Raw genomic sequence first — 71,806 nt, 5'->3', positions numbered from 1 at the left:
TCCGACGCCACCAGAGCCTCTGCACTGACTCAGTGCTGTTAAATGTGCACTTGAGTGAACTCTGAGTCATTTTTCCCTCCGAGGATTTTCTGGCCATCAGGACTTCAATGCAAGGTCCTGCCGTATGCTCCTGTTACCAGCTGGCTCTCTCTCTCCTCTGGGATATTCAGGCAGTGCCTCTCTCCCCTTGCCTTGGGCCCCTGGCAGTTTAGTGCTCCGCCAGGAATACTGCACCTTAAACCGGGATCATGGGATAGGAGTTGGAAAGAAAATGAATCAGATTAAAAGTCCAGGATGTTACCTTGTATTACCCCAGGTCTTGGGCAGCTGTCAGAACCTCCCCTTGCTTTAGGGGGCGAGGGATAGCTCAGTGGTTTGAGCATTGGCCTGCTAAACCCAGGGATGTGAGTTCAATCCTTGAGGGAGCCATTTAGGAATCTGGGGAGTAGTCCTGCTTTGGGCAAGGGGTTGGACTAGCTGACCTCCTGAGGTCCCTTCCAACCTTTGTATTCTATGATTCACCCAGGCAGTGCCAGCAAGTCCCATCTGAGTTTTGGGGAAAGAGCTACTCTTAATTCCTTGAAGCCAAATTGGGCCTGACAGAGCTCCTGTTGTTCCATTCTCAGCTACTAAAGGGCTGTCTCAATTCTCTCTTAGAGCCGCCAGTCTGCCCCTCTCTGGAAGCTTCTGATCCCTGCATCCTGAACGTGGGCCCCAAACACCGGATGCTTTATACACTGGAGGCAAATAAAGGGTTAATCAGCGGCTGACCTTACTGGGTTCATGCTGTCTCTTTTTTTCCCCCACCATCAAACTGCAGAGAGAATATTCTCTACTCCAGCGGTGCTTAAATTATACAATGCTGTGAAAGAGATAAAGCCCTAAAGCCCAACCATTTTAGGTGACTGTGCCCGTGGATTGTGCTGATATAGTAAATATTAGAAGCTTAAACCATTACAAGAGGTCACCTTTCCCTGACACCAGGCAAGATTACACTACAGCGGCGAGGTGCTTGTTACAGCCATAATCCCAGATCTTTCACAGCAGCGCTGTTATCCCGCATGATTCCGCCTGGGTTAATTTTTGTGACTTCCAGTTTGTTTGCTGCCTTTCTCAATGTCATCCGTGCATAGTTCCTTCCTGTTTGGGTGGCTCGCTCTTCTCCACTTCTGCAGAAACTCTAGCTGGCAGATCTGCTTCCTTCATCCCCATGTCGTTGTTTTTTCAAACAGCAACTTAAATGTGGTGTTTGCGGAGCCAGAGAAGTGCCTATGTAAAAGTGGCACCTTCTCTGAGTCACATCCCTTTACTTCACTTACAAAACTAAGGCCTAGTCGACACGTAAAAGTTAGGTCAACATAGCTATGGTGGCCGGGGTGTGCCAACCTAACCCCCAGTGTAGACATAGCCATTGACATAGCTACTGCTGTTTAGGGATAAACCCCTTTCATCACTATAGGAAGCGTCTACACTACAGTGTTGCAGCGGCATAGCTGCAGTGCGTAGCTGTGCTGGAGTAGCACCTGAAGTGTAGACATGGCCTGTGTGTTTACTAATTGCAGCTGCTAGCCTGGAAGGCCCCCTGATGCCACGCTGATAGGCGATCTTGTAAAAACCTAGATGGGGGATTTCCAAGGGCTTTGGTCTGAAATCCAAAGGATTTCCAACTTTGCTTCACAATACTCCCATGAAGCAGGGGAGGGACACACTGTCTAATGCTCAGATAACCCACTATTGAAATGCAGCTAGCTCTGGATGGTAGGTAGGGTTACCATTCGTCCGGATTTACCCGGACATGTCCTCCTTTTGTGTGCTAAAAATAGCGTCCGGGGGGGAATTTGTAAAGCACTCACAATGTCCGGGATTTCCCCCTCCCCCGGCAGAGCAGAGCGAGCGGCTGGGAGGGCTGCAGGAAAGTCCCGGGCTGGACTCCGGAGCAGCTTCCTCCTCCCACCCCCCCCTCCCTGCATTCTGAGCCGGCCGGCAGCTCCTCCTCCTGCAGCCCGCTCCGGCAACCCTGTGCAGGGCCAGGGACCGGGTTTTGTGTTGTGCAGGGGAGCTCAGCCATGTGTCCGGCTGGCACAGAGCCCAACACCCTGTTCTGAGCAGCAGGGTAAGGGGGGGCAGGAGAAGGGACAGGGAGGTTCTGGAGGGGGCAGTCAAGAAACGGGGGGGGGGGGCTTTTGGAGGGGAGTGGAGAAAGTTTTGGGCAGTCAGGGTACAGGTAGGGGGTAGGGTCCTGGGGGGGCAGTTGGGGGGGGGTCTTAGGAGGGGGCAGTTAGGGGACAAGGAACAGGGAGTCTTAGGTAGGGGGTGGGGTTCTGGAGGGCAGTTAGGAGCAGGGGTCCCAGGAGGGGGCAGTCAGGGGACAAGGAGCGGGGGGTAGGGGGCTGGGAGTTCTGGGGGGGAGCTGTCAGGGGGCAGGAGTGGGGAGAGGGATCGGAGCAGTCAGGGGACAGGGAGCAGAGAGGTTTAGATGGGTTGCGAGTTCTGGGGGGGGCTGTCAGGGGGCAGGAGTGCGGAGAGGGATCGGAGCAGTCAGGGGACAGGGAGCAGAGGGGTTTAGATGGGTTGGGAGTTCTGGGGGGGCTGTCAGGGGGCAGGAGTGTGGAGAGGGATCGGAGCAGTCAGGGGACAGGGAGCAGAAGGGTTTAGATGGGTTGGGAGTTCTGGGGGGGGCTGTCAGGGGGTGGGGAGTGGTTGGATGGGGCGTGGGAGTCCCAGGGGTCTGTCTGGGGGTGGGGGTGTGGATAAGGGTTGGGGCAGTCAGGGGACAAGAGGCAAGGAGGCTTAGATAGGGAGTGGAGTCCCGGGGGGCAGTTAGGGGCAGGGGTCCCAGGAGGGGGCAGTCAGGGGACAAGGAACGGGGGGAGGGTTGGGGGTTCTGGGGGGGCGGGAAGTGGGAGGGGCAGGGGCGGGGCTAGGGCGGGGCTCCTCCCGTCCTCTTTTTTGCTTGTTGAAATATGGTAACCCTATGGTAGGTGGTAGTTGATTGACCGTACACAGCAATGCTGCACACCGATTTAGGACACATGAAACGGCAGGGAGGCAGGCAGAACGTCACCCTCGCAGGAATTTGGCCAGGACACCCAAGTTAGGACCTCAGCTCTTACAGTGTCAAGGGGTCCTTGAGGACCACAAGTAGATCAGGACTTTCAGTTTATATCAGATCCAAGGGACAGCATCAAGCCCCGTAGCCCTAGGGCAAAGGGTTGGACGCGAGGTAGAGAGCCGTATACACAGTTGTGAATGCCACTTCTTGCTGCCGCTAAGCATTTTAAAGGTCACCCACATGGGCGGCGGGTAGCATAGGCAGGGGAAGGCGGTGCCTCCTCAAACAGCCTGGCATGGCCCAGCCCACGCTCCACCCCCACAAGCCCTCCTACCTGCTGTTCCCTTCTGTGGCCGAGAGGCTGGGGCAGGCAGGCGGAGTCGTGGTGCGCACAAGACCCCGCAGCTGGGGCCATGCCATGCTGCCCGTCTGCTCAGTGCTGGGACCGCGCTGCCCGCTCTGGGGCTGGGGCCGCTCCAGCTGCGCTGCCTGCCCGGTGCGCTGGAGCTGGGGGTGCTCCAGCCACGCTGCCCGCCCACCCGGTGCTCTTGGGCTCGGGTTGGAGGCGCGTGGGGGGGGCCGGTGGCCACAGTATGTATGTGTGTGTTCTGGCCTCCAGTGGGGGAGAGGTGAGGAGAGGCCTCAGGCAGAGGGGGAGGGGCGGGGGGCTAGCCTCCCCCAAGGGTGCGTCCACCCGCCGCCCATGGTCACCCACCTAACTTGGTCTATGGGATCTGAGAGGGTGACCAGACAAGGTCATTACGACGGTGATGTTAGTGAAAGCAGAATGAATGCGGCTTTTTCAGACCCGAGGTCATGTTGGCAAGGCTGGCAGTTAGGGATCGAATCTTTTCAGTTGAGGAGAAACTGAGGATCTGGTCTGAAATCACTGCAGGAGACTAACTCTGGAACCAGTTAATGTCATTAAGCAGCTTTTCTTGTTTCACCATGGCCCACTTTGGGTGTCCTGTTAATGTGCTTCTTGTTTCTGAAAGATATTCGACAATGTAAGTAGTGTAAAATTGAGATTAAAAGCTTGGGGTAGCAGCTGTATTCAGAACCATTTGCATGGGGTAGTTTTTAAAACATGACGCTAGCACTTAGGTGGCCTAGGTTTTATCTACTGCTCTGCCATAGACTCTGAATGTGACCTTGCACAAGTCATTTTAACCGTTCCGTGCCTCAGTTTCCCCACTTGTAAAAGGGAGGAGAATATCTTTAATGGCCTTTGTAAGCATGTCCATCTCTTTGGTTGAAAAATGCCGTGGACTGCAAGTACCAAATAGGACCAGTCTATGTTTTTCCTTAATTCCTGCAGCCTTTAAAGCGATACATGATTAGTTCTTGTAACTTCCTCCTTTTTCAGAGCGCGACGGGGGTGTGAGGCCGAAAGCATAACCAGGCAACCAAAACAAACATTACCTGGGACTCATGTGGAAACATTAAGTTGCAGGGCTGTTGAAATGGGTGGGTGAATGAATCAGAACTTGGTCAATACAGAGGCATTTGTTTCTGTTCAGATCCCAAGGAGTTGGTACTAGGGAAGCTATAATTACAGCACAGCTACCCTGGAATGCACATGCAAAAATTGCAGCGCTATACATTGATCAAGCTGCTGCCAGTGCGGAGCAGGCCTGGCTTAGAGACGAATTTTGTTCTCTTCCCGTGCAGTATTATGAAGATCTTACTCAGCCTTTGGGTGGGGTGTGCACTTAACCCGCCGTCCTCCCCCACTCAGCGCAGTGTTGCAATAGGGGCTGAGATCAACAGCCCTTGGGGCTGAGAGCGACATGCTGTACTGGAGGAAGGAATGGCAAAGATGGATGTAGACTCTTGTGACAACCATATGACTTGCACTCCAAAATGGCCATAACCCCAGAGAGCATCTTTCATTCACATCCCAGCCAACGGCAAGTGGCAGACAAGAATGTTCCCATCCCATTCAAAAGCCCGGGGCTGCCCCCTGCTGAGAAAAGCCCAGTGCCAAAGCCCCAGCAGGGTCTCTTCTGACCACAGTTGTCTGTATCAGCTAAATGTGCTTTTGCCACAGGTCCCTTGCACAAGCCAACAGGCCTCTGTGTCCAGTAGAATCTGCAAAAGGTGTCTCCGGGAGAAGCTGGCGGCATTTCTCCTGGATTGGATGCATAATAAAGAGAAGCTTTGCCCTAATTTGCTTGGTAAAGCTGGTGCCTGTAGGACAGAAAGGTGCCGATTCTACTCTCATCTGTAGCGGTGAATGGAGAAATGGCTCAACAGACTCCACTCACTCTTTGCTCAGTCAATGGACCAGACGTAATGTCCTGCTCTTCTGGATGTTCTAAAATGTCTTAGAACCTACAGGTTTCAGAGTGGTGGTCGTGTTAGTCTGTATCAGCAAAAACAATGAGGAGTCCTTATGGCACCTTAGAGACTAACAAATTTATCACGAAAGCTTATGCCCAAATAAATTTGTTAGAACCTACAGGCTCTCTTTAGAATTGCATGTGGAGCTCGGTGGCCCTGTTAGTCTTGAAGTCCATCTTGTGGGCATTCTGGAGGCGTCCAGGGATTTCAAGTCTGCTCAATCTCCGGTGTTTGCATTACGTCCCTACAAAAGTTTAAATTATATCCAGCCAACTCTAACTCCAGTCTAATTCAAGGATTTACTGTACTTGGTAACACTTAAGCACAGTTATTCTGGGCCGCAACAACCTGATAATCAAGCAAAACGATACTAAAAAACCAGGGGCAAACAATGGGTTGTTTTTTACACTGAAATAAGGCTGATCTTTCCTGATCTCCTCCATGTGTGCAGAAAAAGAGCTAAGGTGCGGTCCCGCCCTCCCCATTGCCACAAAGTTTGGCCTTCATCAAATAACATGTTCACACACGAATGTTTTCTGTGGTAGGAAAAAATAGCTGGCTCCAGCCAGCAGCTGTTCCCAAGGAGGGGCTGTTCTTGCACACACAGTATGCTAATTAAAGTGATGCATTTGTAGCTATGAGCACAGTGGGAGCTTAAAAGCAATGCAGGAGGTGTTTGATTTTTTCAAACACGTTGTAGGACTGGATACGCCAAGCAGCCATTCCGTTTTGCTTTGGCAGGGTTGATAAAGCAGAAAAAGTGAGCCCCGTAGTCTCCGAGTTACTCATTAGTCTTCCAAAGTGTGACATTTCAGACAGCTCTCAAAGGCTTTGTCCCAGTTAGATCTATTTAAAGCTGGGGAGGTGATATGTTTATCCAGACGCAGAGAGCAAAACATATACTTTCAGTCTGGGGCAACTTATTTTAGGGAAAGGAAAAGGACGAAGAAAGAAAGAACAAATATAACTCTCCAGGAGACAGCCTAGTATGTCTGAGTCTGAAAGATCCTCCGTCTTGAAAATGTATCAGGAGTCAACCTTCCAGCAGACAGACAAGAAACCTGGCAAGGGAGCAGCCGGCAGAGTTATACTATGGCTCTCTAGACTGTCTTGGGAGGTAGCAGGGTGCAGGGCACTGGGCTGGAAGCCAGGAGACCTGGTTTCATTTCCTTCTCTGCCACTGAACTGCTGTGTGACCTTGAGCAAGTCACTTCACCTCCATGTACCTCTGTTCCCACTGCCCCAGGTTGTCTATCATGGGCTGCAACTGTCTTACTATGGGTTCGTACAGCATCTAGTGCAATGGGGCTTTGATCTTGGTCCATAAAAGAAATACGCCAAATAAGGGTTTCCAGGGATAGGAGCAGAAGTGTTACTACAATTACCAGAAAACCTGTGGCCCTGGAGGAACTTAGTGAAACCATCAACATAACTGCACTATAGAGGTACCCAGAATGTGGCTTCTACCGTCAAATATGTTTGGTGGTATTTTTCACCAAGACATCATGACTTTGCATCACAGCCTGGCAACCCAATGCCACGACTCAGTGACCCAGAGGAAAATGTTTTCAAAGTGGCAACCCTACAAGACTATTTGTTTGGGGGTATCAGCCTCCTTTCTGGCAGGGATGGCCTCTGAAATCCCCAGCCCCTCTCTGCCAGCAGAAGTCATTTTTCCTCCTGTTGGGAAAGTCCGTAGGGTTCCTCTTTGCGATATGTGCTGGAATGGGAAGGTCTCTTGCTGCTTCACAAGAAGAAATTCCCTGGAAAAGTCAGTACTTGGACTTGTGGTTGCAGTGCCTAATGAGCTGCAGCATTATTCCGCTACAAGGAATAACTGAGAGGTTCCTTTTATGCATTTTCATCAAAATAATACTACTTAGGCTCTTACTAATGCATGGCTTTGCAAAAGACTTTCAAAAAAGCAAGAAGATGAATATTGGGCAATTAAATGAAAGCTGAGAGGGAGCTAAATCATGGACCCCCCAAACTATGGGGGAGTTAGGTTCCACATCCAAATATGAATTTACTTATGTATGGGTCCAAGCTAGAATTCTGGAACTAAATCCCCTCCGATCTGGGAAAAGATTAGCTTGGTACCAGGGCGTTGTGTCCCAGAGCCATTATGTGCTGTATCTGAATGAGAACGCTGGCTCCCAGCACCTTCTAACTTGAAGACAGTTTGGAGCCAAACTTTGCCAAAGGAAAGGGAATGAGCGGGAAAGGAAGGATGCTCCAATGATTAGGGCCCTAGCCTAGGATATGGAGCCCTGGGCTCCGAGGCCTGATCTCTTAATAGGGGCCACATAAGTAGCTTAGATGGATAGAAATGTTCTCAGGCTCCTAACACCCCCCAAGGTTGGGAAAGAAAGGAACTTCCAGTGTCCTGGTGAGTGATTCTGTGTCATTAATTACCCTGGTGCAAACTGGGTGTAAAAGGCTACCAAATCTCTTTGTACTGGTGTAAATGACTGTGTGCAAGATGCAGGGCAATGGAGAATCAGGCCCACAGACTCATCCACACGTCCCTCCAGAGATGTGCTAATGCGTAAAAGGAGCAGCTGAGCCGGGCTGGCTGGGTACACGCCGCTGTTTGGGTCTGAATTGCTTTCTGCTGCTCTGTGCTGTGAATGGAGCATTCACAGAAGCGATTTCAGTGCCAGTTAGTAAAACAGCAGTGTTGCTCAGGAGCGTGCTGTGTATTGGGACTAAGGGGATCTGTTCTGTCCTTGATAAGAGTCTGCAAAGGCTCCCCTAACGGAAGCTGCGTGCATGTGCCGAGGGGAGACTAGAACCCTATATTATGACTCCAGCTGTTAGTACCCAGGTTACGAGGCAGCAACAGCAGAATCGTAACACCCAAGGATCTTAGCCCTTCCAGCTTGTGTCCAAGCCCTGATCATCTCATGCCTTGGCTACTGTAACATCCTCCTCTCTGGCCCAAGGGCTCCAACATCAAGTGCATTCCTGCTGCCTGCTGTCATTCTGACCACCTCATCCTCCTCCCCCTCCACTGGTTCCCCTTTAACCACTGCATCAAGCACAAGGCTCGCCCCTTCATAGTCTGGGAGCATGTGTGGTTCTCTGGGCAAGTTAATGATAGAAAGGTAAGAGAGGTGTCATTTGATTCATAAAAATCAACAGAATCATAATGTTGATGGTTTTGCCCTCTGTGCTGTGGCGGGGGGATGCGCTGCCCACCCCTCCCAGCTCCAGGTGCTGGGAATTTTGTTAATACAATGTCGTCGTAAATGGGTTGAATTGGGTATCCTTCAAAAGCCTTTCTTCCACAAACACAATGGTACCAAACACGACAAGCCTAGAACAACTACACCTCTACCCCGATATAACGTGACCCGATATAACACGAATTCGGATATAACGCGGTAAAGCAGTGCTCCGGGAGGGGGGGGGCCTGCGCACTCCTGTGGATCAAAGCAAGTTTGATATAACGCAGTTTCACCTATAACTCAGTACGATTTTTTGGCTCCCAAGGACAGTGTTATATCGGGGTAGAGGTGTATGTACATCTATATTGGAGAAAATGTTTAAATATCAATGTTTTTTTTAATTGTATGTTAACACAGAGCTGTCGAACATGCAGCCCTCACAGAGTTAAATGGTGACCCTTGACTGCCAGGACTGTGTTATCAGTTAATGCTCAGAACATGAAACTGGCTTAATTTTTTTTATTGGTACAGATTTCTATAAACGGAAGGAGCTCTTCAAGTTGATTTGCCATTGTGATGTTGGTAGACAAAGCGCCTGCTCATATAAAGGCCCCAGGCCTCACTGAACACTGACAAAAGCATAGCTGGAAACTGGTCTGGCTCACCTGTGGGTTAGTATAGTTAAAATAGAGGTTAGCGTTATAGGAGTGTGTTTAGTGTTTATTCCACGCTATAAGTTTATAGATTCATAGATTCATAGACTCTAGGACGGGAAGGGACCTTGAGAGGTCATTGAGTCCAGTCCCCTGCCCTCATGGCAGGACCAAATACTGTCTAGACCATCCCTGATAGACATTTATCTAACCTATTCTTAAATATTTCCAGAGATGGAGATTCCACAACTTCCCTAGGCAGTTTATTCCAATGTTTAACCACCCTGACAGTTAGGAACTTTTCCCTAATGTCCAACCTAAACCTCCCTTGCTGCAGTTTAAGCCCATTGCTTCTTGTTTTATCCTTAGAGGCTAAGATGAACAAGTTTTCTCCCTCCTCCTTATGACACCCTTTTAGATACCTGAAAACTGCTATCATGTCCCCTCTCAGTCTTCTCTTTTCCAAACTAAACAAACCCAATTCTTTCAGCCTTCCTTCATAGGTCATGTTCTCAAGACCTTTAATCATTCTTGTTGCTCTTCTCTGGACCCTCTCCAATTTGTCCACATCTTTCTTGAAATGCAGTGCCCAGAACTGGACACAATACTCCAGCTGAGGCCTAACCAGCGCAGAGTAGAGCAGAAGAATGACTTCTCGTGTCTTGCTCACAACACACCTGTTAATGCATCCCAGAATCACGTTTGCTTTTTTTGCAACAGCATCACACTGTTGACTCATATTTAGCTTGTTGTCCACTATAACCCCTAAATCCCTTTCTGCCGTACTCCTTCCTAGACAGTCTCTTCCCATTCTGTATGTGTGAAACTGATTGTTCCTTCCTAAGTGGAGCACTTTGCATTTGTCTTTATTAAACTTCATCCTGTTTACCTCAGACCATTTCTCCAATTTGTCCAGATCATTTTGAATTTTGACCCTATCCTCCAAAGCAGTTGCAATCCCTCCCAGTTTGGTATCATCTGCAAACTTAATAAGCGTACTTTCTATGCCAATATCTAAGTCATTGATGAAGATACTGAACAGAGCCGGTCCTAAAACAGACCCCTGTGGAACTCCACTCATTATACCTTTCCAGCAGGATTGGGAACCATTAATAACAACTCTCTGAGTACGGTTATCCAGCCAGTTATGCACCCACCTTATAGTAGCCCCATCTAAGTTGTATTTGCCTAGTTTATCGATAAGAATATCATGCGAGACTGTATCAGATGCCTTACTAAAGTCTAGGTATACCACATCTACCACTTCTCCCTTATCCACAAGACTTGTTATCCTATCAAAGAGTTCTACTTAAGTGTTTGCTCTATAACTGTAAAATGTTTGTTCAAAACTCTGTAACTCACCAAACAGGAAAAAAAAATTCACCTAATGCAAAATGCTGGATTCCTACAGATGATGTGATCGCCTGCCAGTCAGGAAGGACTATTGCATCCAAATGGGCCATTGTGAACAAAGACTCTGTCTGGTTTCAGAGTAGCAGCCGTGTTAGTCTGTATCCGCAAAAAGAACAGGAGTACTTGTGGCACCTTAGAGACTAACAAATTTATTAGAGCATAAGCTTTCGTGGACTACAGCCCACTTCTTCGGATGCATATAGAGTGAAACATATTTTGAGGAGATATATATACGCACATACAGAGAGCATGAGCAGGTGGGAGTTGTCTTACCAACTCTGAGAGGCCAATTAAGTAAGAGAAAAAAAAAACTTTTGAAGTGATAATCAAGATAGCCCAGTACAGACAGTTTGATAAGAAGTGTGAGAATACTTACAAGACTCTGTTGCTCCTCACACCCACCCATGAGGAGGTGACGTGCAGAAGTACTCGTCCCATCAGCTTGGACTCAAGGGAGAGGGGGATAAAAATTCCTGACCAGAAGGAATTAGGGGCTCTTTATGCTGTCTGGACTCTGAGGGGCAAAGATTCCTAAGCATAAGCAAGAGATCCCCATGCTGCTTGGCATAGGACAACCCTAAAAGTCATATAGAGCTGCTTATTACAGAAGCTTTTATTATCATTTTAAATCAGACTGTCACTCATTTCTGTGTGTATGTTTCCTGTTTTAACCTTGTAAATAACGCTCTCATTTCTTTTCTTAGTTAATAAAGCTTTAGCTAGTTTATTACAGGATTGGCTACAGTCTTTGTCTTTGGTTTGAGATCTGAGGTACAATTGACCTGGGGTAAGTGACTGGTCCTTTGTGACTGGGAGTAACCTGAATACTGGTGTGATTTTTGGTGTAAAATGACCATCTATCCACATAGTCCAGCTTGCCTGGCTGGCAAGATAGAGGGCAATGCCCCAGGGGACTGTCTGTGACTCCAGGTTGAGACTTATATAATGCTTTAGGAGTTTGCACTTGTTACTCAGTTGGTGAAATCTAATTATAGAACATTCCGCCAGTTTGGGGTTTCTGCCCTGCTTCTTGACAGTCTGCCTTAAGGGTGGCACTCATGGTTGTGAGCCACTCCAGACAGCGTGACAGCCATCATTGGCCAAAAAGAAACAGTTCAGTGGTAGTGATTATCAGCTTTGTTTATTATGCCCAAAGAGTTGTAATAAGGCATTGGTTAATGCATCAGCATCCAGACAGAAATTACTGGAATCCATCCATATGCACATAGTTGCACAACATACATTACTTAACATAATTAATCATAATCCCAAAGTAATTTATTACCAAAGCCTTGTTTTTACTTTGGTCTCTATCACTTTTAGGCACCAATGTGGAGACAAAGAGTACTGACTAGTAGTGAACCTTTGGAGATTACCACCCCAGAGGACCTGGTTCAACAGAACATTCGAGGGCACCTTACATGCTATAAGGGCACACCTGTAAACTGAATTTGGCAAAGTTGGAGAGGAAGCACATCAAGCACCAGGAAAAAGTTGAAGATGGAGGGACAAGTGCCAGCTTTGGTGAGACTCGCCTTATCCTAGGTGCAATGGCATGCGTTTTGAGAAGAACACCTGCTTCTTCTGCCTGAAGCCCAAAGGCACTCATTAAGCATAGTTTCAACCCAAGTGTAGTGGGGTGGTCACCCCGCTCCTGCCCAGAAGGGCTTAAAACAGCCCTGTGAGAGGGCTGTGGTGGGGGAACCAGTAAACCTGGGCCGATTGGGGCATGGCCCAGCTGCGCTGCTTCCCCAATCAGGCCGCAGCTGGCCCTATAAAGGGGCTGCTAGACTGGCGCTAAGGCAGAGACACTCTCTCTCTAGCCTTTTGAGAGGGAGGGACCTGGCTGCTGGGAGCTGAGCAGGGTACCTAGAGTGGAGCAGGGCTGGGGGAAGGCCAGAGGAGCTGGGGAGCTCCGGCCTGGAAAACCCCCAGGCTGCAGGCCTTTGATGAAAGGCCAGGAAGGGTACTGGGGTTGCAGAGGGGCAGCCCCAGGGTAGGCAAAGGCAGCAGGTCCAAACCCCTCTTGCCAATGATGAGTGTCCTTTACAGACTGCAGTCTGCCCCAGTGAGCAGGGGCTAGATGGTGACTGGCAGTAGCCACTGAGGTGAGGTGGGGATAAGGGGTTGGGGGTTCCCCATAGTGGGGAGACCCAGATTGGGGGCTGCTGCAGTGGGAAGAACCCCTGGGTAATGGGGCACCGGGGTCCGGGAGGGACACGGGGGCCAGCGGCAAGCGGGACACCGGCCTGCAGAGGGCGCTCCAGAGGCTGGAGAGCTAATTCACTGGATGACCAGCAGGAGGTGCCGTGCCGGTGAGGCTCCACCCCGCCACACCAAGCGAGGTGAGAAACTCTAGGAAATGGTCACTCTTAACTTTACTTTCCACGCCACGGTCTTGCTAAGTGGGTGCATGGACCCAAAAGACACCCACCCCTATGATATGGCATATCACAGTGAGCGCTACCCCAAGGATGAATGTAACGTGTGGAATTAAAAGGTAAAAGCCACAGAAACAAAGACTGATTTTACTACTGCAAACTGAAATTCAGTTGGAATTCATAAACTGCCTTGCAGACAGAGATGACCTATACCTGCTGATAGGGGGAGGCCGTGGGCGGGAGGGGACATTTTAAAGGTTTAGCCACTCCTGGAACAGCTCCAGTCATGTCCCCCCTTACCCTCAGTCTCCCCTCCCTGCAACTCCCAGCTGCAGCTCCTGCCTCTCCCTGAGGTGTGCAGCTTGTTGGCTCAGGCAGCTGCCATGCAGGGAGGGGGCCTGGCTGCACCATTTGACCGAGTGGGGTTGGCAAACCCTGGCAGAAATCTGTGTGTGTGTGTGCTTGGGGGCGGGGTCATCACCCCAGCTGCTCCCCACACACACATTGCCTATGCTTGCAGAGGCTCTAACGTATGGGAAAGTAGGGGTGATAGCCAATGCAGAGGCTAAGTACAGAGAAATATGTGCTTTGAACAGGATTGAAGAGAAACAAATGTTTAGCCGAAAGGCTCTTAAAGCACTTATTGAAGACCAACTGTGGGATATGGATGTAGTTTTTAGCAAACCTATCCACAGAAATGAATCACAGCCCACATCCTTAAAAGCAGCAAAAGCGATGGCGCTCTCAAAAGTGGAAGAAAGTGCTGATGTCAACGGTAATGTGGAGAACTCGGCAGCTGCTACATTTTAATGGAAAAACATTTTGTCCTGCAGTACATGGGGGTTTCGGGGATCCATTTCTGATGCTAAGCCTGAACAAATAACACTGCGTGACCTGCATTTCTTCTGTCAGTGGTGTATCAGTGGTCACAGGGACTTCAGCACCCAACGTGTACGACAGCGAGCAAGTGGAGCACAAGGCTGCCATTTTATCACAAAGCCTCAAGTACGAGGTGCTTAAGCAAAAGGCAGGTTTCCAACACATACATGACACCTGTGTGGCATAAGCATAATCTACCACTACAAGTGGCTGTTGGTTTAACAATTCATTCCAAAACCTGTAGCAAATTCCTCATGCAGCTTACGCACAGCACTGACTTCTCCAATGACTCTGACAAAGTACTCTTCCTGGAGACTGCAATTGGAAATGAGGTTCTTTGCTGCATGGAACTGAAAGAAGGGTCATACATTCCCCCAGACCTGCTGCTGATAATTTAGACTTCCTTCCTTCAAGACAGAGCAGATGGTCTGCTAGCCAGAGCATATTTATGGGGACCAGTCCCAGCCTCAAGTGCTGTCTGAGCAAGCAAAGAACCATTTCTTGAAGGAGCCTCCTGACTCCCTGACTCACTTACTTTCCTGCCATGGTCCAAAAATTTTTAAACCATGAAGTCCAATTTTCAGTGAAGTGGAAGTTAAATCAACAATGCCAGAGCTTTCTTCATTCACTGCTCTTGACTTCACTTGGTTATTGTGCAAAAGTGGGATGAACTTCAGAGGTGAAAAATCATTGAGTACAGCTTCAGCTGAAGGGGTTGAAGGTGTACCCTCAAACGAGCTGGACACCCAGGATATACTGTACCACACCAAGGGCATTCAAACATGGTCAGCCTTTAACTCGGCACTACATGTGGTGGCAGAGTGAATGACCCATGAATTCATCCTTCCAATCAGACCTGCTAGCCCTACTCAGACCACTAAAACCCTGCCAGGTTTCCACACCCTTTTAGGATGTGACACTAATTGAAAGTTGGGTGAAAAGCTCAAATTATGATTCATTTGATTCTGCCTCCGAAGAGCCTCTCCTTACTCTGAAGATGCTTGGAACAGCTCATTGAGGAAGTCCTAAATGCCCTGGAGGTGTTTATATGACAAGGTTACCATTTGAAGATCAACATTATGACACTCGCAGAGCTCTGTTGGTGGATGTTTTCCAAGAAGTAGGCAAGCGGAGGAAAAATTGCCAAAGACAAGGGGTGCATTTATCCCTGTTATCAAGAGGGCAAACAATCAAGCAATGGAATGGCTCTGGGATGATCGAGCACATCTAAAACGACCTTTTTCTTTCAGGCATGGATGGGTCTTGGAAGATGGACTGATCACACCAGTTATGTATCAAATACCATGCGCTCCTGAATCAATCCTTCCGCTAATCAAATGCTTGGATGCAAAGACCAGACACTCATCACCTTGCAAATGTTTGACCAGCAGCCTCCCTTGTACAGAGATGTCAGAGCAGGGTGCGGACAGGGATCGGTGTGACAACGAGCCTCGCAGTGGGGCCTTAGCCAGAGATGACGCTGATGATGGCTTTGATGAATAAATGTTTTCAAACTTACATGTCCAGCACAACTTTCCTAGGATAATCTAAGACCAGTGTCTTTTTTTTTAATGTAAGCAATGCGTTCCCGTGTGAAAGCATCGTTTAAAATAATTGATTTTAAACATTTGCTTGATATATATCTACATAATTGTTCTAGGTTTGGTACCATTGTTTGTGGGATAAAGGGCTTTCCAATGATGCCCAACTCGACCCATTTCTGATGACGTATTATCAACATGTCCACCAGCCGGAGGACCTGGAGCTGGGAGACAGGGGCGGGGGACAGTGAGTCCTCCCTGCCACCCACTGAAATGATGATTCTGTAGATTTTTACGAGCGAAATGACGCCTCCCTTACCTTTCGATCATTAACTTGCCCGTGGACCTGCACATGCTCCCAGACTCTAAAGCATGTTTCCTAATCCTTTGATCATTCTCATGGCTCTTCTTTGACAGTGAACTGCCTGGGGCAGGGGTTGTCTTGGGTTTACTTGTTTGGACAGTTCCCGGCGCGATGGGCAAGATTTTCAGAGACGCTCAGAGCCAGATTTTCAAGGGCTCAGCAGCTCCCATTGTGATACTTGCAGGCAGGATTTTCCCAAGACCTCAGAACTCAACATTCAGAGCTCTTTTGAAAATAGAGCCGTTTATTGAGGTATAGTGGAGCTCAGCTGGGGAATAGTTATCATTTATTTATAGTAGGGCCTACGAGGTGTGAGGCACTTCCCAGACATTCTAGAACTCACCTACACACCCTGTCCCTTTAGTCGATGCTGCCAGTCAAAACGGCACTTCGGAAATCCTTCAAAAATGGTGGCCTGGCTAGCGTGGGAGCTGCCTGCATCACAGGAGGGGCAGCCGGCTCTGCAGAGCTGCTGCATCTCCCCTGCCCAACACTGCTTGGTCAGGCAGGCGGGAGGGCTGAAGGACTGGTGGCGGAGCTGTGTCTCTGCTCTTCCCTCCAACACGCTACTCAGAGAAGCCAGCACCTGTATGCCAGGTAGTAGGCACTCTGGGGTTCCACATTTATTGTGCCTAACTGATTCCAAATCAGATTTTGTCATTTATACATAAGAAGCCGTTCCAGACTCAAGCTGCCTTAGTTACTCTTGTGCAATCACATCTTCAAAGAGTGCCTCTATTACCCCGGGCTACTCTACTGAAGGTTAGTGGGCGTGGATAGGTGTTAATGAGAGTATAGGTTGGCTGGCAGAATGTTTATTGCCGGCTTAATGCTGTGATTAAGGAGGAACCTAGCTTGACTCCCAACTTGAGTTTCCATGGGTGGCAATAAGAGAAAAGCCATGATTGGTAAACTGAGAGCATTCGATCTGGAATTAGCCATTATGACAACCAGGCACAATTAAACAGGGAGCCCCACAGTGCCATTTCCACAGGGTCATTTTCATGAGACAAACTTCACTTCAAAGTCGTTGGACTTTAAAGACTCTGTGCTGCCCATCTAAGGAGACGTGATAAGTTAGAGCAGCCCTCAGGCTGTTCTAACTTATGGCAGCCTCTCCATGGCTGCCTATGGAGCAGATCAATACAGGTTTAGTTACAACAACAAACCGAGTGCAATGCTCTGGCCACTCCTTTCCCACCACCTCCTCCTCCTGCACCCAGCAGCCTCTATGCTGCCACACCTTGCAGCCCCTGGCATAGGAACATGGCAGGGGCATGTTGGAGGCAGGAGAGGTGGTGGCTAGAGCACTGTACTCTGTTTGCTATTGCAATAACCCTGCATTATACCTCTCCAGCTCACATTCCCACTGGCTTAGTACACTCCAGCTCAAGGAAGACTCAGGTTAATTGCTGACCCAGTTAGCTCCTACTAAAACTTGCACATTTATAGCCAAAACTTAAGGGGCTGTCCCACAGGTGGTGGTGTAGCCTGGCGGGTCTTTGGGTGAGTTATTTGGGACAGGATGCAGGTAGAATCTTTCCCAATTTTTATTTGTGACTGAGAATAAATACTATAACTTGTATGCTACACAGATGCAGCCTTCCCTTACATAGACTCATAGACTTTAAGGCCAGAAGGGACCTTCATGATCATCTAATCTGACTGCCTGCACATTGTAGCCCTCAGAACCTCACCCACCCACTCCTGGAATAGACCCCTAACCTCTAGCGGAATTACTGAAGTCCTCAAATTATGGTTTAAAGACTTCAAGTGGCAGAGAATCCACCGTTTACACTAGTTTAAACCTGCAAGTGACCCATGCCCCATGCTGCAGAGGAAGGCGAACCCCCGCACAGCATCTCTGCCAATCTGACCCCAGGGCAAATTCCTTCCCGACCCCAAATATGATGATCAGCTAGACTCTGAGCACATGGGCAGTATCCAGTGGGAATTTTGCCTGGGTGGGGGCTGCAGGGTTATAGCCCCATGCCATACTTTTGGGCCTATCTGGTGCATGCTGACGTAACACCATGTGGAAGTTAAGCCACCACTGATATCCTTGCTTATTCTAACCCCCTAGTGATGTGCTCAACTTCTGGCACCAACTTGTTTGTGTTTCTGTAGGGGGCGACACCCAGTCCCCCCCCCTTTTCCTCTTTCCTCAGCCTCTTGCATTGGCCCAGCCCATCTTGCTGGTTGACCACTGGCAGCTCCGTCCCACAGAACCAGCCCACCCCGCTCCTGGGTCATGACTTGGATGGAGGGTCATGTGCAGTGCTCCTTCAGCCCAGTATTGAGTGGCCTGCCTGTATAACCCACTGATGAGTATATGTTACAGGTCCCCTTCTGTGCCGATCCGCAGGTGGTATGGCCTCCAGCGACCGAGCTTTAGCTCAAGCTGCAGCCGCTCAGCCTTTTCGCACCGGAGGTCCCCAATTTGGTCCCCGGTGTGTCATCCAAGATGGCGGCCATCACACCTGCACTGGGCTAACAGACCCCAACAGCCTGAATAGAATCCAGAAGGGTCTGGAATTCTGATCAACAGCACGACGGCACATCCCACTCGCACACCCGGTGCTAATGAACTGCGTGTCAGGGACCGGACCGGCTGTTGGCCTGCTCTTTGACTAGCTGCGCTGCTAGGCAACCAATGAGCCCAGCTGCTCTGCCTTGGAATTGACTTTGTGGCCACAGCCCCTGGTTGGCTGCTGGTTTAGCACATGGTTTCTGTCCCTCCAATACTGACCTCAGCTCGTTTCCTGGATTCTGCCCACCCTGGATTCAGCTCTAATTGGTAGGTCAAATTCTTACTTCCACCATGGCCCGGTCAGCTATACTGTAGCAATATGTGTCGACCTTGCTTGTTTTCCCAAATATTTTACAAGGCCCTCAACACACCCATTTTATCCTGTAATTGTTGTTTATATTGCAGTAGCACCTAAAAGCCCCCAACCCAGCCCCATTGTGCTAGGCACTGTACAAAGGCATAGTAACAGACAGTCCCCTCCCCAGAGAGCTTATAAGCTCTTATAAGACACAACAAAGGATGGGAAGAGGAACTAACCTCATTTTACAGATGGGAGAGCTGAAGCACGGTGGAAATACATACCTGTCCCCAGGATGTAGGGTGACTCTGTGGCAGAGCAGGGAGCCAAACCCGGGTTAGAGCAGAGTGGAAAACTGAATTTTTTTCTGATGGATTTTGTTACCATAATAATAACAACAATAATAAAAATTGTAGAATCTTTTCACAGAAAACATTGTTTTGGGCAAAAATTCAAAATCCAAAATATTTCAGCCCAAACCAAAATATTTGGATTATGAAATACCACCACAATGCCTCATGGGAGTTGTAGTTCAAGTGCCTCATGCTCCCATTCTCCTCTAGAGACCAGGAGAGGCTCCATCTCCCATGATGCAGTGCTGCCTCTTCTCTTGGGTAGGGGGCGTGGTGCATTATGGCCGTTACATGACTACGGTGCCTCATGGGGTTGGGGAGCCTGACCCACAGAGGAGAATGGAAGTATGAGGTGGCTAAAATACAACTCTCATAGGGCATTGCAGTGGCATTTCCAAATTTAAATATTTTTGGTATTGGCCACAAGCAGTAATTTTTTTTTGGCTTTCACATGTTCAGCTTTTCAACAGAAAATCAATATTTTACACAGAAAACAAACACCTTTTTTCAGAAAAGTCTATTTAGTCAAAACTCCTATTTTCCATTGCAAAAAATATTGTGACGGAAAATTTTTGATGAGCATTATCCCAGACCTCTTGAATCCCAGTCCAGCGTCTTAGTCACAAGACCACACCTCCTGTTAACACAGTCACGACCTTGCCAGGTATCTTCCTTATGGTTCTGGAACAACGCCTTCAGTGCAACTGTCTCAGAAGAGAGACGATATGACCAATTAATGCGGATGGAAAAAAAACACACACACAACCTTGCTTTCCAATTATTTTAAAGATTTATTGTTGTCTCTGAATGTATAAAAATTAGGTAGAGGTAAAAAAATCAATAAAACTTGGACTTGGCTAAGAGGAGAAGGCAGGTTCTACTAATTACATTTGCAATAACAGGGTCCATTAGATTCCACTTTGCTGTATGAAAACACTGGCAGCTGAACTATATTCAGCTGGCTTGGATAATAACGCACCTTAGCACTAAGTAAGGGGCGACACAGACAGTGGCCATCACCAAGCAAGAGGGAAATTGGCTTTTCAGAAGACTTGACAGTGGATGCTCTCATTAGAGGAGAGACAGATGAAGAAGTGTCAGCTGACCTCCCTTTTCCAATAGGTTCCTCTTCTACACCTAAGGGTACGTCTATACTTACCTCCGGGTCCGGCGGTAAGCAATCGATCTTCTGGGATCGATTTATCACGTCTTGTCTAGACGCGATAAATCGATCTTGGAAGTGCTCGCTGTTGATGCTGGTACTCCTGCTCGGCGAGAGGAGTACGTGGAGTCGACGGGGGAGCCTGCCTGCCGCGTGTGGACCTGCAGTAAGTTCGAACTAAGATAGTTTGACTTCAGCTATTCAGACTACGTGAATAACGTAGCTGAAGTTGCGTTTCTTAGTTCGAAGTGGGGGGTTAGTGTGGACCAGCCCTTTAAGAAATGTTTTCAACACTGCAACCAATTTCCCTGCTGCTCTTTATAGCTGCTGGTGTGAAATGATGTTTGGCTGCTTGCCCTGGCAAGGATTTGATCTCAGAGAAGAATTGGCTGAATGTTTAACCCCTGCTTGCCTGTCAGCATTAGGAACTCCCCGTGACTGCTCTCCTGATCTCCGTTTCAGTGTGACTCAAGAAGCCCACTGGATGTGTCTGTGATGTGCTCCATGCTGCAGTATCGACGTATGATCTGCTCTGTGCGTCAACATTCTCCCTGCGTGAGAGCTTCATGCCAAGACAGAATTGTCAATTGCACCATGAGGTGCAGCGGTTTGAGGAGGATCCTTCCCAGCTGCAATCTATGAAGCGGAGGAGCTGCTGGAGAGTGTCACAAATTAGATAAAATTACTCCCTAAGGGCCTTCACCAGCAGAATGGAGATGTGGTGTGGAAGCTGCAGGGGGTTACATATCAGGCTTTGGTACGTGGGTGGATCAATTTTGCAGGGAGCTAAATTCTGGATGAAAACGATTTCTCTGAATTTGTGGCACCCTGGCAAAACACCCACCTGGCAAAAATCTCATTGGGCCTAATCCTCCACCGGTGTAAATTGGCTCCACTGAAATCAGTGTGAGGGGTGAGATCTGGTGGTTTGGGGCCAGTGTGAGTGGAGGGTGCATAACAGAAGCCCATCACTGGAGTTCCTGGCCTGGGGAAGAGGGATTTTTTTTTACACTCAATCTGGTTCATACACTAGGCTTCTGTAACTTAAGACCCTTGACGTCAATGGGGCCAGGATTTCACTCTTGGTCTCTGGGAGGAAGTGTTTTCCCTGAAGTTCCCCTTGGGGGCTATACAAGATATTTGGCCCCTGTGTCAGCAGCAGGGACTGGATCTTGTACTGTTCCCTTTGGTGTTCCCTGTTTTTCTCCCCCAAACTTCAGCGCTGTTTCTCCTCAACCTTCTATTTACCTTCCCCATGGGGAAAAGGTCTCTGGTGACTTTCGGTGTCAACTTTGTGCACATACCTATTCTTGTGCATGTTCCCAGCACTTTCTCTTCTTGTCAACATGCTTGTGAACAAAACTTCGCTCTAAGAAATTTGAAGGTGGTTGAAAATACTGTCAAGTAAATTTGGGGCATTTATTCAAACAAATGTTTGTGATAAAACTTACTTTGCAATACTCCCTGAGCTCTGGTGCTGTTTGCTCGCTGTCTGCTTCGTTGTCAAAATCTGCTGCATCTTGGTGATGCTGCTGGCACTATAAATAATTTTTACAGCACTTTGGGAGGAAGAGCCAATATGAAATGTCTGATAATTGTATAGGAAATACGAGTAATACTATTATATGGGCACTGTGCATCACAGGAACACAATGTGCTTTACAAATATCAATTAACCTTCATAATGCCCTGGTGAGAAAAGGTAGGTATCATCATCCCTGTTTGAACGATGAATAAACTGAGGACCACGAAATTTGCCCAAGGTAACACAGTGAATTAGTACCAGAGCAGGAAGTGGGAGTCAAGAGTCCTGCCCCCCAGTCTCCAGATGTAACCATTAGGCTACATGCCTTCCATTCCCGATTATAGCTAGCGTTTACCAAGAGTAGATCTCCAAGCAATTAACAAAGGAGGGGAGTAGCCCTGCCATTTTACAGATGGGAAAACCGAGTCACAGAGCAGGGGTATCACCCAGCAGGCCAGGTCTCCTGAGTCCCAGTCCAGTGCTCTACGCACTATTCCAGAATGGGTGCCCAGTTCACCTCCCGCTGAAGTCAGTGGGAATCTTTCCATTGAGAACTTTGGATTAGGTCCTAGATCTCCAAATAACCTGATGGCTGGAGTGCTGCAGGGAGGAATGATGAGCACTATTCTGTCAGCTGGCCCAAGAAGCACTCGATCCCAGGAGTCTGTGTTCTGCTCTACACAGGTGTTGGGGGGGGGGGGGGGGTTGTACAGGGGAGATTCAGCTTCAGATTTCTCACCAGGCAAGCCTTGGGAACGCATGATGCAGAATACGACTAACAATTTGCTAATTTGCTTCAAATTAGCGCCTGCAGTTAATTTGTGCTGGACTCGCTCAGAAATCAGGCGTTTTCTGTTTTCCTCACAGTTCCTTTGCAAGGGCTCGCTCTTGAAGGAATCACCCGAACCGGCAGCTCTCTCTGTGTTGTCTGAGGGCGTAATGCTTCTGGGCAGCAGAGTAATGAGCAACACGACGGTTAGTCACTAAGGACACCTAAAAAGTGCAGCATTTTCTTTCTCCAGGCTTGACATTTACATAAGGGAGACAGTAAACTTCAAGAAGGGCCACCTATATGAAGGCCCAAAATAAACGCTCTCTGTAGGTGTGTTTCATAACGAGGTTATTTCTACGTGAGGCCTCATGGATAATGCACTGGACTGGGAGTCAGGAGAGCTGGCTTCTGTTCCTGTCTCTGCTGCTGACCTGCTGTGTGTCCTGGGCAGTGGTGAATTATCCACTGGGCCAACAGTCTGGTGCCCGGGGGCCTTGTAAAAATGGGCCCCCCCTCACTCCGACCCCTCTCCCCAGCTCTGCTTGCCCGGGGGGAGGGGAGCAGGGGAAGAAGAGGGCTTTGTCATTTCCATGCTACTCTCCCAGCACACTCTCATGGGGAGTTGCCTGCCTGTTTCCTCGACAACTGTGAGTGCTGGAGGGCAGAGCAAGCGAGGTGGGGTGAGGAGAAGCGAAGGGGAGGGGTAGTGGGAGGAGATAGGGAAGAGAAGGGGAAACGGGAATGGGTGGAGGGAAGCAGGAGACCAGCATGTGGCATCCCCTGGGCAGCAGCAGCCCCAGCAGGGAGGCAACCACGGTAGCACCAGAGCAGTGACATCGCTGCCACAGCTGGTGCCGAAGCGGCTGCCAGCAGCCGCTGGGGCTCCCCTGTTATGCCATCCTGCCCCCCGGCTCCCCCAGCCCTGGCAGCCCAGGTACCACTGTAGGCAGGGAGAGAGAGCCAGTGAACCCAGGGGACTGGCTTCAGCATGCACGTGGGGGTGCACGCATCTGCATGGGCGCGCTTTGCCCTCCCCCCAAATACAGCAGTCAAACTATGCCTATGGCCCCGGGAGTGAGGAGCTCTAGCTCCCTGCTGCGGCCTCAGGGCTGGGGAAGCTCTCGCTCCCTGCTGCTGCTTGGGGCCATGGTGGGGGAGGAGGACAGAGCTTCTCTGATCTTGGGGCCACAGTGGGGGGGCAGAATGGGGCTGACCATGCATGGAACGGGGCGGGGTGGCAGGGGGAAGGGGCAGAATGGGGTGGGGCTGTGGGCTGGGCCACAGGTGGAAGGGGCGGGGCGGGGGGCCCCGCTTGCTCTGGCCCAGGGCCCCACGAAACCTTAATGCACCTCTGGTCCTGGGCCAAGTCACTTTCCCTCTCTGAGTCTCAGTTTCCCCATCAGAAAAGGTCTGATAACATGTTTGTACAGCCCCTAGCACAATGTGGTCCTGGTCTATGACAAGGGCCCCTAGGTGCTACGGTAATGTAAACAATAATGTAAGATGCACTGCAAGTGTCATGAGGGACACGTCCTGGGGATACACAGCCAGCAGAAATCTGTAGGAAATAGAAATATACAAACCAAGATTCTTGGGAGGGCAGTGTCAAATCATCACTCCTTTGTGTAGCACCTCCCATCTAAGGATCCCAGGGGGTTTAACAATATTAACCCAGTAAGCCTTGCAATGCCCCTGGGAGGTAGATGCGGATGGGATGTCCCTTCATTTCCATCCATCTCCACTCTCTCTATTCTGAGCAACAGATGCAAGCAGCATAGGGACAGGCAATCTATAAACAGGCACGCTGGTATTTTAAGCGCGGTGTGAGCAGACTGCTGCAAATAATAATCATGCTGGGCTGAGTTTTCTGTTGGTCCTGTTGCATCCTGTATCTGTTCTGAGATAAAAAGCCCACTCTATAGCAACTCATTAGGTCTTGTGCAGCATCAGTGGTTAACAGTGTAATTAGTGACAGCGGCAAAGGGAGATTTCACAGACCCAGGAGAAAGGACGTTAATCTCTTGGCATTTCAGGGGACAACAAAGGTAGAACACTGCTTGTTAGAAAGAACAGCAGAAACAGTGCAGTCTATTAAGTGCCTAACAACTAAACACTGACCGGAGGGCGGTTGTGGCTATTGCTGGGAATAGATGAAAGCGCAGATTTTAATTTCAGAAAATGCCTTCTAGTCTCAAGATAGTAAAACGCCCATTCGAACAAAGAAAATCCCTCCTGTTTGGGGGCAGTTCAGTAGACTGGGATTACCTGCAAAATTTTGCATCCAAGTTTACGGTACCTGACTCTGATCCCTGGTGTAGGAGAAAGAGACTTTTTAGTGAGGAAGGGCAAGGTGAACGATTTCTGATCAATAAAAATATGGCTGTTGTTTACTGGATGTGTGGACAGCACCTAGCGCAATGGGGGCCGGATCTGGCTGAGACCTCTAGGAGCTACCACAATATTCATGTTAATATCATTTGCATTTGTCTTCTTCAAAGTATTTTACAAACATTAATCCTTGCAACATCCCAGTGATCATTATACCCTTTGTACAGCAAAACGGAGATACCGAGATTAGGGGACGGATCCGAAGTCCATCAAGGTCAATGGAATCCTTTCCATTGGCTTCTGTGGATTTGGATCAGGTCCTAAGTGACTTAGAATCATAGAATCATAGAATCATAGAATATCAGAGTTGGAAGGGACCTCAAGAGGTCATCTAGTCCAACCCCCTGCTCAAAGCAGGACCAATTCCCAGCTAAATCATCCCAGCCAGGGCTTTGTCAAACCGGGCCTTAAAAACCTCCAAGGAAGGAGACTCCACCACCTCCCTAGGTAACGCATTCCAGTGTTTCACCACCCTCCTAGTGAAATAGTTTTTCCTGATATCCAACCTGGACCTCCCCCACTACAACTTGAGACCATTGCTCCTTGTTCTGTCATCTGCCACCACTGAGAACAGCCGAGCTCCATCCTCTTTGGAACCCCCCTTCAGGTAGTTGAAGGCTGCGACTTGGCAAGGGGCGATTAGGGAATCAGTACTGGAGCTGTGATTAGGACTCAAGATGTCTTGGCTCCTGTGCTCAGCCTGTGAGAGTCCACCTAGAACGAGTCCAAAGCATCCTCTGAAAGTTGGACACAACTCAAAGGCCTTCTTGGTTTGGGGCAGTAGTTAAAGCTGAAGGAACCAAAGCACCAGAAGAAAAGCTCTCTCTCCTTGCAATAGACCTCGCTGGATTCGTGAGGAGCCAGGAATCTCATGAGAGCATCTGCGTCTCTCACATTTCTAGCTTAATTTTCAAAGAGGTTCAAGGAAAGTTCAGCTATGCTTTGGGAAAACATTGGAACTTCAGAATGTTTGCATGAACCGACTGTCTGAGGCTCGCACTTCAGTGCTTCACAGCCAATAAGAGACCCAGTCCAGTACAGATATTGTGGCGACATGGCCGAGTTGGTATTGGCCTCACAAGCTAATGTAGCAATGCTGTACATGACTGTGGTACCGTGGTGACCCAGCAGGACACCAATGATAGGAAAGGAATTGCCTTGTATTAATGTGGTACATCCTAGAGTGTAGCCACTCTCCTGTGTGTTAAGAATGTCTATTCTATTACATCTAGGCATATACACCCGGCTTATCACCACTCCTGGTATCTGAGCACCTCGTATTCCTTCTTAATTGTTTTAGATCTTGATACACAACCATTTATATGATTGTCTTTAAAAAATTTAGAAGCGTGGCAGATGGGCTTTAAAGGGGCCGGTGGATTATAGCATTGTTATAGCATTATAAAAATAACAGAAAGTATGCTGATGTTCTGAATACAGGGGCAGAAATTGGAGCAAGGATGGTCTTACGGCGCAAGCAGTGTGTTGGGATCAGTAGATCTAGGTTCAATTCTCAGCTCAGAAATGGGCTCCCAATGGGACCTTGGCCAAGCCTCAGTTCCTCATCTTCTGCTGGTGTGTTCTCTTTCCCCTCACCCTTTAGATGACTGCTGTACTCAGATGGTGAGCTCTTTGGGATAGGCACTGTTTCTCAGTGTGTACATGTACAGCACCTGGCATAATGCCAATGGGGGGGCTTCCGAGCGCTACCCTAATCCAGATTCATAATAATGAACTTCTTACAATATGATCCACTCCTGCAATGTAACTGAGGGCATTTACCACATTCCACAGGAGATCATCAGCTGAGCAGGTGTGAAAATGTGGTGGTGGAGTGATCTCACTGCCTGAATTCCTCTTTCTGCCTGAGTTCTTCTGTCTTCTGGGATCTCAGATGTGAATGATGCTAGCGGCTACCCACACAGGATCTCTACAGCAGCAGTTTAACATTAGCCTGAAGCAGCACTATCTTGCTATGGATCAACTCTTAGAGAGCTGGTGAGATGCTCAAGAGCTTTCGCTTAGCTCTGGACCAGGTTTTTACATTGAGTTTTGCCCTTGGAACCTCCTAGCCCCTGAGATGATACAATCTTTTTAAAAGTATGCAAGAGTCTAAATGCAGCAAAACAGCTAACTAGACAGGCTTCCACCTTCCATCTCCCCTCCCATAAATAGCTGGACCTGGTTTTACCCACAGTGCTGTGTGTAGGGGATGGGTGGCTTGGAGAACATCGTGGAGATGAGAGCTGGACTGGCCAGCATTAGGGTGAATCAACCAGACTTGGATAAATTTAATTTAACCAGGCCTATGTCAGAATATTTAAATACTTGCTGTGTTCAGAAGGTTCAGAGGGTGTGAGCTATTAGTCCATCAAAACATCAGGTAGTCAGCGGACACGAAAGAAAGGGATGCACTCTCTTCTTGTATCTTAGATCATCAAGAACCATCACTACAAACCTACAGGAGCAGGACTGGGTACTGTACTTAAAGTCAGCCTCTGGGTGGGCTTTTCAAGAGCTCTCTGCATTGGCATAACTCTGCTCCCAGGGAAGCCAAGGGCAGAGTCACCATTAACTGCTAAGGGAGCCATGTCAGGCCAGCACGGAGTGCTTTTAAAACCCCCACCCCCAGAGTTTTCCCATGGAACGAATCACTGATGAGCTGCAAGCAAAAGGCACAACGCAAGTTGGCTCTCAAAAATGAGCATGGAAGCTGAGCACAAATATTTAGTTATTTACTTGCCTAGCCTTGATGCTATTCTTCTTCCAGACTGCAGGGAGAAACACCCCCAGATTCCACATCTGATTTGTGGGGCCACAACCAAGACCAAACCGCTGAAGAGACCATGACAAGAGAAAGAACCATTGGACAGTGAGTTGCCTCCTTTGCCATTTCTGCTGCCAGGAGGCTGAGGGCGAGTTCCCAAGACAGCACTGGATTGCGAGGCCCCAAAAGTGCAGGGCTCCAAGCACTCAGTGGCATTGCTCGTATCTGAAGCCAGCCTGTGTGGTGGATATTGGGATTATTAGCCATTAAAATACAAAACCGAGTGAAAGCCAGGCTGGATCCAGCCTTGTGATCTGAATGCACAGTGTTGGTATGTGTTACAATAGCACAACCATAACACGTGCATATCCAGCCAGGAAATGGACAACTCACTAGAGGAGAAGGGAGAGAAATACTTGATGCTAGACATAAGTAGATAAATAGCCTCTCTGACGGGTTGCATTTCCTCCATTTCCACCTAAAAATGGTGTGTTGTGTCTCAGCAGCATTTCCTGACACCCACCAGCCTCTGGTAGCTATAGAAACTTGAAACAAAGCTACTGTAACAAAAATATTCTTGTCATGCATTTCCTTCTCCAGTGGTGTGTGGCTTCCCTCCTGCAAGCACCAACGCCAGCCCAAGCAGCTAAGGATAAGACCTGCAGAACCCCCCAACCAGACCTTCTCCTTGGTTCAAATTTTTAGATAACTTGCAGCAAGTAACTTTATGTCTGAACCACAACGTGGGAAAAACAGTAACAGAACAGACTAAATCAACAGGGTGATATCAGTCCTGCCCGTTGCTCAGGAGTGTGGGAGACGATTTTCTTCTGAATGTTACTATCCATGTAAATTCCTAAGTGGAACAATATCTGTGCTTAGTACCGTGGCAATAGGTTTTTCGCTAGCACTCAAGATAAATAGATGAATACTCAGCCGTAGGGAAGCGATTGCTGAGCCCAAGGAGAGGTAGAGCCAGAGGAGGACAGCGAATGCCAATAGTAGATTTATAAGTGGAATCCTGTGGCTTAGTCCTCAATGCAAGGGGATGGACAAACCTATTATCAGGTGATTGCACAACTGCTTGGCAAATGGTACTCAGAGTAATTATCAATGGGTCACAATCAAGCTGGAAGAGCATATCGAGTGGGGTGCCGCAAAGATCTGCCCTGGGTCTGGTGCTGTTCAATATCTTCATCAATGATTTGGATAACGGCATGGAGAACACACTTATCAAATTTGCGGACGATACCAAGCTGGGAGGAGTTGCAAGGGCTTTGGAGGATAGGATTATAATTCAAAATGATCTGGACAAACTGGAGAAATGGTCTGAAGTAAATAGGATGAAATTCAATAAGGACAAATATAAAGTATTCCACTTAGGAAGGAACAATCAGTTGCACACATACAAAATGGGAAATGACTGCCTAGGAAGGAGTACTGCGGAAAGGGATCTGGGGGGCATAGTGGACCACAAGTTAAATATGAGTCAATAGTGTAACACTGTTGCAAAAAAGCAAACATCATTCTGGGGTGTTTTAGTAGGAGTGTTGTAAGCAAGACACAAGAAATAATTTTTCTACTTTACACAGCACTGATAAGGCCTCAGCTGGACTACTGTGTCCAGTTCTGGGCACCACACTTTGGGAAAGATTTGGACAAATTAGAGAAATTCCAGAGGGAGCAACAAAAATGGTTAAAAGTCTAGGAAACAGGACATATGAGGGAAGATTGAAAAAATAGGGTTTGTTTAGTCTGGAGAAGAGAAGACTGAGAGGGGACATGACAACAGTTTTCAAGTATGTAAAGGGTTGTTACAAGGAGGAGGAAGAAAAATGGTTCTCCTTAACCTCTGAGGATAGGACAAGAAGTAATGGGCTTAATTTGCAGCAAGGGCGGTTTAGGTTGGACATTAGGAAAAACTTAACTGTCAGGGTGGTTAAGCACTGGCACAAATTGCCTGGGGAGGTTGTGGAATCTCCATCACTGGAGGTTTTTAAGAGCAGGTTAGACAAACACCTCATAGACTCATAAACTTTAAGGTCAGAAGGGACCATTGTGATCTTCTAGTCTGACCTCCTCCACACCGCAGGCCACAGAATCTCACCCACCCACTCCTGTAACAAATCCCTGACCTATGTCTGAGCTACTGAAGTCCTCAAATCATGGTTTAAAGACTTCAAGGTGCAGAGAATCCTCCAGCAAGTGACCCGTGCTCCATGCTGCAGAGGAAGGCGAAAACCCCCCAGGGCCTCTGCTAATCTGCCCTGGAGGAAAATTCCTTCCCGTCCCCAAATATGGTGATCAGCTAAACCCTGAGCATGTGGGCAAGACTCACCAGCCAGACACCCAGGAAAGAATTCTTTGTAGTAACTCAGATCCCACCCCATCTAACATCCCATCACAGGCCATTGGGCATATTTACCGCTAATAGTCAAAGATCAATTAATTGCCAAAATTAGGCTATCCCATCATACCATCCCTTCCATAAACTTATCAAGCTCAGTATTGAAGCCAGATATGTCTTTTGCCTCTACTGCTCCCCTTGGAAGGCTATTCCAGAACTTCACTCCTCAGATGATTAGAAACCTTCGTCTAATTTCAAGTAAGGGATGGTCTAGAAATACTTAGTCCTGCCTTGTGTGCAGGGGACTGGACTAGATGGCCTATCAAAGTCCCTTCCAGTCCTACATTCCTCTGATTCTGTGTGGTCCAGGACACAAGGGATCCACTCTGAATCTGCATGGCTCAAGCCCCGTCTCCCTTACCATGCAGGTTTTAGAATGGTCAGTTAGCAGCAACACATTGCCCCAGCCACAAGCTCAACCCTGATGTGGAAGGATTATCTCTGGTGATGAGCGGGTGATTGCTGCTCCAAGTTCACTGTATCCTTAGTTTCTTTGCTGAGACTATTAACACGGATACCGACTGTGGCGGTGGTTTTTGTGATGTGGAATCAAACTGAAACCATCAGCTCGCTTCTTCTAGCCACTGAACTTGTAATATTTGATTAGCAACGTACCTGTCAACCCTCTGGGACCCAGAGGCAGGACAATGATGCAAACAGAGGGTACACAAGAGAATTGTCAGCATGTGCCGGGTATACTATCGTGGAAGGAGCATTCTTGTGTGTGCTCAAAGACATATTTGGTTCTAAAATAAGGGGCAGCTGATGAATTTGTTCACTCCTGAATTTGAGCTGGTTGAGCTAGAGATGAAAGGCAAAACATCCAATAACCAATCCCAGGAGCTATCCATGTTTCCTCTTTCAAACACTCATCCTGGATCTTAACATCCTGTTTTGCTCGGCGCGTTCTGTGAGAATTAGCATGTTAGTGAGATAATCCGTCCCTTATTGCTCGGTGAGGAGACATGACAAATCAGTTCTGGCTTATGTTCCTTATGAATGTGACTTCAAGGCTGCATTGGAGGATTTAGATATTGCTTTCTTTGAGTAAGATACAGCCGTATCAGTTTGAACCACAAAAGGTTACAGCTCCCTCCAGGACCCAGTTAGACTCTTGGCGAGCATTAGAGGGATGCGAGGATGACAGATGGCTAAAAGATGCCAATTAATTGTAAGTAAACAACATGTTTTGTTGTTTGATTTCGAGGGGGTGAGGGAGGCAATAGAAGAAGACAAAACACCAAGCATACAGATTAGTCTTCTCTTGATCTCCTCTGTAGATACATGATAAATTGTAGTGTCACTTTCACAGCGCTCTAGTTAAGAGTCACTTTTGGCTGCATTGTTTCACTCTGTCATTTTGAAGCAGCTTCAGGCAGAAATTTGGCGTGCCTGGGTTTAGCACAACAATATATTTTTCTCCTTGAAATTTGTTAAAGGGGAGGAGGGTTGCAGCTGTTTTGTTGGAACAAATGGGAGGAAAAATGGATGCTCAATGGCTTAGTAAAGAATAACACGCCACTATCAGTATTAAGTTCATGAAGTCCACAAAGGACCTTGCCATGGCAATCATTTAACCCGGAAAATGTTCAGATATACACTGATAGATCCCAGAACAAAACCCTAAGATACTAGATACCAGGCCAGATCCTCAGCTGGTATAAACAGGCATAGATTTACTGAGGCCAATGGAGCTACACCAGTTGACACCATCTGAGGATCCAGATCACTAAACCTAAGTCCTGTTTACTACCAGATGTGCCACTTCAGACCTAAATTATGCAGCCAGGCTCTCCAGTTTCTGAGGCACAACTGTACTAACGTCTGCAGTGCACAGAGAATTATGTGGCAATATTAATTTTATTCTAAAAAGTTACCACACTGTGAAATACCCAGTCTGTTTGTCCTGTAGCAAAGCACACCACTCCTGCATTGCTTCTGCTGGCCCCCTCCTGGGGGACATGATGTTAGGAACTGTGCATGGTGGGGGAAGAATTCCTAAATCACATCAGACTGGCGTTCTGGATTATTGCTGGGCGACATTTTTCACACACAACTTTTTTCAGTGAAAAATGCTGATTCGGTTTCACTGAAACATTCTGCGAGTTTGTGTCCATTTCATCAAATTGTCTCAGTCAAAAAAAAAAATCTTAACAACAACAACAAAAAAATCCTGATAAAATCCAAAACATTTCATTTTGACATTTTTGAAACAAAATGCTTCAAATTGTTTGGTTCAAAAAATTCTGTGTGATTCATGGTTTTCTTCAATTTCATGTAAAAAAATCAGAAATGTTAAAAAATGCTGAACATCTAAATTAAACGTTTCAATTGACCCCAAAATGTGGGGTTTTTTGATGTGTGTGTGGGTTGTACTTTTTGATTCACCAAAAGAAATTTTGGTTAAACCTGAAACAATTTTTTCCCTGTTTTTTTTTTTTTTTTTCCAGAATTGCCAGCGAACTGAGGAACCTGTTAGTCACCCAGCTCCACTCTGGATGTTCATAGAAGGGACCTTGAGAGGTGATCTAGTCTAGTCCCCTGCCAGGGCTGGCTCTGGGCACCAGCAAAACAAGCTGGTGCTTGGGGCGGCACATTTTTAGGGGCGGCATGGCCGGCGCCAGAATGCCGCCCCTAAAAATGTGCTCCAGCCGCCCTAGCTCACCTCCGCTGCTGCTGCCACGGCGCGCGAAACAGCTGATTCGCGCGCCGCTACTCGCCCTCCCTCCCAGGCTCTCAAACCTGGGAGGGAGGGGGAGATCCCGAGTGGCTGCGGCGCGCGAAACAGCCGTTTCGCGCGCTGCTGCTCCCCCTCCCTCCCAGACTTGAGAGCCTGGGGGGAGGAGGCAGGGCTGGGGATTTGGGGAAGGGGCAGAGTTGAGGCGGGGCCGGGGGTGGAGTAATTAAAGAACCGGGGGGGAGGGGCGGCCAAAATTGTTTTTGCTTTGGGCGGCAAAAATCCTAGAGCCGGCCCTGTCCCCTGCACTCAAGGTAGGAGTAAGTATATGTTAGCTTTGTCCTCCTACAAGCCTCTTCTATTCTCCACTAGACAGGTCTTCTGCTCTTCCAGCCCTCCGAGGGTGTGTCTAAACTGCAGTCTGTGGTGTGAGTAGACATACCCGCGCTAGCTTTACTTGTGCTTGCATAGCTAAAAATAGCAGGGACAATGTGGCAACACGGGGTTCAGCATGGGCTAGCAATGCGAAAATGCACCCAGGCCACCCTGTGTGCGTCTACATCTGCATCTACACTGCTGCGTCTACACTGCTATTTCTAGCTGTGCTAGCGTGGGTAAAACTAGCATCGATATGTCTACTTGCGCTGCGGTCCCGCCTCGGATTGCAGCACTGGAGTTTGGACGGGGCAGGTTTGCTCTCGTTCTTGCTGCTATTCTGAATTGTACACGATCTCCTCTTCGCTGCTTGTCTTTCAAGGTTATGTAGGCCCCATGAAGGGCCGAGTGGGAGGCTTGAATGTGATGCACTAAGCTAATGCCGGGATTCAGGAGACGGATGGTGTAATGGTGGAGGAAGGGTATGTCTACGCTGCGATAACAGAGCCGTGACATGGCTGCAGCTGGCCGGAGTCAGCTGACTTGGGCTCGGGCTGCGGGGCTATAAAATTGCAGTGAGGTGGGTCTCAGAGCCCGTGATAGGGTGGGTCTCAGAGCCCGGGCCCACGCCCAAGCGTGTACACTGTAGTTTTTAGTCCTGCGAGCCTCAGTGCCGTGGGGTTTTTTATCGCAGTGTCGACCTACCCAAAGGTGGCTGGGCCGTACATTCTGGGCGGACTGAAGGAGGGGAGAGGAGGAGCGTATAATGACCAAGACCTGGGCAAGAGAGAAAGATGTGACAGGACGTAGCAGGCGACTGGATACGGCGGAATGACAGCACCCGGTCAAAGATGAGGCGAAGTTTGTGAGCCGGAGATGGGAATGAGAGCGGATAATAATTGGTTCAATCATAGGCTTGTTGTATGTTACTTGGCTCGAGGCTACTGTAGTGCTGCAGGCAGCTACTGCATAGATATATAGAATGCCTTTGGGGTCTTGTATGGCTGCTCTTTTACTCAATCTCGTCAAAAAGGAGTTGCTCAAAACCCTGCTCTTGTTCTCCACGTTCACAGGAGCCTCGTGTTCTTTTTCTTTGAGCACTTGGTGAGGGGAAAGACGGGTCGCGCCACGTCCCTGGAAGAAAAGGAACGCGCCGGAGGACAACAGTTCAGAAAATCTCTCTGAGCGTCGGGTCTCTTAATTTGAAACAGGTTGAGAAGCGAGTTCCCCGAGGCGGCTACACTGTATTTAAGAGGAGGGAAGAATTCAAAATGCAGGGCTAGAATGTGAGAGGCAAGGTGGGTGAGGTGATATCTTGTATTGGACCAACTTCTGTTGGTGAGAGGGACAAGCTTTCAAGCCACATAGAGCTCTTCTGCGGGTCGTATCCTGGGTCATTTAACTACAGCCCTGTATGGGGCACAGTGCAGAATGGCACCTCCCTGATCCTGCTGGTGGTATTATCTATTTATAATTTGTATTACAGTAACCTGCCCCACCCCACCCCACTGAGCTCAGAGTCCCGTTGCGCTGGGTATTGCACATCCACATAGAAATATATAGTCCCTGCCCCAAAGAGCTTGCAATGTAAAAGGACAAGATGGCCCAAAGGAGGGGTGGAAAGTTGGCCCAGTGGCCAGGGCGCTAGCCTACAATTTATTAGACCCAGGTTCTATTCCCTGCTCTGTTACATGCTTCTTATGTGATCTTGGGCAAGTCACTTAGGGCAGCGTTTCTCAATGACCGGACAGGTGCCGGTCCCTGAGATCTCCCTGACACAGTCTATGAGTCCATGAGGAAGGCGGCAAGCCAGTATCGAAAAGCTTGAGAAACGCTGACTTAGGGTCCACATCTACACTGCAGCTGGGAGTTGTGACTCCCAGTGCTGGTTGACGTACACACACTAGCTCTTCCCAAGGTAGCATCTAGCAATGACTGTGTGTGGGTGCAAGGACATAGTGATGGCTTGGGCTAGCAGCCAGAACACAATCCCCACCTCCTCCCCAGGTATGCACCTGGCCACTCCCATGCTAGTGCTTGTATGTCTACCTGAGTTGGGAGTGACTCTTCCCAGCGTGTAGCCTTACTCGCTTGGTGCCTTGGTCGGCCATCTGCCCAGCGGGGATAACAGCCCTTCTCTGACTCACACGGGTGCTGGGAGGATACGATTTTGTGACACTGTGGTTCCGGGGCCACGTAAGTACAGACTGTATATAAGTGTTTGGCAGGTGAATAACTGAGCCCAGATAGACGATGGGACTCCCTTCAGGTCACACAGCCTCTGTGCCCCAGCTGGGAACTGAACCCACATCTCCTGAGTCCCAATTCAATGCCTGCACCAAGGAGACCCTTCCTCTCTCTAGGGAGGGGTTTCCTCTGCCCAAGGGGGCGCTCCATGAAGGACTGTGCTGGGTAAGGCAGGTCTTTAGGGAGCTCCGGGGGCGTGTGCACGCTGCAGGACCCGGAACAGCCTGCTCATCTCCACTCCATTCCTGGCCAGCTCTGTGGGTCAGTGTGGAGGGGGCATAGAGCAGGGCTGGGACTGCGCCTCCTCCCTGCCTTTCCCCACCCACTTGGTAATGATCTGTGCTCAGGGTGGGGGCCACACAGAGAGAGCAGTTCCTGCACTTCCCCCAAGCCCAGGAACTGCGCTTGTCCATGGTCAGTGCACAGGTCAGGGGAGGATCTTTGCTCCCTACCAGCCCCCTCTTCTCCACAGCATGCAGGAGCCAGTCACAATCTGCACCACGATCTTTCAGAATATTCCAGCACGAACACAGGAAAAATCATGGGCTTCCTAGTCCCGGAAGGCCTGGGCTGTGTGCGGGGGCGTTCGGGATCCTCTCCCACATGCTGCAAAGGGCAGCCTCCCCGAGACGGACAGAGAAGTGGGGCAAGGGCAGAAGACACTATAGGACAGCAGGGAGTTGAGCTGAACTTTGTTTATTTGACACATGTAGCTGCACCTGCTCTTAGTGCCCTCAGGGCCTGAAAATAAAGGGGTGATTACCCTGCATCCACTGGCCGGCTGCTTCGCATGCATGTGTCTGAGCAGGTTGAGTTTTAATCCGGCTCGTCTGGAGGGTCTCTGTGCCCTGGACCAGACACTGGAGGAGTATCTGCTGGGGGACGGGCCACTGGTGCTGGCTTTATTTTGAACATACTGAAGCTTTTCAGTGAAAGGTCAGAGGTTAATTGTGTTAAACATTTGGAACTTGGCAACGAACGGTAGTAATGGAGCAAACATAAGGGACGAGCGTATGTTATAAAATACTCTGTAGCGATGCTGGCCTAGGAAGATTTACATAGAAAGCCAAGCATATGGCATGCTTTATCACTGTAATTATCTGTCAGGACATGTGCTGCCACCTAATTATACAGCCACATTTTGTCTTTTCCATTTGACGTCTTGTCGTGTTTCCCACAGAGACTTCATCGCAGATCTGGCCAAGCAGCAAGGAAATCATCACATTTCCTGTACAGTGGGAACATGGGAGGACCACGGCACTTGGGTGCGGTCGGTATTGAGCACCTCCAGCGTAATGACGAGAGACAGGTAAGAACCTAGATGGGTGGATAGGACTTTCCTACAGAAACATCGTGTGGATTCTGTATTCATGCTGGTTGAAGTGCCCAGAAGAGAGCCTATGTAGGCCTTAAGTCCTGTGAACTCTAGCACATAGCCTGCATAGCTGGGGTGGGTGGTGGGGCGATGTCTGAGGAAGAAATGCTGCATGCGGGGGTGGGGAATGATCCCTGGTTTGCTGGCATGTAGTGACCCACTCAGGGACTGAGCTTCATGCTGCACATCTCTGTGGCAGCTCTCCTAAAATCTGTCCTGACTCCTTGTGTGGTGGAACCAAACCTGTTCTTCTGCCAGTGCCCCCCTGTGTGCCAGCCAGCAGGCAGTCTGTGACTTAAGAGTGCATAAGGTCCCATGCAAGTGCCCTGCAGCGGGGTGAGCTTCAGCCTGATGGTCACTTCTTCAACCTCCCCTTTGGAAAACTGGCTCAGGTGCTGCTTTCCCGCCCTCCCTTTCACAGAGCCGAGCTGCTGCAATAATTGTGCATCCCCTCCCCCTCCTGTGAAAAACATGTCAGCTCCTAAGGAGTGGGGGAGAGCTCTGCCTGCCATCTCTGCAGAGCAAACAGGCTATCTATCCCATAGCACATGCAGCACTTCTGACTGGCTGCCCTTCCCCAGGAGGCGGGAAAAGAAGGCAGGGCAGCCAATTGAAGGGGATTGCCTGTAGACTAAGAGCTTTCCCTGTAGAAGCATCTGAAGACCCATTTTGTTGGCTGGTCAGGGGTACTATTAGCCTGGTTTTATCACTATGGAATGAGATTTGGTGACTTGCTCATGGTAACACAGGGAGTCTATAGCAGAGCATTGACCCCAGGTACCCATCCAGTACCGTATGAAGAGCCTGATTAATCCCTGAGTCCATTCTCCTCAGATTGCAGATATGTTCCCTATGTGGCATGTTCTCATAGGGAGCCAGCTGAGATACCACCAGGAGGCCATACAAAGCCCCCCCCGCTCTTCCCCCAAGGAGCACTGAGGAGCTTAGGTGCCACAGGAAGACCAGCCCAAAGGGTCTAGACCTACAGCATCCTGCAATCCCACTTCTGATTGGCCCATGCTCACTATTTAATTCTGGATGGTGACTCAGGAAGTTATCTTGGCAGCCAGGCAGACTTCTGGCTTGCCGTGACTCCAGACCTCACCTTGCTTTCTGATCTCTGGCTCTGACCCCAGCCTGCCCCTTGCCTCCTGATTCCAGCTCTGGTCTCCAACCCTGGCCTGACTGACCCTGACTCTTGCATATTGATCCCAGCTCTAGCAATTATGCTGATCCCTGCTTGCTGACTACTGCCTCGTGGCTGCCCTTGACTTGTGGATGCCTGTGCAGCTGTGACTGCTAGGCCAGACCACCCATGACCTGGTCCCTTTCCGTTCCAGAGCTAGCACCAGTCTAGTCTTACATATGTAAGAAGTTTTGTACAGCATTCTTGCTGTTGGATTGCTATTGTAAAATGGCCATCGGGGGGGCGTGGGGGGAGGGAATAGTGGAGAAATGAAATAAACAAGATCCAAATACCCTGTTGATTGCAAAGATTTGGTGATGGTGAGAGATTGTCTTCTAGGAAATGATCTGTAGCAGATCAGAGGCTTCTTTCTGTGGATGCTATGGACTGAAAGGTAGACAGGGATTCATTTCTCAAGGCCATAGATGGCGAGTTGTATGGGCCCATGGTGCCTGGGCACCAGGAATATTCCTGGCCTGGGCCTGGCTCCAGCAATGTTTGAGGCCGGATCTCTCCCTCAGCCCCGCCTTCCGCCCCCGGGCGCTCCCCCACGCGTTCCCTGGGCATTTAAAACAGCCCAGGGCCCCCACCAACCACTAGCAGCACAGTGCAGCGGAGCTGAGCGGCTTCCTGCCTCCTCGCTCCATGTGGCTGCCAGCCCCTCCCTGCGGCCCCTGGGCAGGGGGAGTCTACCCCCGCTGCTCCCGCCCCAAGCGCCCCAGCGGCCAATAGGAAGCTGCGGGGACAGTGCCTGGGGGTAGCAGCACGTGGAGGCAGGGCCGGCTCTGGCTTTTTTGCTGCCCCAGGCAAAAAAGCCTCTGGCCGCCGCGCCCCCCCCCCCCCCCCGCGCGGCAGGGGAGGGCGCCGGGGGGGGGGGGGGGGGGGAGGGCAGCCGGAGTCCCGGGGGAGGGCGGTGAGCCCCGGCCGGGGCTCCGCTCTCCCCGGCGGCCGGGGGGAAGGCGCCGGGGGGGAGGGTGGCTGGAGCGCGGCCGGAGCCCTGGGAGGAGGGCGGAGTGCCCCGGCCAGGGCTCCGCTCTCCCCAGCCGGGGCTCCGCTCTCCCCGGCGGCCAGAGTGCCCAGGGGAGGGCGGAGTGCCCGGCCAGGGCTCCACTCTCCCCGGCGGCCAGAGTGCCGGGGGGAGGGCGGCGAGCCCCGGCCGGGGTTCCGCTCTCCCCGGCGGCGAGCCCCGACCGTGGCCCCGCTCTCCCCGGCGGCCGGAACTGGAGCGCCGCACCGCGCCGCCCCCCTCCAGGTGCCGCCCCAAGCACAAGCTTGGTAGGCTGGTGCCTGGAGCCGGCCCTGCGTGGAGGCCCCCCCAGTCTGCCCAGCCAAGGAGCCTCAGGTAAGCACCGTACCCTCCACCCCCAGCCCAGAGCCTACACCCAAACTCCGTCCCAGAGCTTGCACCCCTCCCCCCTTCCTCTGCCCCAGCCCGGTGCCTGCGCCCCAGACTTCCTCCCCTCACCCAAACTCCCTTCCAGAGCCGTAGGCCAGTGAGGGGGGAGTTTGGGCATTCTGGGCACCACCAAAATTTCTACAAACCTGCTGTCCCTGTTCAAGGCACCTTTCCTAGAATGTTGTTATGGAACCGTGGCAATGAAGTTATAGTAAATTTACTAATGTAAACATGTAAGAGCTTGACTTTCAATGGAGCTTAGACTGATAGGTGCCTGAGTCACTTTGAAAATGGGACCTAGGCTCCTAAGTCACCTGAGCACTTTTGAATTTTTTCCCTTAGGTGTTCTTGCCAGTTTATCTTTCCAGTGTATCGAGTACTGGACTCTGACTCGGGAGACCAGGGTTCTATTCCTGGCTTGGTCACTGGGTGCCCATGGCAAGTCACTGCCCCTCTCTGTGCCTCGGTTTCCCCATCTGTAAAACGGGGCTAATGATACTGACCTTCTTTGTAAAGTGCTTTGAGGTCTCCTGATGAGACGTTCTATATGAAAGCTGGGTGTTATTATTATTATTTAACCAAAGCAGCCCTTTGACATTTTTGGACTGCTGTAATGAATTACAAATATCTTTTAAAGTAGTGTATTTTCAGCGGTTGTTCAGCAACATACACAACACATGAAACAAAAAAGTCACAAGTGATGCACTCAAGTGCTGATTTGCCTCATATTTCCGGAAAAAAACATATATTCTTTGTTGCTATGAGACTCAGAAGGTTTGTCTAGATCCAGTCATTTTGTTCTCATGTCATGGATAAAGATCTGAAAGACCAATACGCCGCTAATGGTATCCGCTTTCAATCCTGCTTCAAGAAAACTTTTGCCTCCCACACTTTTTAAACAAATAGATTTGTTTTCCTTTTGTTCCTTTTAATGGCGTAGGTAGATTTCTCCAATGGTTAAATCACTGTCCTCAGTAAAAATGGGGGTCTTATTTCCATAATGAAAGAATTCTTTACCAGGCAGCCACTCCTCAAAAATCAGAGCCAACAGTATTACACAGCTGGACTATTTGGGTAACTGTAATTTTATATCCAATTTACCAAACTAATATAAGATAAAAGCAAAGGTCACGCCACAACACTGAGATTATAAATATGTCTGAGTTAGTGCCCTTCCTTGTATTTGGTTCTAGTTAAATTATTTCATTAGTCACCGCCTCCCTTCTTAATTGGTCACTTACTGTTTAAAGAGTAAGCCAAAGTATCTCATGTGCTGCATAATAGCTAAACGAGCTCTCCAATAAACACCAGCTGATATGCTTAAAGAGATGGATCTATGCTCTGGTCTCAACTGCGAGCCTGGGAAAACCATTAACTTAATGACGGCGTTTTTAATTCGATACACTGTGTTTAATGTGAAATGTATGTGAGCTGCAGAGGATTTGTTTGCCTACTTGCAGGGAATGGCTGTAATCCCAGTGGGTTTTCGGGGCTGGACTGTGACTGCTGCCGTTTCTTGGTGGGTGTCTGAGAGCGTAGGCAGGAGAATGCTGAGAATTCAGCCAAATTAAATCCTGTAACCCGGCTCTTTGATTAGATTAGAACAAGCTTCATTTATCCCTGTGTGCGTTAGATTTGGGCTGTTGTTAACTGAGGCCTGCAAGCATACATAAAGTTGCCATCCTGTACTAGCGCTTCTCAGGGTACCGTGTTGGTTGCCTGCTTCTCTGAGGTGAACCACAACATGACCCTCCTGCAGCTCCCTGGCTTGGCTACCAGGGTGTTTCAATGTGATTCGTTCAGACAATGTAGGTGGATCACACCACTAGCATTCCATAGCCATGTGGCTTTGCGGTTGATTAGGATTGTTGGGCCAATGCTCTTTCTTTCTTGTTAATTTCCCTAATACTCTGCTGATCTCCTCAGGTCAGTGCAAACGGAACAGCTGCGTGGAGGTGTGCAGATGGTCAGTCACCTATGGGGTTCCCACTCTTGATGACTGATCTGGGCTTCTTCCCAGCCTACGATGCAGAATGCTTGTAACAAACTGATGTCCACTGAGCCATGTATCCTTTTTTTTTTTTTTTTTGTAATTCAACTGTGCTGGGATCCTACTGGCTACAGCATGTCTGGGTGGCAAGGAGAGAGGTAAGAGCAGGGGCAAGTGGGGAATAGCCTTTGTGTGGCTCACGATGAAAGGCGATGGTAAAGGTCACAGTTAGTTATCCGAGTGTAACACCGATAGCCCCGGTCTTCCGCAGGCAGGATCAAACCTGGGACCTCTGGAGCTAAATGCATGAGCTGCTACTGCATGAGCTAAAAGCCACAGGACCCTTAGCTAAGGCTGTAGCAGACTCATTAACCTCTACGTGGTCTTGGTGCCGCTAGCGAGGACAGAGCACCCCACCCAGGAGGTGTGGGGGTTACACGAACACCCTATGCTTTGTGAGCATTTGCAGACAGAACCTGAATCCAGATTTTGAAAATGGACCCTGACTAGGCTGAGGCAAATGCCCTGGACCCTAAATCCCTTGAAATTTGGGGATCTAAATCTAGCATCTTGCCTCTAGAATCGGCTGTGGCCCAGTATGCTGATTCTGTCAGCGTACAAGGGGGATTTCTGGGGCAGCACGGAGCCCATAGAACAGCCCTACACTGCTTCCTGACCACTTGCAGTCCCTTACATAGAGTCACACTGGAGATGAGGTTGGGAGGGGCATTTCGGGGGAAGGAGTTGTGGCTGGAACACCCTGTGCTCTGGCTATTCTGGGACTCTGGAATGGTCCATAGGAAGCCATTGCAACAAAGCAATCCCTGAGGCTGCTCTAAGTTACACTGAGGACAGCTGTGGTCCCTGGCTGATTCCAGAATACAGGGGCTGCACAACCACTTCTGTACCCTTTCCACCACAAGCCTTGCTCAGAGCCCAGATCTAAAAACAATGTTTTATAACTTGAGCCTATCTCTAGTTACAGTATGCATCCCATAATGTTCCACACTGGAACATGTAATACTAGGGGCAGCACATAGGGCAGGCCCAGAATTCATAAGCCCAGAGTTGTACTCCTGGCTTTGAAGCTGACTTGCTTGACCTTGGACAAATCTATCTCCCTGTGCCTCTGTTTAACCCATCTGTAAAATGGGCTTATGACCCTCACCTGCATTCCGTTCACAACTGACTCCATGCAACATTGCCAACCCCAAGTGTTCAAAAAGCATTGTCGGGTCTCAAAATATAATGAGTGGCCTAACAATAATGTTGGTTTTTTTTTTTCCCCAAGCTCTGTAACCAAGAGGGCTAGAAACTTTTTTTTTTTTAATGAAAACTGAGATTTTTTCTCGTAGTCACCTGACTCCAGGAGTTGGGGCTTTTAAGAAAAACACCAAGTGTTGTAATAAAATTGCAAGTTGGCAACACAATGTGTGATTTTGTGCATGTCACTAACCCAGTGGCTCTCAATCTTTCCAGACTACTGTACCCCTTTCAGGAGTCTGACTTGTCTTGTGTACCCCCAAGTTTCACCTCACTTAAAAACTACTTGCTTACAAAGTCAGACATAAAAATACAAAAGTGTCACAGCACACTATTACTGAAAAATTGCTTCCTTTTTACCATCTAATTATAAAATAAATCAACGGGAATATATTGTACTTACATTTCAGTGTATCGTACATAGAGCAGTATAAACAAGTCATTGTATGAAATTTTAGTTTGTACTGACTTCATTAGTACTTTTTATGTAGCCTGTTGTAAAACTAGGCAAATATCTAGATGAGTTGACGTACCCCCTGGAAGACCTCCGTGTACCTTCAGGGTACCCCTGACACAGCCATTCTCTCTCTTAACTTCTCCACCTGTAAACTGGAGAAAATGCCACTTGCCCATCTTTGTGTAATGTACTTGGAGATCTATACCACATAAGGGCTAAGTATTTTCACTAACTATTATTCTACACATATTTTTGGAGACTACACCTCACATATGTATGACTTAAGTTCTATCAGGGCTTTTTGCTTAACTTAAAGTTAAGGACATGCTTAAGTGCTTTCCTGAATCTGGGCCTTAAAGAGGAATATTTCAGACATTCGATTCTATTCTGTTTTTTCTCCTAATCTGTACAACAGGCAAAGGTTTTATGTTGTCTCTATTATCATTTGTGTTTTGCTATAACATTTTGATATAACATTTTGTATAGTAGGCCAATTTAGTCTGGGTATTTTGTTGTTTGGCATTGCCCTGAATATAAAAATAATGCGCTTATAAAATCAAGTCTTTGTAGATGCTTTGTAAAACTGTTTGGTGCCCTAGCACTGAAGAGTTTCTTGAAATCCCGTCTTTCTTCTATTAGTGGGTAGAAGTTTTTTTTAAATAAGAATAATGCTTAATTGTTTCATCTGACCTGAATGAGAAATGAGAAACAGCAGCCAAAGCTGAAATAAAGTCTCTTTTTAGGAGCTGAAAAGAAGATAGAAGTTAAAATATGCAAGTATGTTGTAGAGCAAGAAAAATGTGAGCTCTATCAAAATTAACTAGTGAGAGCTGTTCTTCATATCCACCATACAGCAATACAGCAGAGGTGATAAACTCCTATAGCTCCTAGCAAAAGGATATTTTATTTTGGCTAAGACTTGCACAAACTCGAACAATCACTCCAATGCAGTGTTTCTCACGGAGTGCGTTACTGCTCCCTGAGGGGCACAAAGGACTAGCCAGGGGCCCAAACAGACCTCTCAATTGTTCTTCAGTCTCAGCTTTCATTAAAAAAAATAAAATAAAGTATCTAGTTCTTTTGTTGCGAGGAAAACCTTCACAGCCTGAGGCCTGGTCCACACTTGGAAGGCTATGCTGGTGTTGCTACACTGGTGTATTGTCCCAGCAAAGCGCTCCTAGTGCGGCCGCAGCTCATTCTGGCAAAAGCCCTCCATAGTGGCATACTCCAGGATCATATGTGGTGGTCACCAGCTATGGTGGTCACAAGTTACATCTTGGCACACCCCTGACTCACGCAGCCATGCAAGAAAAAGTTGTAGGGTAGCCTTGACCTGAGTTTGAAGAGAGCCTGAAACAATAGCTCTGAAGTTTGAACTTTCCCATGCCCTTCAATGGGTGCTAGCTCAGATTCCAGTAATATTGCTTTAAAGGTCAGCATTGTTCACCATTTCCCTGCTCACCAAAGAAAGGAGAGGAGGACTCACAGCTTGGAGATCTCCACCTGGGAGGGGTGGGGCAAGGAAGATGTCTGAAATCAGATGTGTTGGGCCTTCAACAACATGTCGCAGGGTTGCAGAGCAGTGACTGTTTTTATTTTCCTGAAGGCAGAGGGGGCTCAGCTTTCCAGCTGAAATCAACATTCGCTTAATGGAAGTTGAGTGACTATAAGTAAATTGAGGGGGGGGGGCTGCCTCTTTAGGACTAGACTGTGTCATAGAGGCACTGCCCAGAGTTGGGGAGACTTGGAGGGAGGAGGATTGAAGAGATGCAGTCCCTCCCAAGCTCCCTGGTTTGCTGAGGAAGTGAGTGGGCTACACCACTAACCCCTTTGACTTCAGTGGCTGTGGGATTGAGCCTTTACCCGTTTAAGAAGGGCTGCAGGCACTAAAGCCACCACTAAGGGCCTTACCCTTGCATAGATGTTCAGGGGCTTGGAGAGGAGGGTGCAGGGAGCCCACCTTTCCCTTGCATGCCCTGAGCAAAGACCAAGGATCCTTAATGTAGCTAGAGTTTACCCAGGGCCTGATCCTCTGCGTGGCAAGGGGAGGGCCCTTAGTGTGGTCCAGAAAAGGAGGAAAGCCCAATCCTGCCAGTGGGGATTGGGCCCAAAGTGATGGGGAAAAAAACATGCAGCTCTCAGGGGAGAAAAGCGAATTTTTATTTTGCCCTTACCAGGGCTGACCCAAGCAGCCTGGCTGTTTATACATCCGCTGGGTTAAATGAGCATGATTATTAAGTGGAGATATTCCTGTGCTGCCTCTTAAAGAAAGCAATTACTGTATCTATGGGCAGTATATTAGCTGACACCGTTTAATTAAAGCCTCATTTATCTGTGAATGAAAATATTTAAAATTGCTGTGCAGTACTTTATTTCATTCAATTACCGCGAATCACTGTCCATTTCCTCCGTTGGCACGGTGGCTGCGTGGCAGAAGAACCGCTGCTCTGTAATGTTCAGGGCCACGTGAGTCAGACCCAAGACTCACAACCTCTACACGGCTCCATCTGACAGAATGTCTGGGTTTGGGGGCTGGAGGGACAGTTCAGTCTTTCTACTCAAAGCAACTTGTATGGTGAGCTAGTGGGTTTTCTCAAACTGCGGGCCAGATTTTTCAAAGGAGCTGGGCCCTCACAATTAGGAACAGATTTTTTGTTTTTGTTTTTTAAACGCCCAAAAGAAGTAGCTAACCCAAAAGATTGGGTTCCGAGCTAAGGCCTTGTCTACACTACAGAGTTTTGTCGACAAAAGTTATGTTGTCACTCAAAAAGCAATAAAATAAAAATCAGTATTGCATGTTCACAATCGCTTCCTCTGTCGGCAGAGCGCGTCCACAGTTGGGGCACTATCATCGACAGTGTGAGCAATGCACCCTGGGTACCTATTTCACAGTGCAGCTGGACACCCTCTGCCGCGAGGTCTTGTGGGAAAGCAGAGCGGATTGCAGCGCATCTTGGGACCGGACTCAATGTCCCATGATGCATTGTTTTCCGTCCCAGCATTCCATGGGCTTGTGGCTTTCTTCCGCAGCATTTTTCAATGGCCTTTGTTTGCTGTGCACCCCAGTGTCTTTGAGAAGGGATGGATCCAGCACTGCTCTCCTATGCTCTGATAACTGTCATTAACACATTGCGAATGGCAGCGCAGTTAATCATGACGTTCCTAGCTGAACAAGACTCCCAGTTGCTTGACATTGTGTGTAATACGGATAGAAGCAACTTTAGATTTCTTTTGGCATTCACAGAACAGCTGCACATGTTGGACCATCGCTTTTGGGCTCGGAAAACAAGCATTGAATGGTGGGATCGTATCGTCATGCAGGTGTGGGACGACGAGCCATGGCTACAGAACTTTTGCATGTGGAAAACCACCTTCTTGGAACTGTGTGCAGAGCTTGTCCCAGCACTGTGGCGCAAGGACACCAGAATGAGAGCTGCCTATCGGTAGAGAAGCATGTGGTAATTGCAGTGTGGAAGCTGGCGACTCCAGACTGCTGCCGGTCGGTCGCAAATCAGCTTGGAGTCGGGAAGTCGACTGTTGGGGCTGCGTTAATGCAAGTGTGCAGGGCAATTCATTGCATCCTGTTATGAAGGACCGTGACTCGGAAATGTGCGTGAAATAGTGGATGGCTTTGCAGAAATGGGTTTCCCTAACTGTGGAGGGGCGATAGTTGGCACACACATTCCAATTTTGGCACCAGACCACTTTGCAATGGAGTACATCAATAGGAAGGGGTATTCCTCCAGGGCGTTGCAGGTGCTTGTGGATCACCGTGGGAGTTTCACTGACATCAACATGGGGTGGTCAGGGAAGGTGCACGGTGCAGGCATCTTCAGGAACATAGGGCTGTATAGAAAGCTCCAAGCAGAGACTTTCTTTCCAGACCAAAAGATTACAGTGGAGGTAGTTGAAATGCCCATAGTGATCCTGGGAGACCTCACGTACCCCTGACAGCCATGGCTCATGAAACCTTATGCAGGAAACCTGGATAGATGTAAGCAGCAGTTCAACAACAGGCTGATGACCATAGAATGTGCCTTTGGCAGATTAAAAACACGCTGGTGATGCCTCTATGGAAGGTTAGACCTCAGTGAGGATAATATCCCAATGGTCATAGCCGCGTGTTGTATGTTGCATAATATTTGTGAAGCTAAGGGTGAAAGGTTTGCTCAGGGGTGGATTGCTGAGGCAGACCATCTGGCAGCTGATTTTGAGCAGCCAGATACCAGGGCGATCAGAGGGGCCCAGAGGGAAGCAATTCAAATCAAGGAGGCTTTGAGGTAACACTATGAAAATGAGCGCCAGTAACATATATATCTGTGATTGATACTGCAATGTTCCATTACATCTAGTTTTCCTAGGAAGCAATTGTGAAATTTGGGGCTTTAAATTCCAGTAAGCAAATGATTCAACTGCCTGTGTATGTCTTGGTAGTGCCTGCTGTCTCAATTTGTAGGACACAAATAAAGATTAGTTACCATTCAAAAACTTTGCTTTTATTGCACAAAAAACAACACACACACACACACACACACACACACAAATACACTTGGTGGGAAGGGAGGTACCAGGGAAGGGCTGACTTTCAGAGCTGTGTGTAGGTCCAGCTATCATTTTGAAAGTTGTCCGAGGGGGTGGAGTGAATGGGAAACTGAGAAGTACTGGAAGGTGGAAAGGACTGTGCGGATAGAGTTTTGGGGGGACATGGAAAAGAGTTCTGAATGTGCTGCATGGGAAGGTGGGCACACACAGGTGCCAACTTATCTCGGGCGGCGGTGGGTTCTCACGCCCCCCAGCCCTGCCCCGACTCCACCCCTGCCCCACCCCCATTCCAACCCCTTCCCCAAAGTCCCCGCCCCAACTCCACCTCCTCCATGCCCCTATTGGACCCCTCCCCAAATCCCCGCCCCAGCCCCGCCTCCTCCCCTGAGCCAGGGGGAGAAGCAGGACGTGGCGGCGCGCTCAGGGGAGGAGGCGGAGGCGGAGGCGGAGCAGAGGTGGAGGTGAGCTGGGGTGAGGGAGGTGGGGCAGGGAGCTGCCGGTGAGTGCAGAGCACCCACCAATTTTTCCCCATGGGTGCTCCAGCCCCAGAGCACCCACGGAGTCAGCGCCTATGCGGGCATGCATCTGCTCAGTCTGCAGCATTATTATGGACTTCAGCATCTGTGTTTGCCCCTCTATGACTTTAATCATCTGCACAGTAGCGTCCTTCATGAAGTCCTGATTTTCTTTTCTGTCCTGCCTTTTGGCTTCCCTCCACTCCCTGTGTTCCCTTTTCTCTGCATTGGAGCACTGCAGGACCTCCCGGAACATGTCTTCTTTGCTCCATCTGGGGCACTTTCTTATCTGGCGGAGATGCTCTGTCAGTGTGTGTGGGGTGTGCCTCAAACCGCATCTGCAGAAGCCCAAGAAACAATGCACAGAAGCAGGATTGTTAAGTTCATGTGCAGCATTGAAACATTTCAGTAAAATACACCTCTGGTAACTTTACAATCACTTTCTCACTGACCCTTGGCAAGCGCACATCTCGGCGAACACCCAAAGCGTGGTGAGTGTTGGCTGGTGGGGGCAGGGCCGACGAGCGCGGGGGGGAAGCCGGTACAAATTACTGGGGCCCAGTGGTCCGGAAGGGGGCCCGGGGCCCGGCTTTGTCAGCCCTTTTTAGCCGGTCCGCCCTTGCTGGGGGGCCCGAAAATTTTTTTTCACCGGGGCCTGAACCCGCTCTCGGCGGAATGGGTGGGGGTGGAGGGCACTCTACATGGGGAAAAGAACATTCTGGAAGGGTTGCGGTGCAGAGGACTAAGGAAAGCAATTCTAAATTCTCCCACACTTTTTCACAGGTGGGGATCATTGTAGCAGATATCTCCCTCCTGAGGGTAAGCAGGGAAGCAAGGGCACATCTACTACACCCGGTCCCTATGCTGCTCACCTGTTTGCCACTTTGGTTCCTGCACAAGTGGCTGCTGAAGGGCATGGAAAAGTTTCCTACCATGGGGGAAGGAACAAAGCATCTCCGCCAAGCAACCTTCAGCAGAGGATTGCCCAATACCTCCAGGAACGTTTCCTAGAGATCTCGATGGAGGATTCTTGTGCGATCTTGGCATGCATCCACACCCTCTTCTGCCATATTATTAGCTGCACAGGGAAACGTCCCACTCACAGAAACACAGCCAGCCTTGTACATTTCTATACCCTGAACCCACCTCCGCACTACACAAACCACAGCCATTTACCAGGCATCTCCTCTCCTGCTTCTTGCTCGCTGGAGAGCAACTGCTGAGATGGGCTAGAGCCCTCTGCAGTGGAGAACAGTTCCTGGCTGCCTGCCCCACTGGGCGACACCGCCGGGAGTGCCACAAAGATGTCTAATTCCATCTCTTCCTCTTCATCAATGACTTCATCCTTCAGGTTTGGTCCTCTTTCTGCCGCCTCCAGGCCCTCCGAAGAAACCCCGGGGCTCTTGGCGATGGAGGTGAGATCGCTGCCGAGGATGGTGTCCAGCTCCTTATAGAACCGACAGGCCACAGGTCTTAGGTGAAGCACCTGAGTGATGGTGTGACTTTCTTGCGTTATGGTACGCTTGCCTCAGCTCCTTTATCTTTGCTCTGCACTGCAGCATGTCCCAATCATAGCCCTTTTCGTACCAGCCTCGAGAAATCTGCCCGTAGGTATCCCAGTTCCTACGGCTGAAGCACAGCTGGGACCGCACAGCCTCCTCTCCCCATATACTGAGCAGATCCAACAGCTCTGCAGTGGTCCAAGGGGGAGAGCGTTTGGTGTGATAACCCGCCACGGTTACCTGGGAAGATGTGATGAGACCCCTCCACCCGAGCAAACAGGAAATGGAATTTCAAAAATTCCTGGCGCTTTAAAGTGGGAGGAGCGGATGGTTGTTTGCCTGGCTGCAGGGCAGTGTAGTTCAAAGTGCTGACCAGAGCGGTCAGGATGGGCATTGTGGGACACCTTCTAGAGGCCAATTAAAAGGATAAAATCAAGCACGATGTCGACACTCGCACTTTGTCGACAAAACTTTTGCGCAAAAAACCCTATGTCTCTCGTTGAGGTGGTTTTATTTTGTCGCCAAAGCAGGACATTTTTGCCACCAAAAGTCACATTGTAGTGTGAAAACATCCACTGTTTTGTCGACAAAAGCTGCCTTTTGTCAACAAAACTCTGTAGGGTAGACAAGGCTGCTGGGTGTTGAGCACTCTCGAAAATCTGGCTTTTATTTAAATGCCTAAATTGGAGGTGAGTTCTTTGGAAAATCTGGTCCCAAGTGTGGGTGCTGAGCCTTTGAAAATCTGCTCCATATTAATATAAACAGCACCAAAAGTATATAACTAAGGGTTCGTCTATACTTACCCGCCTGTTCGGCGGCCAGCAATCGATCTTCTGGGATCGATTTATCACGTCTTGTCTAGACGCGATAAATCGATCCCGGAAGTGCTCGCCGTCGACGCCGGTAATCCTGCTCCGCGAGAGGAGTAGGCGGAGTCGATGGGGGAGCCTGCCTGCCGCGTGTGGACCCGCGGTAAGTACCTTTAAGTTCGAACTAAGATACTTCGACTTCAGCTACATTATTCACGTAGCTGAAGTTGCGTATCTTAGTTCGAACTGGGGGCTTAGTGTGGACCAGGCCTTAGAGGAGTTAGGACGGTTAAAAGAATCCCATTTCCATGAACCAAACCAAACTACGCAGAATTCAGAAACAAAATGAAACATAAAGGAGCATGGGATGAAATCCCGGCCCCATTGAAGTCCCTGGCTACCTTACCATTGACTTCAGTAACCTGTAGTGTCTGATGAGGTAATTCAAGAGTTAAACAGAACAGCTGGTTGCAGCCAAAGATAAAATACAGCAGAAAACTGCCCTGCTAATAAAGTTACATTTTGCAAGTAAGTTTATGTTCAAAAGAATTCCCAGTATTTTGAGCAACAGAAGCTAAACAACTCAAGGAATTGTGGTTAGAGATGCCAGCTTGGAATAAATTTGGGCAGAAAGAACAGTCACTGCTAGCCAAGGATAGATAATTTACTGACTGTGCTGCTAAACAGTCTCAAGAAATATGTCTGATTTATGTGCGTGTGTGTGTGAGACCAATGGACCAGGAAAAAGGCTTTAAACAAATAAAATAAAACAAAATAGTCATGGCTTTGGTCAGATACTCTCTGGGTGTATGTTGGAGTTCTTCATCTCCTTTGGCCATTAGAAAACAATTGCAGGATGGAATGTGGGAAGGTAGGACATGATGGACATGTCTACACTGCAACGTAAGCCCAGGCTTTGTAGCACTTGAGTTAGCAGACCCTGAGTGTGTTACCAAGGGCATGAGTATCTATACTCATTTGCAACCCCAGGTTAGGACTTGTTGAACCCTGGGTCCTAATCTGGGTCTCTAGCGTCTACACTGCATTATGAGGGCCTGAATCCAGCCACCCACACCCCAGACTTCCTAGCACCCCTCCCAAAGTGTGGCCTCTCTAGCCCTTTGTTCATGGTGCAATGTGGGAAAACCTGACTGTCCACCAAACTTGACTGTCCAGAGGACAAATGGGACTGAGGGATATTTTTAGCTGAGTCCCAGAGCACGAGTAGGTGCCAGATGACCATGGCATGGAGGGTAGCCTCACGGGACTCATGAGTACGAGTCCATTGAGGTTGTGTCTATGCTGCAAAGCAATAGGGCTTGAACCTTGGGTCCTGGCTTGACTCAGGCTCAGACCCTCCATCCCTGTGAGATCTGGGGATCCTGGGTCTGAGCCCTGGGTTAGCGTGATTGGTGTGTAGATGGAAGGGGGGTTAGGCTTGAGCCTGCGTTTGAACCCTGGGCTTACATTGCAGTGTAGACATACCCGATGTTGACTGACATGATGCAAAATCCTCAGGAATTTTAAGCAAGCCCTTATTTTTAAAAAGATAATTTTGTAAATTGCTTTAAAAAAAAATTCTAGCCTGATCTTCTGTTTGAACCAGGGGAGCTGGGAGAGAAGACGCTAAATAGTTGGATGCCGTTATCAGGTTATGTTACCTTCAAGAAGCAGCCAGTTATTCATCACCTGCCATTTGGATAGGTGCCCTGCGCTTGAGTTCTGATCTTGGCATGCTTCAAGGCAGTAGGGTAGGAATCCGTTCAAATGCTTTCTCTATAAGTTTTTGGCTACAAGCAGAGTTTGATGATGTGTCCTAATGATACAAAGCTGGTGAACACTGTCCTGTTTACAGAGAGTTGAACTTATAGGAAGCAGAACAAAGGATTTTAGGGCTTTTGAAACATGAGAGTCTGTTTAAATGAATGTTAAAGGAACTGAGCTGTTGACAGAATAACATTTTTGTTCCTCAAACCAAAAGACACACAGCAGCCCAGTAAAGCCCCTTTAAATATATGAAACGTATTAAAAATAAACTCCCCACGTTGCAAAATGCAATACACCCTGAACCGATCTGCTCAGAGAGAGCATACCGGGCCATTCCCTCCGCTGGTGTAAACGGGCAGAGCTCTGTTGGAACTATTTCACCTGAGGATCTGGCCCGCAGTTTCAAACCAAATGATCTTTCAGTAAACAGCAGAGACCTACTAAAAAGATAGAGTTTTGGAGCAACAAAGTTCTCCTGTGGTATTGGCATCTCCTGGCACCTTGGAATTGGGAAGGGAGCAGGTGGGAGGAGGGACATGCAAGGAAGAAGAGTTCGCCCTGCTTTGGCAAAAGATATTATCCTCCCGCCTTTTTACGTGTTTTCCTGCAATACAGATAAGCAGTTGCTGCTCGTTTTCCAACGTTTTGAAACATTCAGGCTGCACAGCACAAGGGGGAGAAAAGTGTTGGCCTTTTTAGTGAGCTGACAGTCTTCTCTTCGGGCAACATAATAGTGTAGGCCCCAGATCCTGTGCTTAATTTTAAGCACACCCTTAAGTCCCATTGACTTCAATAGAGTCTCAGGGTTAGAAGGGATGTCAGGTGATCATCTAGTCCAACCCCCTGACAGATTTTTGCCCTAGATTCCCTAAATGGCCCCCCTCAAGGATTGAATTTACAATCCTGGGTTTACCAGGCCAATGCGCAAACCACTGAGCTATCCCTCTGCCAGCTTAAATGCTGTTCTGAATAGAGATAGACTTAAGCATATGCTTAAGGTTGGGCACGCTTTTAAATGCTTTGTTGAATTGGGACCCTTTTTTGTCCATTTCCCCTTGGCCAGACCCTTCAGACTATTTATTTGAGACATTTCATTCATTGCCAATACAGGCAATATTACTATAAACATAGAATCGTAGGACAAGAAAGGACCTCCAGAAGTCATCTAGTCCAGTCCTCTGCACTCATGGAAGGACTAAGTATTATCTAGACTGTCCCTGACAGTTGTTTGTCCAACCTGAGCTTAAAAATCCCCAATGTGGAGATTCCACAACCTCCCTAGGCAATTTATTCCAGTGCTTAGTCACCCTGACAGTTAGGAAGTTTTTCCTAATGTCCAACCTAAACCGCCCTTGATGCAATTTAAGCCCATTGCTTCTTGTCCTATCCTCAGAGGTTAAGAAGAACAATTTTTCCCCTCCTCCTTGTAACAACATTTTATGTACTTGAAAAGTGTTATCGTGTCCTCTCTCAGTCTTCTCTTCTCCAGATTAAATAAACCCAATTTTTTCAATCTTCCCTCATAGGTCATGTTTTCTAGACCTTTAATCATTTTTGTTGCTCTTCTCTGGACTCTCTCCAATTTGTCCACATCTTTTCTGAAATGTGGCACCCAGAACTGGACACAATACTCCAGTTGAGGCCTAATCAGAGCAGAGTAGAGCGGAAGAATTACTTCTCGTGTCTTGCTTACAACACTCCTGCTAATACATCCCAGAATGATGTTTGCTTTTTTTGCAACAATGTTACACTGTTGACTCATATTTAGCTTGTGATCCACTATGACCCCCAGATCCCTTTCTGCAGTACTCCTTCCTAGGCAGTCATTTCCCATTTTGTATGTGTGCAACTGATTCTTCTGTCCTAAGTGGAGTACTTTGCATTTGTCCTTATTGAATTTCATCCTATTTACTTCAGACCATTTCTCCAGTTTGTCCAGCTCATTTTGAATTTTAATCCTATCCTCCAAAGCACTTGCAACCCCTCCCAGCTTGGTATCGTCTGCAAACTTTATAAGTGTACTCTCTATGCCATTATCTAAATCACTGACATAGTTTCCTATACCCAAAAGCTCCCATTCCCATTGGTATCAATGGGAAGTCCATGGACAGATCTAGGACATTTTTATAGTAATAATAATAAAATAGCACATTTCTTCCCCAGCACTCAAAGCATTGTCCAAAGGTGGGCTAGCACTATTATCCCCATTTTAGTGAAGGACAAACTGAGGCACAGTAAGGTGAAGTGGCTAGTGCAAGAGCACACAGCTAGTTAGAGCTGGGAACAGAACCCAGCTGGATGTCCTCTCCATTGCACCATGCTGTCTCTCATGATGGCATAGCAGCGTTGAAAGATGTGAGTGGAGGGGAGGCCAGTTAGGTGGTAGGTGGCTTTAGGGCTTGTCTGCAATTGAAAGTTAATTCGGATTAAGGTAGAGTGTGAATTCCGTAATTCCTGAGTAACTCCTGAGTAAATAGATACACTTATTCTGGAATAAGAGGCCTTGTTCCTCTTTAGTTTAATCCGCTTTGTGGATTAAGTGGATTAAGCTAAGCAGGAACAAAGACACTTTATTCCAACATAAAATTGTCCACACATAGCTATTCAGTAATAACTCCAGGTGTAGCCAGCTGTCATATATCCTGATGTATATCTGAGAGTTGGACAGCAGACTTTAATGTCAGAAACATTGTGGTTCTGATCAAGGAATAAGTAAACCCCTGTGGGTTTTCATGCAAAGTTAATTCTACTTTCTTTCTAGGTTAGCCAGCATTGTTCCCTTGTATGCAGTATTACAGTTTATTATTCATCATGACAGAACAAAAGGAAGGGGTAACAGAGACACATGCATCCACAATCCTGTCAGCTATTCAGTGTGATGCAGAATGAGGACACTAGATTAATCTCAGACCTACATTGTAGATCTCGCTTATCCAGCAGAGATCTCTACAACTTTACTTCTTTTACTGGATTATGAACCTATTGTAGTAAAGTGCTTCTGACAGGTGCCAAAAGATTGTAATAGATAAAAAACAACCTGCTGCCTCTCCCCACATACTCTGTTAATAGAGCTGGTGAAAAAAATACAGTCTGATTTCCGTGGACAAAATGTCAAATGAAATGATCTCATTCAAGAAATTTTGCTGAAAATGCGGATGGAAAAAATTCAAAACAAACTGGAAAATTTTCATTTCATTCTGAAATTTTTGTTTCGGTTTCCAAACCAAAAATTCAAATCAAAAGAAGATGAAATAAACATGGAGAATTTCATCAAAATTTCATTGTCTTTATGGAACATTTAAATGTTGATGAAACTGCATTTTGGGGTGGCAAAAAATGGTAGAAAAATGGCAACCAACTCTAGCTGTTAGAGATTGCCCAGGTGGTTTTGTTGATTCACACAGATATGCTTAATATATGGAGATATACCTATCTCATAGAGTGAGAAGGGACCCTGAAAGATCATTGAGTCTAGCTCCCTGCCTTCACTAGCAGGACCAAGTACTGATTTTGCCCCAGATCCCTAAGTGGTCCCCTCAAGGATTGAACTCTCTACTCTGTGTTTAGGAGGCCAATGCTCAAACCATTGAGCTATCCCCCCCAACTGAATGGGCTCACCACAGGGGTCAAAGAGGTGAAATGTTATGGCCTGTGTTTTCCAGGAGGTCAGACTAGGTGATTAATGGTCCCTTCTGGCCTTAATCACAGAGGGAAAATATCCTTTAAAACAGATGTGATGCTAAATATAATTATATGCTGTTGCGTATAGTGTGATGCAGAAGAAAACAGTGGCATTTCACATTTTGGCTGTTTGTTACCCACTTTGATCGCTTATCTCGCACATTGACAGATTGGAAGGTTTACAGATAAGATTGTAATGTTACTATGTTTCTGAGCCTTCCTTCTTGTCACGAATTTTTTCTCTCTCTCTCTGTTTCTAACCTGGCTGCAAATCTGATGAAAATACATATGCACCAGTCATTTGAAATATTATGAATATTGTCTAGTCCGTTTTATTTCCTTGTGGAATTTTCTAACAACACTGACTGCTCTCGGCTTCTTTAATTTATCTCTGCCTTGTATTCCCTGTGTGATCCTGCTCAAGATTTGTTCTAGCGATCAGTTCTGCTCTAACCTTTCATACTACTTCCTTGCAAGATTCATTTTTGTAGCCATAGGAATGTCATATACATTGTCCAGTGCATCTGTATTCCAAATAGATACGTATACAATAATTGCTGTATGATATTATTTACTTGTTGTAATCAACAAAGACGGACCTATTTTATTAAAGCAGGTCCCTGAACACTAAAATTCCTAATTCAGAAAAGACTTCCCAGAAATGTACAACTTTTTTTTATTGAGGAAAATAATGTAACGCCCATGTCAGGCTCTCAGTCACAGTGTATTAGTATTGTATAGATGCTAATGGAATGCAGCCTACTACCCAATGCATTGTGGATTACGGTACGATAAACTCCATGTACGCAAGAAAGCTTCACAAAGCCGAAATGGGCTTTAGCAGCCCTTGAGTGCTAGTTACTAATGTAAAGAAAGATTTTATTATAGCTAGTTGTCATGCACATTATTATCTTTCAAACCTCCTGAGTCTGCATGGCTAAACACCCACAGAGGCAGAATTACTCACTATCTCCTGAGGAGAGAGACATAATTATTTAAAAGTTGCTGCTTCCCACCCATTAACTCGGGAGGCCTGATCCTGCAGACTCTTCGTCACACAAGCTGTCCCATGTGGGCTGCAGGGTGACTACTCGGGCATGTAACTCTTTGAAAAATCAGATCCTGGGGTTTTGAGCTTTCCATTTCAACTTATAGGTGGAGTTTCGCCTACAGCTATTATATTGTCATAGAAACATCAAAATAAGACTTGTAAATAATAAAGTCTTAGGTATCTGTGATCCTCAGTTCTGCAGCCTTTACTCAGGGCCTGCTCCTGTTCCCATTGGCGTGTTCGCACTGAGTCTAGTGGGAGGAGAAGCTCTCCCCCGCCCTCCCTCTCTTTGGCCTTGGCTACACTTACCCGCTAGTTCGGCGGCTGGCAATCGAACTTCTGGGTTCGACTTATCGCGTCTAGTCTGGACGCGATAAGTCGAACCCGGAAGTGCTCGCCGTCGACTGCGGTACTCCAGCTCGGCGAGAGGAGTACCGCGGAGTCGACGGGGGAGCCTGCCTGCCGAGTGTGGACCAAGGTAAGTTCGAACTAAGGTACTTCAACTTCAGCTACGTTATTCACGTAGCTGAAGTTGCGTACCTTAGTTCGAATTAGGGGGGTAGTGTAGACCAAGCCTTTCTGAGAAGATTCTCTAGTGTCCAGGGTCTGGGCAAGGGCTGTAGTGGGTTTCCTTGCTGAGAAAGAGCTGGGGAAGGAACCCAGGAGGAGGCCGTACAAAAGGTGTCTGAGAAGATCTAGGAGACAGGCAAATAAGCCAGGATAGATAGTCGCCCAGATGGGAGGGTGAAGCAGCACTTGAGGCTGGAGCGGATGGCCTCTTCATTGTGTAGGCCCCAAGACTGAAGCCTGTGGTTGAGTGAGGGGTGCACGACACCTCAGCTGTGCCACAATGGACTATTGGGAGCCCTGGTGCCAAAGGGGAGAAGGTTGAGGCCACACAGACCCAGCGAGAGCCTGGGGGAAAGCAAAGGGCGATTCGTGGATGCCTCGCATCAAGAGGTGAAGGCTGGTTTTTCACTTATCCCAAGCTACGTAAGAATGAGGGGGAGCGGAGGCATAGCACATCCAGACAACAAGAGGGAGTTTGCAGATCAGTGGGAAACCGAGGCAGTGACTACATGTGTGATGTCAGAAAGGTAAGTTCCTCTTAACCTGCCCCTGGGGATGTTTCTTCCACAGCCCAGAATGTTTGTGCTATGGTAAAAATCCCATTTATCCAGGGTCGAATGACTCACATCCATGCCCCCTCGAGGGCACCCTGGGAACATGATGTGGAAATCTTCTCACCCCATAAACCTGCTGGCTAGCTACAGTGCCAAGAAAATTTTCCCTGCTGTTGTGGGGGAGGAGGTCCTGGTAACAATCCTTCATCCTGGGGGACTCCGGGCAGCCGAAACAATTTGAGAATGAGAATCACTAATGGTGCTCTGCTCAGAAAAACACATGCATTTATGCAAGCCCGGGGAGCTCTCTGAATGACAGGAGATGCTGACCCCCACAGGTCTCTTCTACCTAAAGGAAGGAAAAGTTTAAAATAAGATTTTGAACCAGTGCACAATGCTGAATCTCTTTATTCCTAAGAAGCAGGCGACTAGCACCAGGGGCTCTCAGTGTCTATTGCTGCTCAGTGAGGCCTACCAGTTGCCATGACAATAGGGGCCATGATCATGCCATCTACTCCAAAAGCGTATCTTCTCTCTCATCTCCTTCCAATTGCCTGTCCTGGGGACAGAGAAGTACTACACAATCAGCTCCTCAAAGATAGCCATAAGAGGTCCAGGGGACCTGACTTTGCCACAGGTGGGCCCAATCCAACTCATATGACAGTCAGTGGAATGATTCCCATTGACTTCAACCTCCACTGACCACTTGTACCAGAGTTCGTGGGTTTGGGGTGCAGCGCTCAACTGAGTGATGTCTAGTCTATTCAGAGAACTGCTTTGATGGTTTGCCTGTGGTTGACTGGACAGCCTGTCTAAAGCTTTGCTCTCTCCTTCTCCTCCCTTCCCCTCTCCTTGAATACGCCATGTCCTAGCTGGGTGGGGTTTCAAAAAACCTGATGCCAACACATTCACCATATTTCGTGGCACTCCCGTTCCTGCTGTGCTGCATGACTGGAGTCAAGTCCAGGAATTGGACTGGGAAACAGAAGGACCTTGGAGAAAACCAGTTCATTGTAAGGACTCAGTCCAACCAGGCTGCTTCTCTCCTGCATGTTTCATGCAGCCTTTGGCATGCTGTCTTTAATCGCCACCTGGCTTCCTCCATTCGTGCCACTGGTGAGTTGTCCAGCCTCCATTTCTTACAGCAGGTGTAAAAAAGGAGGCGCCTCCCTGAGCAGGAGCTGTTGGTGGAGTGGATGGGGAGGGTGCAGTACAGATGTGCAGCACTCATTAGCCTGTTTATCAAATCCCAGGGCTGTGTATGCAGAGAAAATCCATGAGTGACTGCACTGGGTTCTGGCTCAGTTCTCGGCCTCACTAGGCATTCATACAACACACTCCCTGTTGCACCTATAGAAAAGTGTCAGAAAGCACCGCTAGGGACCCGTACAGTGTCCTTTGTAAATTTGCTCCTAGTGACTTCAATAGGTGTTTTGACGGAATAAAGATTATAGGTCCTTGTGGTCACTCCAATTAAGGCACCTTCCCTATGGTGATTGGTCTAAACAACAGAGTTTTGAGAAATGCAACCCCCCATTGACTGATAAAGAAGCAAGATCTTTTGGCTATGTATTTTTATAGTGGCACCCGTTGTTTTCATAGTGTGCAAATGGACTTTTTCTATAACATCTGGCATCAGCACGGGGGTCTTGACCAAGTTGCATTAGGCTTGATATTCCTTGGTGCAGTTTAACTGTGTATTTCTGGCATATGAGTGTGAGGCCTGCCATAAGGCTATGCTGTATGAGTGACTGTTTTTTTTTCCAATCCGATAACTACTATCCCTTATTTTCAGGGCATAATAGCCCTATTCTCTCCCTCTTTAGAATATCATTTTAATTGGAGGCCTTTATTATCAAAAGAAATAGCTCGCAACCAAGGCGGCACTAATTATTTCACTACAGAGTCTAGAATAATTTAATCACTGTGTTCAGATTATAAAGCCAGTATTATTAATAGAAAGGGACACTCCTGGCCTGTTTAGCCTCTAAAACTTCTGTCCCTTATGAGAAGATCCTAATGGGGAGCAAGCTATTTTTCAAATTTAATATTGCATGGGGGGGGGGTTGCTTCCTTTTTAAGGTACGTTTGAGGCTAAACAGGTAATAGAGGTAGATAAAAGAAAATACTGTTTCGTGCAATATGTAATTGCATTGTAATTAGACAGTGGAACTCATTGTCACTAGAAGTCATTGAGGCCACAACCTCAGTAAGGCCTGGTCTACACTAACCCCCCAATTCGAACTAAGGTACGCAACTTCCTTGCAACAACGCAAGAGTCGACGTACCTTAGTTCGAACTTACCGCGGTCCAGACGCGGCAGGCAGGCTCCCCCGTCGACTCCGCGTACTCCTCGTGCTGAGCAGGATTACCGGAGTCGACGGGGAGCACTTCTGGGTTCGATTTATCGCGTCCTGACAAGACGCGATAAATCGAACCCAGAAGTTCGATTGCCTGCCGCCGAACCAGCGCGTAAGTATAGACAAGCCCTAAGATTCAAAAAGACATTGGACATTACTATAGATTGTAATATCCAGAGTTATAATAGTGATGATAAAAATTCTGGAAGGGACATTACACCTCATGCTTTAAGGCTTAAGCCCAACTATTCTTGACCTACATGGGTGCAGATTATACTACATCTGCTACTACGGGGTTCCTTCACCTTCTTCTGCAGGTGCTGGGGCTGGTCACTGTCAGCGACAAGAGACTGGAGTAGATGGACCTCAGCTCTGATCCAATCTGGCAACTCCGATGATGCTGTTTCCATTCTCTCCTTCCACCTCCATCTTAAATGCTCTCTATCATGATTTAGGGCTATCTGTACCTCTGACCCCTTCTCTTGGGTGCTTCTGAGTACAACCCTCTCTGGGTTTAGGCCCTGAGCCTTTACCTGTCTCGGGTGGAATTTTGGGGTTCTCCCACTCTCAAATCTGGTGCTGGGATACAGCCCCATGTGTACCAACTGTGATTGTCAGCAGGTCCGACTGGACTTGGTACCTGTTCTTCTTACCTTCAGGAACTGTGACCAATGAGTGACTACAGCTAGTGAGAACAGCCTTTCCAAAACAAAGTATTGCTTAATCTCAACAGTAGGTGCAAAGAATAGCCCGAGAACTAGAGTTTTAACCCAATAGAAGGTCTACACATATATCTCTTACCTAAAACATAGGTACGTCTAGTTTATCCTATTCATCCCCATGGGGGTTCAGTCTACTTCCCCGCAGTTCCTGTCCCTGTCTGTCTTTCTTGTGCTTCAGGGCTCAGCTTTTATCCACTCCTAAATTCTTCATATCTGTGTATCACTTGAACATGGTCAAACTGATTTATTCAGGCCATGCGGGGGTGAGGAGGGCAGATGTAACATATCACAGTTAATAGTCCTGTGGGTGTTTGCTGATGAACTCTTACGTGGGTTTTATGCAGTGTTGTTGTAGCCATGCTGGTCCCAGGATATTAGAGAGACAAGTGGGTGAGCTAATATATTTTATTGGACCAACTTCTGTTTCAAGCTGCACAGAGCTCTTCTTCAGGTCTCTGTATGGGCTACTGTCCATCTTCCTCGGCAGTTTTCTCACTATTGAATTAACCCCTTGAAATCATATAATAAGTAACAGCGGCGGCTCCAGGCACCAGTGCTCCAAGCGCATGCCTGGGGTGGCAAGCCGCGGGGGGCGCCCTGCCGGTCTCTGCAAGGGCGGCAGTCAGGCAGCCTTTGATGGCATGCCTGTGGGAGGTCTGCCGGTCCCGCGGATTCTCCTTCTTCCCTTTTTTAAAGATGGGCACTATATTTGCCTTTTTCCAATTGTCCAGGACCTCCCCTGATTGCAACGAGTTTTCAAAGATAATGGCCAATGGCTCTGCAATCACATCAGCCAACTCCCTCAGCACCCTCGGTTGCATTAGAGCAGGACCCATGGACCTGTGCATGTCCAGCTTTTCTAAATAGTCCTTAACCTGTTCTTTCACCACTGAGGGCTGCTCACCTCCTCCCCATACCGTGCTGCCCAGTGCAGCAATCTGGGAGCGGACCTTGTCTGTGAAGACCGAGGCAAAAAAAGCATTGAGTTCTTCAGCTTTTTCCACATCACCTGTCACTAGATTGCCTCCCCCATTCAGTAAGGGTCCCACACTTTCCCTTACCTTCTTCTTGTTGCTAATATACCTGTAGAAACCCTTCTTGTTACCCTTCGCATCCCTTGCTAGATGCAACTTCAATTGTGTTTTGGCCTTCCTGATTACACCCCTGCATGCTCGAGCAACATTTTTATACCCCTCCCTAGTCATCTGTCCAAGTTTGCACTTCTTGTAAGCTTCCTTTTTGTGTTTAAGCTCACCAAAAATTTCTCTGTTAAGCCAAGCTGGTCGCCTGCCATATTTGCTATTCTTTCTGCATATCGGGATGGTTTGTTCCTGTGCCCTCAATAAGGCTTCTTTAAAATACAACCAGCTCTCATGGACTCCTTTCCCCCTCATATTAGCCTCCCAGGGGATCCTACCCATCAGTTCCCTGAGGGAGTCAAAGTCTGCTTTTCTGAAGTCCAGGGTCCATATTCTGCTGCTCTCCTTTCTTCCTTTTGTCAGGATCCTGAACTCAACCATCTCATGGTCACTGCTACCCAGGTTGCCACCCACTTCTATTTTCCCTACCAATTCTTCCGTTTGTGAGCAGCAGGTCAAGAGGAGCATAGCCCCTAGTTGGTTCCTCCAGCACTTGCACCAGGAAGTTGTCCCCAACACTCTCCAAAAACTTCCTGGATTGTCTGTGCACTGCTGTATTGCTCTCGCAGAAGCTGTCAGGGTGATTGAAATCCCCCATGAGAACCAGGGCCTGTGATCTGGAAACTTCTGTTAGTTGTCCGAAGAAAGCCTCGTCTACCTCATCCCCCTGGTCTGGTGGTCTATAACAGATGCTCACCATGACATCACCCTTGTTGCTCTCGCCTCTAAACTTAACCCAAAGACTCTCTACAGGCTTTTCTCCAGTTTCATACTCGAGTTCTGACATATAACATATAACATTCACATTCACAGAAATATTTCAGGCATCTTCTATCACCTTCATTAGGGTTACCATTCGTCCGGATTCCCCCGGACATGTCCGGCTTTTTAAGCTAAAAATAGCGTCCGGGGGGAATTTGTAAATGTCCGGACTTCCCCCCCATGCAGAGCACGCGCGGCTAACAGTGCTGCCGGCCGGCCGGTGTCACTTACATGGGGCTCCGACACTCAGCCAGAGAGGGCTCCTCCTCCTCCTCCCTCCCTCCCTCCCTGCATCGCAGATCGGCTCCGGCACTTTGGGGCTCCTCCCCCGCTGCTGCCCAGCAGCTCAGGCAGTTTCTGAGCAAGTTCACCAAGACATTAGGTGAAGAAAGGCCAACAACAAGGGGGCCAGGGGGTCGGAGAAGGGGCAGGGAGGTTTTGGAGCGGGCAGTCAAGAGACGGGGGGGGGTCGGGAGTTCGGGGGGGCTTTCTGGGGGTGGGGGTGTGGATAAGGTTTTGGGCAGTCAGGGTACAGGTAGGGGGTAGAGTCCTGGGGGGCATTTGGGGGGGTCTTAGGTGGGGGCAGTTAGGGGACAAGGAACAGGGAGGCTTAGGTAGCGGGTGGGGTTCTGGAGGGCAGTTAGGAGCAGGGGTCCCAGGAGGGGGCAGTCAGGGGACAAGGGGGGGGGTTGGGAGTTCTGGGGGGGGGCTGTCAGGGGGCAGGAGTGGGGAGAGGGATCGGAGCAGTCAGGGGATAGGGAGCAGAGGGGTTTAGATGGGTCGGGAATTTTGGGGGGGGGCTGTCGGGGTGGAGAGTGGTTGGCTGGGGCGTGGAAGTCCCAGGGGTCTGTCTGGGGGTGGGGCTGTGGATAAGGGTTGGGGCAATCAGGGTACAGGTAGGGGGTAGAGTCCTAGGGGGCCAGTTAGGATGGGGGGAGGGTCTCAGGAGGGGGCAGTCAGGGGACAAGAGGCAGGGAGGCTTAGGTAGGGGGTGGAGTCCTGGGGGGCAGTTAGGGGAAGGGGTCCCAGGAGGGGGCAGTCAGGGGACAAGGAGTGGGGGGAGGGTTGGGAGTTCTGAGGGGGGGAGTGGGAGGGGCAGGGGCGGGGCTAGGGCAGGACAGGGGCGGGGCTCCTCCCGTCCTCTTTTTTGCTTGCTGGATTATGGTAACCCTACCTTCATACTCTCCATTTTCAGTTCCTTTTCTCCTTACTTGTTTCTTACATTCTCTCTCTCTCTCTCTCTCTTTCTCAGTTTTTTTTTTTTTAAAAACCTCCTTTCCCTTTTCTTCCCAGAGGCAACTTCTTTCCCTTTCCTTTGTCCCTTCGCTATCCCTCACATCCCTCCACACATTCATTTTTGTCTGCCCCCCTCCCTCCTCAGTCCTTTCTCCCCTTTCACAGCCCTGTTTGGTTGTCGCTCCTGATTCTCCCTCCCTTGAGCCATCATTTTTTCCCCTTTATCTCACCCCTTTACTCCTGTCCCATCACCCTGCTTTTCTCCCCGGCTCCTCTGGAGTTAATGGTGCTCCCAGGGAGATGAAGCTTTGTCCTTGAAACAATTAATAATAATGAAAAAAGGAGCTCTGTGGAAATAATTCTAACTGTGGAGGTGGGTGGCCTAGGTTATGTTGAAAGGTGATTCCCGTTCTCACAGAAAAGAGCAACTTAACTAACAAACAAACCGTAGAACTTTATTCTTTCCATTACCTGACATTTGAGACAAGGACAGACAGAAAACAGCAAGCAATGTCCTTTAATTAATGACATAAGAGTGTCTGTGTCCCTGGCCATCTGCCTAGTAACATAGCAGTTGACAGACAGGGTCAGAACTGCTTAAGAGGAAGGTGCAAGAATCCACGGCATAGGCAGATGTGGGATAATTTGCCCCCATGACGGTCTCATCCTTCTCCTTGCTGGTTAGAGGCTGGCTCAAGCCATGAAGCATGAGGTTTAATATCCCATCCAGGATTTTTGTTACCATGAGCTATTCCAACTCTGGATATTAGTATTATCCATATAAATCCCCAAGCCCTTTTGCAATATGCTAAGCAGCAGCAGCATGGCACATCAGAGATGGGAGTTTGACAAGGCTTTGTCGAATAGACAAGGTGCAGAGCCCTTGTCACTTCAGCCCATGAAACTCCCAGTACAACACCAAGGGGAGAGCACATTTCACTCGGAGCACACGGCAGTGGAGGACCTGCCTTCAAAATATTATGGGCGGCAGATCTGATGAAAGAAAACGTCACCTTTGACGTGGGGAGGCTGAAGTGTTCCCAGTTCACAGGCTAGAGGCATTTTAATAATCAGTTTGAAAGTAACTATTACAAAGCCTCTTTTTACCGCACTCTGTCATTTTCTTTACAGTAGTTTTGCTTTTCCTTTCACTCCATCGGTGCTGGAATGAGGGGTGCTGGGGGTCCGGAGGTATCCCCTGGCTTGAAGTGGATTCCAGTATATGCTGCATTTACAGTTTGGTTCACTGGCTCTTAGCATCCCCAGTATAAAAATTGTTCCAGCGTCCCTGTTTCAGTCTTCACGGTATGTAGGTGATTATTATACCGTTTTGGTTGTTTGCATTAATGGTGTTTGATTATGCCACTATAGGTCCCTATCCCCCACGGACTAACAAGGCTTTTGTTCCTTCAGAGGAAACGTTTTCTATGATCAGTCTTTCCTGCATATTTTTCTACAGCTAAAAAGACAAAGCAGGGACTGCTTCGTTTCCTTTCCCTCTGGATCCCAGGTCCTTCTCTCAGCCCACACAGCTCCCTTGTTTGTTAATAGCCACTATATTGGCTAGGGGGAGTTTCATGTGGTTGGGCTTTATTTTTTGTTGCTTATTTGTCACTGTCGTAATTGGCAGGAAACGAACTTTTGCATTGGAAGAGGAACGCAGCGATAATAAACTGACCTAATTGTCTTTCCTCCCCCATAAAAGTGGAGGACGTGCTTTGTAGCCTTTATCAGTGTTCGGTACTTCGCTTACGCTGGGCTAAGTATTGTTTCTTTTCTGATTGCCTTGCATTGTGCGCCTGGAGAAGTATTGTTTCCTCAGCTTTTTTCCCTGGGAAGCCATTTATTTTTTGATGTATGTACGAATCCAATAAAGAGTTGGGGGAAAATAAAAGGGAAACAGGTTCCTTTGATTGGGGATTGGCTTCCTATTGTGGCCTGTTAGAGGGTGGTCTGTCCCCTTTAAGGACACTGGGCTGCTGGGGCCGGCCAGCCGTGTTCCAAGGCATGGTCCCTTTAAGAACAGGTAGTTCTGGGAAGGATCACTAGACCTAGCTGGGAATGGGGTCCAGGTGCTTGAATCATGTGACTGACTGCTGAGGTTATAAAGGAGTGCTCTTAGCTCAGTCAAGGGATTGACACGTGGCCGTGACAGATCACAGGCCTCCAACCCGGGCTAGTCAGTCCCCAGGCAGTGTGCAGACCATGACACCCACGCAGCAGCTCATGCCAACCCCTGGAGAAGGGGGCTAGCGAAGCAATAGCTCACAAAGAGCCTCACGATTAAACAGCCCCATAGCCCAAGTCAGCTGACACGGGCCAGGTGTGCATATTTAATTGCAATATAGACATACCCCTTTGCACACTTCCAAAGAATGCTCAGCTGAGTGTTAAGGCGTTTGTGTCTGGCAGCAGAACAGTCCTGTGACTGAGAAGAAATTTCCTAGTAAAGACGAGCCAAATCCTTTAATTGCTTGTAGGATCAGGACATCAGATCTTAGAAGTATGAGCCCATAATGATTAACCTTTGCTTCACACTGTGTGTCTAAAATAGTGTCTTCCTCTGTGCAGGCAACTAGCTAACTTGAAAAATTCCTTGGGCAGAGATTCCTCTCTGGTCTCAGTGGTGGCATATAGAGACTGTAAAGTGTGTGTGTGTGTGTGTGTGAGAGAGAGAGAGAGAGAGAGAGAGAGACCAGAAATTTCACCCTGGACCTAAGAAACCTTCCAGATGGAAATTTGGTCAAAACTGATCCTTCCCTGCAAAACCTTTTAGTTTTAATGAATTGGCTTTTTCCGACCAAAAAAAGTTTAGTCAGAAAAATTCCCACGACTTCTCTAGCTTATGCAGAGCAGCCCAGAATCTCGAGGGTTTTCAAGACAACTTAAATCCATCTTTGCCCCACCTTTCCCTGGGGCTACCCCTCCTGGAGACAGAGCTTGGCATTTCAGGCCATTTTGTTTTAGCTCTGTACTGGCCAAGAAGACACAATGTTCTGTAGAAAGAAGCTGCAATAAGGATCTAATTAATGCTGGTCACCTCTAGTGGCATGGCACAACTGAACAGTGGTCGGCAAGGGTAGCTGGTGCCACATGGGACCCACTTCCCTCTTTAAGCAGCTCATGTACTGCACATCTGGGAGTTCAGACTTAAAATACCTTTGCCCACCCTTCTCCGAAGCATCTTCTGGGCTGTGAGAATGTGAGGCTGGGCAAATCAAATTAAAACATCCTCTGAACAAATCAAAGGCTGCTAAGTGGAACTTTTTTTAGCCCTAAAACCTTGGTGACTGCAGGCTGAACCCAGTCCAAAGCATAAGCAACATATCTCCAGGAAAATGTCTTCAAGTCTTTGAAAAAGGTCAATGCTAACATCACTTAACTTGAAACAACAGTAGGGGGTGGAGGAGCAAATGGTTGCACAGAGACCAGCACAGAAAGCCAGGTGGAAAGATCAGACCACATTATGAAATCTGTGAGAGGACAGGAGCAAAGGGGATGAGATAAAGGGAGGAAAAGAACTGAGATGTTAACACCGCTTGAGAGCACTTGGGTCAGCCTCCCCCTGGCCAAAAAGAACATAAGGGAATAAGGCAGGTTCTGATCTTATTGTCTTTCTTGACTCTTGGAAGCCTCGTCCTCTAGGACTAGAAAGCAGAGCAGGATATTGCACTGCATACGCTGGAGAAATCCTTCCAAGAATATGGATGAGGGCAAGAGAATCATCTTTAAACTAGTCAGTTTGAGGGGCAGACAAATAGGCGTAGGTCTGCTCCTATTCCCAGTGAAGGAAGCAGGAAAGCAGCGCAAGGCCCTGTGTATGGGAAGTGGTTCAAAACAGCCTCAACAAGAAAGATTATGGACAATGAAACTTGACTCATTGGATTTTCCAGGGGAGGTCCTATCACATAGGCAGATAGGCACGAATTTAGCCTACTGAAGGAAAGCTTTGAGGGGTAAGACACAAACTGTGGGTGCAAGACCAGTAACCCTGGGGCTGTACATAACAAAGATGCAGGGAAAGAGGACAATTGAGGTCTCAAAGTGCTTTTCAAAGGTGGGGAAGCATCATTATTGCAAGGTTACAACTGGGGAAAGAGAGAAGAGATGACTTACACCCAAGGTCACCTGCAAAGCCAGGATCAGAACCCAGAACTTCAGACTCCCAGGCTAATAGCCTAAGGCTCTGGTCCACACTGCCTAATAGCCATGACTTTAGCTGCAATTACTAGAGCCTTCAAGATGCGTCCGTCCCTTCATGCATCATGTATGGTCTTATTACTACACTTACCTTCCCTTCCCATTCTTCAGTTTAAGCTTGTCTGTTTATGAAACTCTCTCTTCAGTGTGCCTTTTTCATTGTATGCTCTGTGGGGCACAGACACCATCTTCCCTTGTTCCAGTGTGGGGCCTAGCACACGGTGGTGCTGCAAAATAATCTGAATAGCATAATGGTCCCTTCTTTGTACGTGTTTGTACCATACCAAGAACAACGCTCCAGATTGGGACTTTTGGCTGCTACTGGAACATAAATATTCAAACTGGAAATAAGATCCAGATTCTTATCAGTGAGGGCGATTAACCACTGGAATTGATTACCAGGGCGGGTGGTAGGTTCTTCATCACGTGGAGGCTTTCAATCCAGATGGGGTGTCTTTCTAAAAGACATGCTCTATTAGTTCAACTACATGTTCTTGGGCTGGATGGAGGAGTCACTAGCTGAAATTCTCTGGCTGTCAGGTATCAGGGCCTGCAGCAGAGCCGGTTTCCCGGCAACCTCACAAGCACAGCTGGTCTGTAGTAGGCTGCCTGATTGGCTGTGTCACCTGATTCGGTTGGACGAGTCAGCAGACCAGGTCTTAAGCCCACCAGCACCAGCAGTTCAGTGGCTGCTCAGATCATTCTGCTAGGGCTACAATAGGTTCTGTCCTTACGTGTTCCCAGCCTTGTTCCTATTCTGCTGCAGCCCTGCTCCTGCCCTGTCTCTCTCCAGGTAAGCTGGTCCGGATCCTCAGTTCTGATGTCTGACCTCTGACTTCAGCTCTGCCCTCTGGCTCCGACTCCTGACTTCAGCTGTGACCCTTAATTCTGACCCCGGGCTCCGATTCCTGATTGCCGACTCCTGGTCTAACCACTAGGTACGACCACCCACATCATGGTCGCTGACACCCGCCTGTGTTATGCAGGAGGTCAGACTAGATGATCATATTGGTGCTTTGGGACTTAAAACTCTATGAAACATAAAAAAAATCAGACCGATGTAATGTTTCCTGATTGCTTTGTGTCCCTTTGATTGTTTTCTCATTATTTATATTGGGTGCCAGCTAAGACACAGGCTAACAATTCCTGAAATCCAGTGATACCAGAGTCACACTGATTTAAGTGAGAGGAGAGTCTGGTGCTGGCTACTTAGTATGACCAATTTGTCCAACACAGACATACTCTTGTGGTAATAAGACTTCAACTTTCCAGATGCTTAGATACCACAGTGATGGACATACTATGAATGCTTGGAGAGAGATCATAAATGATCTCTCTCCTGCCATCCATCTCCACCCTCTGACAAACAGAGGTTAGGGACGCCATTCCTTACCCATCCTGGCTAATAGTCATTAATGGACTTAACCTCCATGAATTTAATAGTTCTCTTTTGCACCCTGTTATGGTCCTAGCCTTCACAACCTCCTCAGGCAAGGAGTTCCACAGGTTGACTGTGCGCTATGTGAAGAAGAACTTCCTTTTATTTGTTTTAAACCTGCTGCAAATTAATTTCATTTGGTGGCCCCTAGTTCTTATATTATGGGAACAAGTAAATAACTTTTTCTTATTCACTTTCTCCACATCACTCATGATTTTATATACCTCTATCATATCCCCCCTTAGTCTCCTCTTTTCCAAGCTGAAAAGTCCTAGCCTCTTTAATCTCTCCTCATATGGGACCTATTCCAAACCCCTAATCATTTTAGTTGCCCTTCTCTGAACCTTTTCTAATGCCAGTATATCTTTTTTGAGATGAGGAGACCACATCTGTATGCAGTATTCAAGATGTGGGCAATGGATTTATATAAGGGCAATAAGATATTCTCCGTCTTATTCTCTATCCCTTTTTGAATGATTCCTAACATCCTGTTTGCTTTTTTGCCTGCCGCTGCACACTGCGTGGACGTCTTCAGAGAACTATCCACGATGAGTTCAAGATCTCTTTCCTGATAGATTGTAGCTAAGTTAGCCCCCTTCATATTGCATGTATAATTGGGGTTATTTTTTCCAATGTGCATTACTTTACATTTATCCACATTAAATTTCATTTGCCATTTTGTTGCCCAATCACTTAGTTTTGTGAGATCTTTTTGAAGTTCTTCACAGTCTGCTTTGGTCTTAACTATCTTGAGCAGTTTAGTATCGTCTGCAAACTTTGCCACCTCACTGTTTACCCCTTTCTCCAGATCATTTATGAATAAGTTGAATAGGATTGGTCCTAGGACTGACCCTTGAGGAACACCACTAGTTACTCCTCTCCATTCTGAACATTTACCATTTATTCCTATCCTTTGTTCCTTGTCTTTTAACCAGTTCTCAATCCATGAAAGGATTAAATGGACACAGTTTGTGCCAATGTAAATGTAAAACTGTACTAAATAAACCTTTAAGGAAGTGGATCATCATCTCTGGTTCTGTAATCAGGCCATTTGCCCTCTCACTTGACCTCGATGTCTCTCTCTTTACTGTATATGTGTGAAGCTGCTGGAATGGGCGAAAGTCTCTCTTCAGACGTTGAAACCCATGTCATTGGCCATTTTCCTGCAGCCTCAAAGCCGCTGCTTTTGGAGAATTGTCTTTTAACCACTGGTTTGTGTGCTCCTGTTTCTCTAATGGGTTGGTATTTGTCAGTGCTTTTCCACAATGAGTGCATGGGATATTATTAACAGTGAAGTGAGTGCTGAGTGTTTTTTGTCAGTGGTGAGCAGTCTGTGCTCTCTCGATGAGAGACTATCATGCTAGAATAGGACCACAGCTTGGCTAGAGATTCCTAGATACTACGTAGTATTCTGTAGAGATAATAACCAGCAATGGCATGAGTATTTCTTCCTGCCGCGTTCATATCAAATGCTTAGGGTAGCTAAACACTCAGTCTTTGAAGTCATGATTCTTGTGAGCACTGTGCAGGGGCATAAGGTGACAACATCATTGCCTCCCTCTTAATGGGATCACATGACCTTTGGATTTTTTTCCATGCCTGTCTGATGCCATTTGCAAAAATCAAATAAGATCAGCCCCTGAACTAAAACCCTCCTGGTGCACGAGAACCCTGCACCTTTTCCCTTCCTCCACCCAAATCCCGGCCCTTCCAGGGAAAGCACGTGAGTTTTGCAATATGCTCCTAACAAATTTAGGATTTTTCAGACCCAGGGCGGAGGGAAGTGAGCTCCAGAGCAGAAAGCCCTTAGCTGAAAACTCCCTGTAACAGCCCCATCCGGCTGGAGTCATTCAAATCTCATTTGAAGTTTTGTGAGGTGTGAGAAACGGGAATACAGATTTGCTGCTGCTGACATTTTCAGGGGTGATTATCTATGTGGGACTCTGCTAAACAGAGCAGGGATCATGGCTATTTGGATTTGTACAGTGCCTGTC

General features: G+C 48.1%; 2 long non-coding RNA genes across 2 annotated transcripts; both read left to right on the top strand.

The window, feature by feature from the left end:
* The first annotated feature begins 30,940 nt into the window (after positions 1–30,940).
* Positions 30,941–34,348, top strand: LOC135983231 (uncharacterized). The gene is made up of 3 exons (XR_010600830.1): positions 30,941–31,169; positions 32,449–32,521; positions 34,124–34,348. It is a non-coding gene; the product is annotated as an uncharacterized LOC135983231 (long non-coding RNA).
* A 2,120-nt stretch (positions 34,349–36,468) lies between these two features.
* LOC135983230 (uncharacterized) lies at positions 36,469–47,452 on the top strand. The gene is made up of 3 exons (XR_010600829.1): positions 36,469–36,606; positions 41,181–41,402; positions 46,209–47,452. It is a non-coding gene; the product is annotated as an uncharacterized LOC135983230 (long non-coding RNA).
* Positions 47,453–71,806: the final 24,354 nt, after the last annotated feature.

Source organism: Chrysemys picta, chromosome 4 (assembly GCF_011386835.1).
Source record: "Chrysemys picta bellii isolate R12L10 chromosome 4, ASM1138683v2, whole genome shotgun sequence".
NCBI lineage: Eukaryota > Metazoa > Chordata > Testudines > Emydidae > Chrysemys > Chrysemys picta.
Note: the sequence above shows the minus strand (reverse complement) of the source record. Positions and strands in the feature narration are given on the sequence as shown.